Source organism: Nicotiana tabacum, chromosome 6 (genome assembly GCF_000715075.1).
Source record: "Nicotiana tabacum cultivar K326 chromosome 6, ASM71507v2, whole genome shotgun sequence".
NCBI lineage: Eukaryota > Viridiplantae > Streptophyta > Magnoliopsida > Solanales > Solanaceae > Nicotiana > Nicotiana tabacum.
In genome coordinates this window covers 191,008,106-191,080,194 of record NC_134085.1, presented here as the reverse complement: position 1 = coordinate 191,080,194, position 72,089 = coordinate 191,008,106, and the positions used below count along the sequence as shown (strand labels likewise).

General features: G+C 37.0%; 3 protein-coding genes across 4 annotated transcripts; 1 reads left to right on the top strand and 2 right to left on the bottom strand.

Annotated features, from left to right (window-relative positions):
- Positions 1–32,176: 32,176 nt before the first annotated feature.
- On the top strand, positions 32,177–34,967 carry LOC107772047 (uncharacterized). Of its 2 annotated transcripts, none has more exons than XM_016591531.2 (3): positions 32,177–32,395; positions 32,670–34,582; positions 34,689–34,967. In XM_016591531.2, the coding sequence occupies exons 1-3, from the start codon at positions 32,311–32,313 to the stop codon at positions 34,725–34,727; spliced, it is 2,037 nt and encodes a 678-aa protein (XP_016447017.2). In that variant the 5' UTR covers positions 32,177–32,310; the 3' UTR covers positions 34,728–34,967. The 2 variants fall into 2 exon arrangements, with proteins under 2 accessions (XP_016447017.2, XP_016447016.2); XM_016591530.2 differs by having other exon boundaries at positions 34,686–34,967.
- Positions 34,968–35,120: 153 nt separating this feature from the next.
- On the bottom strand, positions 35,121–36,306 carry LOC107772048 (uncharacterized). Its single transcript, XM_016591532.2, has 2 exons — positions 35,881–36,306; positions 35,121–35,670 (listed from the first exon to the last, which is right to left on the bottom strand). The coding sequence occupies exons 1-2, from the start codon at positions 36,153–36,155 to the stop codon at positions 35,388–35,390; spliced, it is 558 nt and encodes a 185-aa protein (XP_016447018.1). The 5' UTR covers positions 36,156–36,306; the 3' UTR covers positions 35,121–35,387.
- Positions 36,307–49,000: 12,694 nt separating this feature from the next.
- On the bottom strand, positions 49,001–50,353 carry LOC107772049 (acid phosphatase 1-like). Its single transcript, XM_016591533.2, has 3 exons — positions 49,892–50,353; positions 49,490–49,699; positions 49,001–49,410 (listed from the first exon to the last, which is right to left on the bottom strand). Exons 1-3 carry the CDS (start codon positions 50,290–50,292, stop codon positions 49,236–49,238), a joined length of 786 nt encoding a protein of 261 aa, XP_016447019.1. The 5' UTR covers positions 50,293–50,353; the 3' UTR covers positions 49,001–49,235.
- Positions 50,354–72,089: the final 21,736 nt, after the last annotated feature.

Here is a 72,089-nt window from a genome sequence, read left to right as displayed (position 1 = left end):
GGGCCTGTGTGTAGTGGGTTGTGCCACGATTGGGCAGGGCGGTGCGGTGAATATGCTTGTAGCGACATCCGTCGTTGACATCCAAGGGCAAGACTCAGAGGGTGATCCTGCGGAGTGGGCGGAAATGGCCGGGTACCTGAATGGGGTAGTTGGATAGCTTATGGGGATATTGGAAGTCCCACTTGTTCTGTAGAACAACTCATGGAACCCAGGGATTACACTCGGTGGCTCCTTTCCATTATTCCAGTCATCCAACATCTCTATCATGCGGAGCCTCAAGATTCTGTTTTCCTCAGCAGTTGCTGACTCGGAAGTCGGGACGACCGAGATTGGACTCTCCTCAGAGACAGGAATTGTCGGCAAAGGAATTTCGAAGACATCGCTATACTCCCCTTCGATCTTGTGAAGTAGGTGTGAATACCTCCTCTTGTCTTAACAACGGGTAACTGAACACTCCCTTTTGACCTCGTGAAGTATGAATGTGAGGCCAGACTTCCACCAAACCAACCACCTTTCTGACTAAAAACCTGAAGGACTCAGCAACAGACAAATGGTTAGTTCGAAACAAATAACAGATAGGTAATCTCACGTTGGGGCGTGGTGCACCTATACAGTTAAGTGAATTTCTACATGTTTGCAACGAAGACATGCGTCATTCCGGCTTCTTTTTAGGCTTCCCTTTATTATTATTATTATTTTTTTATTTTATTTATTATTATATTTTTCTTTTTTTTTATTACTGTTTTCAATGTTTGAAGTTAAAATGTGACCGGATCCAATGAGGATTACCTACGTATCACGATGCCGCGTGAATCAGATCATTACGTAGTTCAAAAACAATAAAAGATAAGCAATACTAAACATTTTTTTTCAATTTTCATATTAAAACAAACTGGGTTCCAAAGGTTTAAAGATGACCTACAAACTCGAAAATCAAACAACCCACGTATTAAAAGATTTACATACTCCAAAAACAACTGGCCAACTTCCTTTCTCCGTTTGACAAATGCAACCGAATGGTTATTTTTGCAAACGTGGCCCCTTCCAAATTTCACATGAATTTTGAGGTCGGGGAGGATTATTTTATGACGCTTTACAAACTTGTCCATTCTTTTACGAAAATAACCTTTCGACAATTAAAAGATACTCTAAGGCTATTTCGGCAAGAACGATTTAAGACGCAGCCGAAGCTGGCTCGACTTATTTTGACTAAAAACCCAAACAGTATTTACTTGACCACTGACCATTTTTCAAATTACAATAAAAAAACTAGGTGTTGCAAACACGGCCCTTCAGCGCCTCGGGGACGAAGATTTTTTAAGGCTGTGTGGGTCAACTGGGCCAAAATCCTAAACATGACCCAAAAAGTGGCTGTTTATGCAAAGTTAGCCTTCCGGCGTCCCTTTCGGGAACATTTGGCTATTATTGACAAAAACAGCATCACCTGACTTATTTATGACTCTTTTTTATCGTTTTTCAAAAATGGCAAACTCAATATTGCAGACACGACCTTTCAATGCCTCGGGGACGAAGATTTTTAAGGCTATGTGGGTCAACTGGACCAAATCTTAAACATGACCCAAAAGATGGCTGTTTATGCAAAGTCAGCCCTCCGGCGTCCCTTTCGAGAACATTCGGCTATTCTCGACAAAACAGCATCACCTGACTCATAAATTAAAATTCTGACGTTTTGGCCATTTCTGAAGAAAAGGGGAGGTTGGACCAGATGAGGGTTGCCTACGTATCTCATACCCTGTGAGAATCAAACCGGTGTAGTTCAGGCAAATTAACCGAATTATTTTAGAACAAAATTCTTTCCCTTTTTTTTTTCAACAAACAACTTTCCAAAAATAAAAGACTATTTTTCTATCTTTTTGTTTTTCTTTTCTTAGTAAAGAAAATTATTAAAAATAAAATATTTTTCCTTTTTATTATCTCAAAATTTCGGCAGAGTTTTGACAGTAATTGGGCATTGTTATTTTTTCAAAGTAGAAAATTAACCCTATACACTGCTATTTTTTTTATATATTTTTCAAATACTCCAAAGTCAGTCAGCATGCATGTCCGAGACAAATAAATGCACGGAAACAAATAGGATGCAATAGGATGGTCTTTTCGCTTCAGGTTGCTAGTCCTAAACGGACCCAACCCCTGTGTTGAGTCCCCTAAGTTAAATGCAACATGATGCAAATAAGCGTTCCTACTAGGGATCCGGCATGAGGTTTCGTTATACTAGGTTTATAACCTGGGTATATGTTCTAGACTGTGTACCCGAGCGGACAACTCGAGTCGAGGAGGGGCTACGTACCGGGGACCCGCGAGATCGTCCGGCTTTGTAACTTGTCCGGCCTCTTTCTTATTTCAAGGTATGACACTAACAGAATAGGGAGTCTCGACCAGCGAGCTTCTCCCCGGAGGTAAGAAGAGAAGGGTTTAGGCACAGTTTATATACAGTTCAGATAATATCAAAGCGGTAAAAGACAACATTTAGCACGTTATGCCAAAACATGTAATAAATATCAGATAATAAAGCCAAATATAACAATTATTCTAAGCTCGAATTCTTGAACCCTGAACCAGTGGATCTGGGTTAAATCCCCAGAAGAGTCGCCAGAGCTGTCACACCTCCTTTTTGCGTGCCCGCCCCGAAGGGTTAAGATGCGCGAGGGAGTTTTTCCAATTTAAGTGACAATATTCGAAATGAGATTATTTATTTAATTCGGAGTCGCCACTTGGGAAAGGTTTGGCTTTTGGTGTCCCAAGTCACCGGTTTATCTTGAATCCAAAATCGAGGAAAATATTCAACTTTCCAAATGAAGTCTGCGAACCAGAAATTCTAAGTAAGGAATTCTGTTGACCCGAGGGAAGGTGTTAGGCACCCCCGAATCCCGTGGTTCTAGCACGGTCACTTAAATTATTATAATGGCTAAATATCTGATTTTAATACATGTTATGACTTGTGTGCTTTTATTAGGTTTAAACCGCTTTTATTATTATTAGTTTTATAGAATTGCAACGTCGTGAAAACGCATCTCGAACCACGTCACAATCAATGCACCCGTGGTTGTTAATACATTCCGACTCCGTCGAGATTTGAATTTGGGTCACATAAATGCGCACCCGAATTTAAGAATGTAATTTAATTAAGTCGCGCCTAAAGAATCTAACGCGTTATTATCTTTGGGGAAGGCAGTGATATTCACTAAACAGTCCATCCCAAATTCTAAGTATTTATTATGACCAATTATTGAGGGCCCCGCAATTTGCATTCTTTATTTGGCGAAGCTCGTCTCATTATTTTTAAAAGGATAATCTTAGCATGACTACATTTTTCTATTTTTCGTTTTCTAAAATAAATGAAGATAAGGTCCTACTTTATTTACATACTTTCGAGTTATTATAGTTAAGTTTCGAAGGTGAGTTGTTTAAAGAGTTTACATGGCAACGCATAGAACATTCTACATACAGACAGTAAAAGAAAGAAAAGACTACATTAAATTACAACTTCAAATCTTTCTCATTTTTTGCATTCATGCCTCGAGTGGCTTACAAGATGAACCAGTGTATCAGTTTGTGTACCTGGTATTTGGGAAAGCAAGGAAAGAAGATGAAGATCAGTAGAAGCAGCAGTAGTGTAAATACACAACAACAGGTTCAGCAACAACAACAATTTGAATAAGATTCAAGGCCCAGAAAAATTTGAGGAAAAATCGAACAACTCAATAGAATAAACCCGAAAATTTGTAAGCAAACTAAACAGCAACAAACCACGCGTGTATTAAACCCAAAACTAAACTCACTTTTCCCTTTGTTTTTGTTTTCTTTTTTTTTACTCTCTAACACTCTTGAGATTTTCGGATTGTCTTCCTCTCTCAAAATAATCCTAAAAAATCTTTCAAGTTTTAGTCTAAGTTTTTTTCTCTCACGTCTAGTCTCCTTTTTAATGTTCAAGTCCAAGAATGTGTCAAATGACTCTATTTATAACAAGACCCTAGTCTTGAATCCCCAACCCCAAATATTCCCCAATGGCATGCTTTGTTTCCTACTTTCTTAAACAAATGAATTATTCCCCACTATTTTGTGTCTTGTCCCCCATTATATTAAACAATTATACCAACCACACCCCATTATATTTTGTCCCACATGCCTAACATAAACAATTACAATATTCCTCCCACTACATTATGTCTTGTCCCCCATTATATTAAACAACTATATCACCCACACCCCATTACATTTTGTCCCCCATGCTTAACATAAAGAATTATTCAAAATGTTCAATTACCAAACTACCCCTCCGACCTTATTGCAATTACCAATTTACCCCTGAACGTACTGCAATTTACCAAACTACCCTCATCAGCTATAACCAATCAATTAATCAAACTCAACCAAAATATAGCCAATATGACCAATTTCTACACAAATTCAAACAACAAATCACATGAACACGATTTCTGAACCAATTCAACAACAAATCACATGAACACAAATTGAACAACATCAAATTAATGTGCATAAATTAACCATATTGGGAACCAATCCTGGTTAACTTAGGCCAAAAATTGATGAGCAAGGAAACAACAATATTAACAACACAATACATGATTCATACTAAATTAACAAATCAAAAACCAAAACATAAACTCACATTAAATCACTGGATTAAAAATGAACTTCAAACAAAGATGAACATGAATTAAATCTATTTTAAACAACAAAACATGACGGATTCAAATGACTAAACCAACATATTTCCCTATTACAACTAAATTCTTTTAGACAAATAACAAAACAAAATCGAAGAAGAAAGAATTATGAATTTAAACTTGAATCTAACAAACATTAACAATTTCTGAAAAAAATACATAACACATGAAACAAACTGAAAATAATTAATTAAACTTTAATTTAAATCTAACGAACATTAAACTAACAATTTTACATGAATAAACTGAAAAATTAACAAAACAATGAACACAAACAAAACAAAAATCCAATATTTACCGATTTTAGATTTGATAACATCAAAAATAAAATATGGACAAAAGTGAAATTCAAAAAACCACTAACCGGATCGAAACGAAGAACGGAAATGGAAAACTCGGACAGAAAACTCGACGTACCGGACCTCGACTCAACGAAAAACCCTCAAACTTTGACGAAACGGAGAAGATGAAGGAGAAAGCAAAATCGGCGGGAAGCAGAAGCAGAAACGTGAGCAGCAGCAGCAACGAACTTCCCTCGAATGGTGACGAAGCTGGACGAAGAAGGAACGTCGAGGAAGAAGCATCAGACTCCATGGACGTAGCAGCCATGGCGAAATGGTCGTCTATGGCGCAACTAATCGTTTTGGCGGAGAAGAATGAAGCAGAAGGCAGAAGCAGACGCAGCAGGTCGTTTGGTTGTTTAAATGGTGGACGCGGGCAGCAGCAACGTCGAGGAAGGGGGGCAGTCGTTGTTTGAAGCTAGAGCTTGAGGGGTCGTTCATGGCGAGGTGTTGCCTTCGACGAAGAAGATGAAGACATGGCGACCAACGACCATGCGAGCTCATGCTCGAGCTCGACGAGGCAGCGACGATGGTCGTTTGGAACTCGTTCGACGATGGTGTTGGAGCTTGTTCTGGGCGTGAGGAGGTGGAAAGGCTGACATGGTTGTGTGTTTTTGAGTTTGGGGAAGAAGAAGATAGGAAGGGGGGGCGGATGGTTTAGGTCCTTAGGGTTTGGGTTTCTTTTTTTTTTTTTTGTTTTGTGTTGGACCAAAAAATGAAAAAATGAAGATAGGGGTGTTGGGTATTTGGGTTAATGGGGTGGACCGGGTCGACCCGCGTGGAGATGGACCGGGTCATCGGGAAAGGTTGGACAATTTTTTGGGCTCGTGGTTTGAAATTGAAGAAGAGGCTCAATTCCGATTTTCTTTATGTTTTTCCTCTCTTTCTTCTTTTATTTTTCTAAAACTAAATTATAAAAATACTTAAATTATTATTAAGAACTAAATTATATAATAAAAGTGCAAATTAACTCCCAATAACAATTAACGCACAATTAAGTAATAATTAAGTATAAAATTGTATAATTGGACATTAAATGCTAAAAATGCAAAAGATGCCTTTTTTGTAATTTTTAATTTTTGTAAAACAAACTTAATTAGTAACAATTATAGAATTAAATCCTACATGCAAAATGCGACATATTTTTGTATTTTTATTAATTTACCAAATAAACATGCACAGACAAATACAAATAATTACCCAAAAATGTCACAGAAATTCTCAAAATTGCACACCAAGGAAAATCATTTTATTTTGGATTTTTTAGGAGTAATTCTTTCATAGGGCAAAAATCACGTGCTTACAGGTATTTACCCCTTACCGCTTTTAAATCACTTGATTATTCATAGTTAAAGAATTGAGTTACGCGTACATATACTCTTTCCCTTTGGCGCGTCAAAAATCATGTCACGCGAACGTGTCCATAATTAACAATGCTTTGTTTATTTATTAAGAATGTTTAGCCGAAGTTACACGAACGTATACTCCGATTTTGTTTTTAGAAATCGTAACCGTGTCACGCGAACGTGTCCACAATCACGATAGTATTTTAAACAGCCCTAAGGTTCCTCTACGAACATTTGTTTTGAACGTCTACGTCGTAAAATTAATACGAGGGCCATAGGGATTCAATTATGAATGGCACACCTTGGCCTAGAGAACTACATCTAATTTAGCGGCCTATTAAATGTAGGCGATTCTCTTCCTGGATTTAAATCGCAAGACAGCGGAGCAGTCAGCTGCTGAAGTTACACTCAAGCAACTTGTAGATTCTAGGGCAGTGGCATTGTGCCTTGCTCAGCCACTGCATCGGACAAGCTTATGCAAAAATATGTTGCAAGACTATGCTCAGAAGAATTAATTGTGCAATTCCACAATATGAAATGCGGTGGCATGAAACAAAACGCAAAATCACATGTTCATTTTCCTGTACTGTGGAGATAAGGGGGAATCCTATATATTGGAGGGGCAACTATGACAAAGAAGTAACAGAGATCAAAATGCATAATAACTTCCACAAAATGAATAGTAGCAGTAGCCCAGCATTAATGCGTTTTCTTTCGGACTAAACTTACAGTACCATTTTAGTACTATTTTCAATCACGGCAACTCAAAATGCATAATAACTTTAATTCTAAGATAACCTTAATGCAAATCAGCCTTAAGAAAATAGCCTACATTACTACTAAGCTAATTAAGGTTCCTTTGATGTATCAGCAGATGCAAACGTGACTTCCGAATAAAACCTCTTAATTACCAAAGGCCATCTTCGTAAGCTCTCATTTTTTCAAATTATAGTGCAGATCCATGCACTGCACTTTCACTAACTTTCATAACTATAATGAGGCTTAGCGAGCAATTTTGGATCACATCAAGAAACTAGCAAATTCATGATGACAAAAAAAAATATTTAACAGAACACGCCTAGAATTTAGAAGACATTAGCTTTCATTCACCACAAAACATGAAGCTAACAGATGTTAATTAAAAAAAATACCAACCAGACACCCACGAAGAACAATGTAAGGATTTCACGTCAAATGCAAACAAAGTCAAGAATCGAAAATGAAATAAGCCTTAAAGCAAATGTTATTAACAAGATCAATCTTAAAACGTGAACTAATGGAAGGGCCAACGTCATTCTTTGTATCAAAAATAGCATCTTAAAATTAATGAGAAAATGGGTAGAATATAGACCTGTCAATGATAAATCTCCTTCAATATAATAGTTGGATTACAGCAAGCTCCAATGGATTTAATTTGAGCAGAAACGCAACAGTGACAAAAATCCAAAACCGAAAATAAACTCGAACAAGCAACTTATATAGACTTCCCCAATTCTTGAAACTTCTATTCCTCCTTCCAGAAATCTTCCGAGCCCCCAGAAATCCTCCCCGAAAACTGATTTTATCCCTTTTCGTTTTCAGCATTTTAGCGTTTTAGGCCCTCGTTCTCTTCGTTCCTCCTAATTCTTTAGTGTTAAGCATTCTTTTATAATGTTGAGTCTAGGTTGTAGGGTTTTAGGTTAATAGGTATGGGCCTAGGAATTATGGGCTAGATCCAAAATTAGGCCTAAAGATGGGTTGCTCGAGCCCAAGTTCTATTCTTTCGCTGCGAACGAGATTCAAAATACGGGCTCATTTGTTAATTATTCCTACTATTCAAATAATTATTAAAATAAATCTATTTTTGGTATTTTTAAATATCATATTAAAATAAAAATACGATACTATTGTTGTATATATTTTTTTTAGATTAAAAATGACTACAAAACTTTAATGAACCTATTTTTGTGATTTTTTATTTTTCTTGTAATAAAATAAAGTAAAAGAGTCAAAATTACTTAAAATATCTATATTATGCCTAATTAAATATTTACGCGCTAAAATATGAAAAATCTTGGGGAGGGTCAAAAATCACATGTCTACAACTGCCCCTCTTTGACTGGAAACATAAAGAGTTTTCAGACAAAGACTGACTAGACAGGTTTTTGACCAGACCCTTATTTGGAGAGACTAAAACTAAGAGAAAAGGGGAATGTGACTGAGCCCTGGTATCTGGGCTGCCTACATATCCTTGGCTATAAAGGAATCAGGCCACGTGTAGTTCAGAGATGAGTGAGGTGATGGAGTATACCGAGGTGGAGAGCCGATCGAGGTGTCGTTCCGTCGAGGTTCCGGTCCGCAGTCCCTGTTATTACATCAAAAATCAAAAGATGAAAAAGACTAGCTAAGCCTATCGACTACGAGTTACAAGATTCCTATCTATAAGTCTTCTGAAGCTTGATCTTAAGTCTTTAATGGTTCTTCATGCAGACTTTAGATTTGAACCTTGACACTTGTTAGTTGCAGGTGCTAGCTCGTTCTTCTACAGCTTTTGGGTCAGGACCAAACATGTAGTGCTTGTAACCTCGGCCATGTCTTGAGCATCTCACATTCTTCATCAACTTCTGAATTGCATTCTGAATTGAATTCCCTTTTTTTTCCAGGTGGGCGCCTGATTGCTGAACTTGAACCGTCTTCTCGTGTTACTTGACACTGTATTCCTTTGCACTTTGAACCATTTTCCCTGAAACTCGAACTGTCTTCCTTCGAAACTGCTTTCCCTAGAAACTTGAGTTGTTTCCCCTTGTTCTTCAGGTGGGCGCCTGATTACAACAAAATAGACAAAACAAAGAAATTTTTCTGCCCCAGTTTGCACTAGGAAGATTTGTGAGTTGTTAGCAAAATTGTAAACCACTTGAATTATTGACGCAATGATGAAATTAAACTAACGAATAGACTAGGAAAACTGTAAACTAAGCATGACTAAAGTAAAAACTGACCCTGTTCTCTAGGCGGGGTCCCCTGACTGCTAACTTGAAATGTATTCCCTGCTCTCCAAGCGGGCTCCTAACCACTGAACTTGAAATGTATTCCCTTCTCTCCAGGCGGGCTCCTGACTGCTAAACTTGAAATGTATTCCATGCTCTCCAGGCGGGCTCCTGACTTCAACTTGAAATGTATTCCCTGCTCTCCAGGCGGGCTCCTGACTTCAAAATAGACAAAACAAAGAATTTGAAAGCTAAACTTAAATTGTACTCCCTTGTTCTCCAGGCGGGCTCCTGACTGCTGCGTTTGAAAGTATTCCCTACTCTCCAGACGGGCTCCTGACTGCTGCATTTGAAATGTATTCCCTGCTCTCCAGGCGGGCTCCTGACTTCAAAATAGACAAAACAAAGAATTTAAAAGCTAAAACTTAAATTGTACTCCCTTGTTCTCCAGGCGGGCTCTTGACTGCTGCGCTTGAATGTATTCCCTGCTCTCCAGCGGGATCCTAACTTCAACATAGACAAAACAAAGAATTTTGAAAACTAAAACTTAAATTGTACTCCCTTGTTCTCCAGGTGAGCGACTGACTGCTGCGCTTGAATGTATTCCCTGCTCTCCAGGCGGGCTCCTGACTTCAACTTGAAATGTACTCCCTGCTCTCCAGGCGGGCTCCTGACTTCAAAATAAACAAAGCAAAGAATTTGAAAGCTAAAATTTAAATTATACTCCCTTGTTCTCCAGGCGGGCTCCTGACTGCTGAACTTGAACTGCTTCTCCCTATTCTCCAAGTGGGTACCTGATTTCAACAAAAATAGACAAAACAAAGAAAATTTTCTGCCCCAGTATGGTGGCTGGGCACAGATGTGAGTGTAAAACTAAATCATACTACCAAGTATTACTAAGAATTTGAAAGTTAGGTCCCATTATTCAGGGGGGTGCTGACAACTCTTAAGTAAACGACAATTATAAATCTAAGCTATATCTTCTAAAGGTATTACTTTCGCTAAATCCTGTTATCTAAAAGGGTCTTAAACTACTCCCCATTATCCAGGAGGGTCCTGACAATCAAAGTTCAAATTTTATCTTAAGATTGACAACTTTTATGGCTGAATTACACTACTCTACAACAAAATTTACACTAAATGTTGTTATCTAATCAAAATCTTAAAGCTATGTCCCATTATTCAGGAGGGTCCTGAAACTCCAAAATGGATCCTATCTCGAACGTGCAAACTTCTAAGCTAACTTATATTCTTTTGGGATATATTTATGCTAGATTATGTTATTTCTGAACTTTAAACTAGGTCCCATTTTCCAGGAGGGTCCTGAAAATCAAAAATCAAACCTGTTTGGTGACTGCCTTTCTCCATGGAGGGTTTCTCTGAAACAAACAAAATTTTCCGCCCCTGTTTCAATCAAAGAAAAATCTTGTTAGTTTAAAATGTGGTGGTTGGTTTGTGGCCCTGACTTTGAAGGCGATTTCTCCTCCACTTCCCATGATAACTTTGACTTCTACTCAAAGACATTGCTTGCTTATGGACCAACCACTTTCTCTGTCGTCCTTATCATAGAAAATACCCCTTCTCCGTTCAGACCAAATTCCCTCCATTTGTTGCATTGCTCATGAATTGACTTTTACCAACCTTTGTGTTTTACCAAATATACCTTTGATTCGTTCACCTAACACCCTCCATCTTGTTGCATTGTTCCTGAATTGATATGTACCAAACCTTTGTATTTCACATGAATCCCAAAGCACGTAAATTACCATCCACTCAATGTGCATGCTGTTCTTTCCTGACTTGAACCACTGGTATTGGCCTTGAGGTCTATTGCTCCTTCACTTTCCACGATAACTTTGATTTTTGCTTGGAAAACCTCGCTTGTCACTGGTTAAACACTTTCTTTGTTGATCTCATCATAGAGAGTACCTTTGACCCATTCACCCAACATCCTCTATCTGTTGCACTGTTCACTAATTGAAATATACCAAACCTTTGTATTTCTCCTGGACCCCAAAGCATGTTGGTTACCAACTCAGTGCGCTTGTTGTTCTTTCCTGACTTATGATATTGATGTACTAGCCAGATCCCGTTTTGTGCAATTAGAAAGCTGGTGGCAAATTTTGAAGTCATTTCTCACTTATTTTGACCAAACAGACTCAGAAGAGGAAGTAAACAAGACAAAAGGAACAGAGTAAAGGACAAAGGAAAGAGATGATTCATAACAAGAAAACTACAAAGTAGAAACCTATCAGATGTGGATACCAACTCTAATGACCATGACATGCACCTGTAGCCTATTCTGTTGAGCAAGTCTGATGTTCAACTCCTGTTATACCTCTAAACCGTGAAACTGGGCTTCAATGCTCCGATCATCCAATCCGATTCACAATCCTTATTCGACTTGTAGTGCCCGAGGGGTTTTCACCATCAAATATCTCTCATTTTGTTCTTTCTCTCCACCTACCGTCGCCTTACGGTGCCCGTAAGGGTTTTCACCAATAAGACTCTCATTTTCATTATTTTCTTCTTGGACTAAAGTGTTGCCCCTGATATGAATTACCTCTCCTTGCTTGACTTGGCATCTCTTGAAAACTGATCGGAAGGTCTTTCTTTGGACCGTAACGTGGGCTTTTGGATAGGGTTAAAAAGAAAGGATATCGAAGGCTCAAAACAATTCACATGGGTTCAAAATTACAACTTTCGGAACCAGACTTCTTACAACAACAACATCTTCTGCCCCAGTTTCTTGCTTGGGGACTTTTGGATTTTTATTTTAATGGGACTGAACCGTGAGGCTGCCTACGTATCCTTTAAAGAAATTAGGTCGAACATAGTTCATGAAATAGGAATTGCTTCATTTTTTTGTGCTTTTCTCTTCTTCTTGTTTTCCTTTTCTTTTTCTCTTATTTTTTTCTCTTTACTCTTTTCCCATTTTTCTTTCTCTTTTTCTCTTCTCTTTTTCTCTTTTCTCTTTTTTTCTGTATCTGTATTTCTAAACTCTGCTTCTAATTCCAAAAGAGGGATATGAAAGAAAATAAATAAGGCTTAAAGGGGTAAAAAAGGATAAAGTGTTTAGATAGCAGAATAAAATGCATTCGTCATTCCAATCTTCAAAGCATGCCAAACACAAATAACACAATTAAACAAACCAAAGAAATCATACGTAATATCTTTTGACTTTATCAGAATTGATAGCCATATCTACACATTTGCCTTCTATATCTGTTAAATACGAAGTACCATTGGACAACACTCTCATTACGATGAACGGCCCCTGCCAATTTGGGGCAAACTTGCCTTTAGCTTCAATCTGATGCGGCAGGATGCTTTTCAATAGTATTTCTTTTTGTTTTATCTGCCCCAGCTTCACAAAATTCGGGCTTGAAGTGATCTCAAAATGCCTTCACTTATTTCCCTCAAATATCCCTACACCTTCAACATTGTTTCGTTGCTTCGTGACTAAACTAATTTTTAAAACCAGGTTGAGAATTATGTGTGCATGTCATGTCACTAGAGTCAATCAGGAAAAGAACTATAAAAAGAAAAGAGAACTAAATGAAAATGACTAGAAATGATAGAAAACAGAAAATTGCATCAGACAGATGGTGAAAGGGTTTGAACAACAAAACAAACAAACTAAACTGGGGTCACAAACCTAGAACAAACCTAGACAACACTAGATGGGCAACTATGACTAAACAAACTAGGCAAAATAAAAGGATAGAAGAGTTTGAGTCACAAGATAATATCCGGATTACAACCCTGCAATAACCCCGACAACAGAAATGACAACAAAATAAACCACCAAAACTCTTCCCTGGCTAACCAAGAAAGGAGTGTCTTTCCAATTGCCAAGATCGGCATCTTAGCCACTGAATTCCGCATCAACATTACTAGGACCTTCACAAACTTTTGTCACATTGTTCTTAATAAATTGCTTTTGGGTTCCCTTTGCTGGCTCGTTCTTAAGATCAACCTCTGATAACACTGAAAACTTTGCAGCGCGTGGACCTTCGAGGATCTCAGAAGAATTATCATATTCCTTTTCAAAACAAATCATACTCACCATATGCGTCTCATTACGAATAGGCGATAGGATTTGGCTAGTGTCTGCCGCATCTGGATTTTGCACGACAATGTCACCTGCATCAATAAGCTTCTAAATTGCTTTCTTCATATTCCAACACTTCTCTATGTCATGCCCCGGGGCATCTGAGCAATATGCGCACCTTTGAAAAAAATCAAACTTCTTTGACAGAGGGTTTGGCATTTTTATATGAATCGGCTTCAACATGTCCAATTGCTTCAACTTTTGGAACAAACTGGCATATGACACTCCCAATGGGGTGAAAGCCTTTTCTTTTTTCAGCAACCTCTCATTCTTAAATGCTTTATTGGGCCGAAAACCTGATTCAGGGGGTTTTCGGTAGGCTCGTGGGCGTGGATAGGCATTTTGTGGATCTGGGTACTAGGAGAGTGATGTACGATTTTGGGAGTTCTGTGGAGAGAAGTGGCATTGGGGAGGATCATCTGGCGCACAAGGATATCCACATGGACGATGTCGAGGCTAGAAGTGTTGATCGGGAAAGCCCATCGGATCATCTTTTCTGTTTCTCTTTCTTCCACCCAAGCTTACTGGGATGTTCTGAATGTCTTTCGAACAACTCATGATTTTGCCTGATTTGATTCCCTCTTCTACCATCTCCCCCATTTTTAACACATCATTGAAAGGCTTTCCCAAGGCCGGGATTAAATGACTGAAGTAGGTGGGCCCCTGGGCTTTTAGGAAGAGCTCAACAATTTCTTCTTCCCCAATCGGGGTATTGACTCGAGCAGCCTGCTCCCTCCATCTGAGTCTGAATTCTCTAAAGCTTTCCTCCGGCTTCTTTTCCATTCTAGATAGGGAGGAACGGTCCGGGGTAACGCCTGATCTGTACTGAAAGTATCGAACAAAATCTTGAGCCATATCACCCAATGTAGGCCACTTACCAATATCTTGACGAATATACCAGTCCAAAGCTGCCCCAGTCAGGCTCTTACTGAAATATGCCATCAACAGGTCATCTTTCTCTCCAACGCTTCTCATTTCACTACAATAGACCCTCATGTGGGATACCGGATCTCCACGCCCATCATACAAGTTAAATTTTGGCACTTTGAACCCCGCGGGCAGGCGAACATCAGGGGACACAGACAGTTCTTTGTAAGTCATGCTACCTTGGTCTTCCCTTCCTTGTTTGTTTTTCAAGGATTGTTCTATGCCTTTCAGCCTCCTGGGTATCCCATCTTTCCTTTCTCTTCCTGTGAACCTTTTATTTTCAACATGCAACTTATCCCGAGGGCTCTGTTTGTATGAGTTGAGAACTTTGTGGGCAACCTTTGAGGGGTAATATTGGGCATCGTGAGCTTTGAGTGGGTGTTCATTGTTGGGGATGGTGTAAAAGACAGGAGGGCAATTTTTGGGAAAGGTAGTTGGAAGATGAGTGACGGAGCTGCTGGGGTGGTTGGGAAAGCCATGGTAAGCGGGTGAATCTGGAGAGTATGGGGGATCATCTGGCATTGTGACCGGTGTTTGGGTAAATGCAGTATTCAAGAAGCTAGGTGGTGGCGGGGGTGGTGCCTTCCCAGTCATCCAGGCCTGATACATATCTGCCATATGTTGTCTCAATGTCTTTACCTCTTCAACCAACCCATTGTCTTGTTCAACCAACTGCTTTCGGGCCCCGGTATCAACCAACTCAGTTTTGTTGTTGTCTGCCATTGCCTTTGACTTTGTGTTGTAGAGAAGAGTTACCACTTTACAAACCACAAACCAACCATCCTTCTGCTATGAATATAACAAAATGAAGCCATCACATTAGCGTTAGGGCATTTAACATAAGATAATTCTCACTTTATGTGCAATGCACCTAGCCGCAGTTATCGGTTCTAAAATGACTTCGAGGGTACAAAGGTCAGTTGGCATCATCCCAATTTGTTCATTTCAACCTCTATTTTCTTTATTTTTCTAGCAATTCTTAGCTCGCTCATTTTCCTTCCCCTTTTCTTTCTGATTATCGCTCTTTTTCTTCCTTCCCATTTCTCACATCTCATGACTTCAGCTCGTTTTTTCTCTTCTTTTTTTCCTTTTTTTTAACAGTAAAAAAAATGATTCGATCGAATCCTATGTAAGTTGCCTACATATCATGACCTCGCATGAATCAGATCTTTGCGTAGTTCTGGAAGATCGAGAGTAAAGCACGTAAACTAACGTTTTCTTCTTTTTTTGTTTCTTTTTACCTTAGTGACTAATTCGATGAGAAAATAAAAAAAAAGAAGCAAATCTTTTTTTTTGAATTTTCTAGACTGAATGCTCTATAACCTATTCTAAACTCAAGCTTAATGAGTACGTATTTTTCTTTTTTGAAACAAATACTCTATAGAAAATTATTAAGGAAAATCCCTACAAGAGAAAAAATATTTTTTGATTTGATTTTTTTTTCTTTTTTAAGAAGGAAATCTAAAGGCTAGACCAAAGAAAAATATTTTGAATTTTCACTTGATATCCTGAAGAAAAGACTTCGAAACAAGAAATGAAAAAGATAAAAAAAAACTATTTTTGGAATTAGATTTTTGATTACCTAAGGAAGAAACTCTGAAAATAAACCAAAGAAAAGTATTGGTGTTTTCTTTTTCTTATATGCACAATGTCCTGTAGTTCTAACAAAAATAAACGAATTTTTTTTTCTTTTTTTCAAGTCATTTTTCATCAATTTCCCAAAGAAAAACCTCAACAGAAAATCTTTTAGATTTTTGGATTTAATATCTTAAAAGCAAACTTTTAAAGAGGCATTAAAGAAAAATTATCTTTTTTTTTTTTGAATTCTTGGCATTAATATACTAAAGGAAATATAAAAACAATTTTTATTTTGATATTAATTGCTTAAAGGAAAAACAACCCCAAATTTTATTTTTTTTTTCATTTCTAACATTAGTATTCTAAAGAAAATTTATAACAGAAATATAAAATGCAACATCTCTTTTTTTTTGGATTTTTGAGTTACATCATATTTTTCAAATATAAAGCAGAAAATACAATAACAAAATACTTGACATTACTGTACAAAACTAGAAAATAAAAGACGACATAAAAAAAATATCAAAATAAAATAAAATAACAAATATAAAAATCTCCTTAAGCCACTCCTGAATGCGGTGGTCCTGGGATATCTGTCATGCTCAAACTCCGGTAAATAAATCCACGCCTGTATGAGAAAACTTTAAACCAACACTATATGAGACAATAACACTCCCTACTGGATACATGCAAGACATGGTTGTGACTATTTTTTCAAACTGGCTTATGGCCAAAAGGTGGCTAGAAATGCAAAATTTGGCTATGGCCCCGCAAAGCCAAGAACCTAAGATTTACTAGGAAGACCGGACCCTATGTGGGTTGCCTACGTATCACACCCCGAAAGACGAGAATCGGTATGCGTAGTTCGGGCAGATTGGATACGGGCGAGAATAATAAAAATAACTGACATATAGAAAACACATTTTTTCCTTTTTTTTCGAACAATGATGAAACATATAAAATATTTTTGGATTTTTCTTTCTTTTTTTTCGATTTTTTTTTTTGAAAAATGATAAAAAGTGCAAAATCTTTTCAATTTTCAAGCTCTTCTCTCTCTTTTTTTTAAACAAAAATATAACAGAAAACATAATTAGGCTCCGCTCGCTTTATCCTCACACTTCACCCTCTCTTTTTCCCTTTTTTTTTTTTTTTCATTTTTTCATTTTTTCACTTGCCCTCAACTATCATTGGTCCGCCAAATGACCCTTTTACCCTAGAATAAATACAACATATAGCACATAGGATGCATCAAGATGGTCTTTTCATTTCGGGTGTACCTGTCCTAGACAAACTCAACTCCCGTGTTGAGTCTCCAAAGTCAAAATGCACATGATGCAAACAAACGTTCCTACTAGGGATCCAACATGAGGCTATGTTTTTCTAGGTGTAAATCCTGCAGTTTTGGTCTAGACTTGGGGTACCCGAGCGGACAACTAGGGCCGAGGAGGGGGCAGCGTACCGGGAGCACTAAAGTCTACCCGGCCTTGTCGCTTGCCCAGCCTCGTTCTATTTGGTATAATTTCTACAGAAAAAGCGGGCTACGCGAACGTATGCACCATTTTCAGAAGACTTAGATGGGTGGCGTAAGAAGACAATTATATACAATTCCAACAATATCAAAGCGGTAAACAGATAGCAATTAGCATAAAGGTTCACAGAATACAATATTATGAACAATAAATAAAGCCAAGTAAAAATCATGAAACAAGCTCGAATTCTTGAACCCTGAACCAGAGATTCTGGGTTCAATCCCCAGCAGAGTCGCCAGAGCTGTCACAACTCCTTTTTCTACCTACACCCCGTAAAGGGCGTATAAAGGGAATTTTTTCAATTTAAGTGACAATCGAAACGGGATAATTTATTTATTAAAAATCAGAGTCGCCACTTGGGATAATTTATGGTGTCCCAAATCACCGGTTTAAAATCCTGAATCAAGGAAGATGACTCTATTTACGGTCTGCGAACACAGAAATCCAGGTAAGGAATTCTGTTAACCTGGGAGAAGGTGTTAGGCACTCCCGAGTTCCGTGGTTCTAGCACGGTCGCTTTGATCATACTTGGCTCATTAAAATTGTTTAATTACCGATTTTAAATCCTATGGGTATTTACCCCTTACCGCTTTTAAATCACTTGATTATTCGTAGTTAAAGAATTGAGTTACGCGTACGTATACTCTTTCTCTTTGGCGCGTCAAAAATCATGTCACGCGAACGTGTCCATAATTAACAACGCTTTGTTTATTTATTAAGAATGTTTAGCCGAAGTTACGCGAACGTATACTCCGATTTTGTTTTTAGAAATCGCAACCGTGTCACGCGAACATGTCCACAATCACGATAGTATTTATAACGGCCCTAAGGTTCCTCTACGAACATTTGTTTTGAACGTCTACGTTGTAAAAGTAATACGAGGGCCATAGGGATTCAATTATGAATGGCACACCTTGGCCTAGAGAACTACATCTAATTTAGCGGCCTATTAAATGTAGGCGATTCTCTTTCTGGATTTAAATCGCAAGACAACGGAGCAGTCAGCTGCTGAAGTTGCACTCAAGCAACTTGTAGATTCTAGGGCAGTGGCGTTGTGCCTTGCTCAGCCAGTGCATCAGACAGGCTTGTGCAAAAATATGTTGCAAGACTATGCTCAGGAGAATGAATTGTGCAATTCCACAATATGAAATGCGGTGGCATGAAACAAAACGCAAAATCACATGTTCATTTTCATGTACTGTGGAGACAAGGGGGAATCCTATATATTGGAGGGGCAACTATGACAAAGAAGGAATAGAGATCAAAGATGCTAGAACTGCACTGCTGGTCATTCGCGATTTTAAACCCAAAATCAACTTCTTTGGAATTGAAAATCTGATTGTTTTTGAAACCTTCAACAAAGACAAAGCTAAAACTAACTTCCACAAAATAAATAGTAGCAGTAGCCCAGCATTAATGCGTTTTCTTTCGGACTAAACTTACAATACCATTTTGGTACTATTTTCAATCACGACAACTCAAAATGCATAATAACTTTAATTCTAAGATAACCTTAGTGCAAATCAGCCTTAAGAAAATAGCCTACATTACTACTAAGCTAATTAAGGTTCTTTTGATGTATCAGCAGATGCAAACGTGACTTCCGAATAAAACCTCTTAATTACCAAAGGCCATCTTCGTAAGCTCTCATTTCTGCAAATTATAGTGCAGATCCATGCACTGCACTTTCACTAACTTTCATAACTATAATGAGGCTTAGAGAGCAATTTTGGATCACCTCAAGAAACTAGCAAATTCAAGATGACAAAAAAAAATCTTTAACAGAACACGCCTAGAATTTAGAAGACATTAGCTTTCATTCACCACAAAACATGAAGCTAACAGATGTTAATTAAAAAAAATACCAACCAGACACCAACGAAGAACAATGGTAAGGATTTCACGTCAAATGCAAACAAAGTCAAGAATCGGAAATGAAATAAGCCTTAAAGCAAATGTTATTAACAAGATCAATCTTAAAATGTGAACTAATGGAAGGGCCAACGTCATTCTTTGTATCAAAAATAGCATCTTAGAATTAATGAGAAAATGGGTAGAATATAGACCTGACAATGATAAATCTCCTTCAATATAATAGTTGGATTACAGCAAGCTCCAATGGATTTAATTTGAGCAAAAACGCAACAGTGACAAAAATCCAAAACCGAAAATAAACTCGAACAAGCAACTTATATAGACTTCCCCAATTCTTGAAACTTCTATTCCTCCTTCCAGAAATCTTCCGAGCCCCCAGAAATCCTCCCCGAAAACTGATTTTTATCCCTTTTCATTTTCAGCCTTTTAGCGTTTTAGGCCCTCGTTCTCTTCGTTCCTCCTAATTCTTTAGTGTTAAGCATTCTTTTATAGTGTAGAGTCTAAGTTGTAGGGTTTTAGGTTAAGGGGTATGGGCCTAGTAATTATGGGCTAGGTCCAAAATTAGGCCTAAAGATGGGTTGCTCGAGCTGAAGTTCTATTTTTTCGCTGCGATCGAGATTAAAAATACGGGCCCATTTGTTAATTATTCCTACTATTCAAATAATTATTAAAATAAAACTGACCATTAAAACAAATCTATTTTTGGTATTTTCAAATATCATATTAAAATAAAAATACGATACTATTGTTGTATATATTTTTTTAAGATTTTTTTTTTAGATTAAAAATGACTAGAAAACTTTAATGAACCTATTTTGTGATTTTTTATTTTTCTTGTAATAAAATAAAATAAAAGAGTCAAAATTGCTTAAAATATCTATATTATGCCTAATTAAATATTTACGCGCTAAAATATGAAAAATCTTGGGGAGGGTCAAAAATCACATGTCTACACAAAGCACAAATGCAATAAGTTTATTTCTATTGCTTCAAATGTGCAACCAAGTCAACATCACCTAAAAATTCACAACATCGACAAATGCCGCACCAAGAGGCACACCTAACCGACCCTTGGCCACAACTAAGCATAAGTTATATTCAACCTTGTTCGAATCAACACTTAATCGGCCCACAACCATAACTAAGTACGGGTTATATTCGACCTTGCTCGAATCGACACTTAATCGGCCCACTGCCATAACTAAGTATTGCTTATATTCGACCTCGCTCGAATTAACACCTAATCGATCCTCGGCCATACATGTTCGATCCCATTGATCAAACTTAGGTACTATTTAGAAATTCTTATTACGACTAAGGAAACCAAGGCAACAGAGCAATAAAATAAAAAATCATACAAACTCGAACAGAAGAAAAAGAATCAGGTACAAATAACAAAACATGTATTTCATACTTAGAATATTTTTTACAAAGGCTCGAAATGATGCCCACAAAAAACGCACAAGTCTGTGGCAAAACAAAAAGAAGGAAAAGAAAAGCTACTAATCGTCGCCTGGCCTAGCAGCGCCATCGTCCTGATCACCTAGGCCATCCCTCATCTGCCCCTTCACCATTGCCATCTCCATCAGGATACTCATCCTCATACCAGGCGTCCTCTTCAATTCGATTCATGCCCGCATCCTCCTCCTCATCATCGGCCTCCAATGTAGCAGGATCATAGCCACAAGCGACCCGAGCTTTGCGTGCCTTAATATGAGCATCCTCGAAGATGGCTTCTGAAATAGTTCCTGCCCTCATCAGATCTCTAAATATATCCAACTGTGCCTCGGTGTGAATCCTCTCCTTGTACAAGCCTCACGAAACATCAGGAAAAGAAGAAGTGCGGGAAGAGGATGGTCGAGCCAGTAACTGTGCATTCTCGACCTCAAGAGCGGCAACTCGATCACAAAGGACAGAAGCCTCTTTCTATAATTCTCTAATCTGTTCATCAAGCCGTTCTTCTTTGAGTATGTCCATCTCCAAGGCACTCTCCCGCTCATAATGAAGAACACTGATCGCGATCTCCAAAGCCTCCGCCTTCCTCATAGTCCCCGACTGAGCTAACTCCGCCTTTTCGAGATCCGCTGCTTTCTCGGTGACCTTGCCACTTAGAGCATCCGCTATGAATTGACACTCCTCAAGCTTAGCACGTAGCGAGACAACCTGGACTTGAAGATCGCCACATTGGGCTTCGACCCCCTGCTAACCTCAAGTTCTTCTTCTTTATCTCTTAGCGCCCCCTCGAGAATGCTGCATTTTTCGATGACTCTCACTAACTCGTCATCCTTCTCCTTCAGTTCATCTCGGAGAGCATGGAAATTTTTGCTCTCACTAAACCGTCTACAAATCTTGCGCTAGTTTCACTTCGTCTTCAGAAATATAGCCTTACACCTCTCTTATCTTCGAGCGCTTTCAATCTCGAAAAGCTTACCTTGAGAGAGAGGCCGACTATGCTCCGTCATAAGGTAGTGTCATCCAGCTTTTCAAGGGTTTTACCCTCTAAGTCGGAACAGAGGGGACCGAGGGAAGGAACCACGTTCTCCGTATCTACGAACAAATCTCGATCCATGGGGACCGCGATGGTTTGCGTGCATCCCTCCAGTCTTACTTCGAGCCGGGTAAATTCTTCCCCCATCATCCTCACCTCTTCGACGTCAAGGTAAGATCCTATCTCATAGCCATCCTTGGCAATGCTTTTACCCCTCCCCTCGGCCTACGAAGAAGGAACATCAGCCTGTCGCGAGACCGACAGCTCACAGATGGCCATTCATCTTCCATCATGGTTTTGCAAAGATACATACCCTCTACGGCTTCAGTCGATGGCAAACTTCGGATGATAACTCGATGTCATCTTCGAGCTCTACGGTCGTCATTTTACGGATGACAAAATCGCCCCTTACTGAGTCCCCAGCTCGGGAAACTCCATCGCCGACGCCCACCGATCTTCTTTTACGGGGGATCGAATTCTCACCGCTCGACGATGATCCCCCTTCTTAGTCCACTAGATGATGCAAAGGGGAAGACGGAAGCTCCATTGTCATTATATCCGCAGGCAAAGAAGAAACCAATATAAGGGCAACAGTAGGTATGTCCAACAAACGACTGGACCTGGCTGCGGCGAAAGAACGAACAGAAGCATATGACCGAGAAGTCCTAGCCGCAACCACAGTAGGAACATATTCTAAAGAAGAAGCAACCTTCCTCTTACAAAACCAGGAGGAGGAGAAGCCTTCGGCCGCCTCGAACTAAAAAAGAAAGGTCGAAGGTTGTTACTACCTATACTAAACTATAGCGAGCAAGTGACCATAAGGTAAAAACAGTATAGATAATAAATAGATGAACTCACCGGCTGAGGAAGAAGCAGGCCTGAACTTCTTACGAAAGCCCGTCTGCTTACGAATCCCCACAGTTGAGGCAGAACCTGGCCAACCCAATCATGAATGTACCCAACCAAAAGAGAGGGCGTAGTATTGGCTGCATGAAGAAGAGACAAAATTTTAAACTACGACTAAAACAGGCAAATTAAATTGTAACACCCCGAAAAATTTCGAAGTATTTTAAGACCATTAAGAAGATTGACGGGTGTTAATTATATTAATTTGGGTATGAACGTGACTAATATATGAATGATATCAATTTATCATGATAATATATGTATGAGGTGCATTAATAATGGTTTATGGTCTAAAAAGAGCTCTAAGGCTAAGTCAAGTTGGAAATTATATGATGGGGTAAAGTTTCAAGTGAGTTCGCACAAGACCTAACTTCAAACAAGCATAACTCTCAATATATGAAGTTTTATATGGTGTATGACCTATCAAATGAAATGTCTATATGTATAGTTGCTAATTCTTCAAACCCTTCATCATATGGAGATTCCTACAAGAAGTTATGACCTTTTTTACTAAAGGGTTGCAGAATAGCTACGCGAGTCTTCCGTAGCCTATGCAGCATAGTAGCATAGTCTACGCAGCATAGCAGCGTAGTCTACGAAGTCCATGCTGCGTAGCCTTTTTGTGTAGCCTACTTAGGGAGGCTACACAGTTTCAAGGGTCATTTTAAGGGGCTAAAAAGATGGATTTAGAGAGAGAATGTGTTAGTTCTTCAACTTGGAATGGATTTCTAGAGAGAAGGAAGAGCTCTTCCACCATGGATATATTTCAAGGTAAGTTATTTTGGTAAAAGGATGATTATATAACATAATTTAGTGATAACACTAACATTATTACGGATCAAATCCATAGAAAATGGGTTGAATCTTCAAGAACACTAGAAAGAGGAAAAGTGAGATTCTTCCACCAAGAGGTAATCCCTTCACTTGAGATTCATATATATGTCATATTTGAGTATGGGTATCATGTTTATGAGTTTTATTTGAAGTTGTAATGGGATATTATATGAACCCTAAGGATAGGTCTTGAGAATGCTATTTTGGGTAAAGAAGAAGATGAATAGTGATGAATTGATATAAATGCATTTGTCTTGAGTTTCTAATGACTCCAATAGACTTGATAACTTAATTGATGAACAAATTAAATTAGGAATCACCATTTGGATAAGATACAATACTGGTTCATGAAATGGATGTTCTTGAACCTAGAGTTTTATCGGAGAAGACAATGAATAGTGACTTGATGATATTGGGTAATTAATATAGTATTATTAATGACTCCAAATGAGAATTAAATGATAAGAATGGAATTGAATAGGCTAATGGGTGAGCCTATTTTCATATTTGTTTTGATGTAGTTGGGGTATCTAATGGTAGATATTGAATTGTGGGCGATATTTGGACATTTTAATCAATTGGAGCATTGTAGTATTTTTGGAGCTTGACGGTTGAGGTAAGTTGATTAATATTTACTCTTCTTGAGGGACTTTATCTAAAATTATATTTGAGTTATTACGTGAGTTGGTTTATAAATATGCATCCGTACTTGTGGGGACAAGAGGGAAAGATGTCACCATGTTTTTCTAAATTGTTTCTTATGAAGTGTCATGAGATTTTATAAAAGTGTTGTTTTCAAAACTTGTTAGCAAGATGACACTTAAGGAAATTCTTATAAGTTTTATTAAAACTTATTTGTTGATAAGAGTATAAAATGCTTGAGTGCTAAATATATATATTTTCATGAAAAAGTTTATCTTTTGAACTTTCAAGAAAGGAAGCACTTGTTATATCTTAAGATTGATGTTAATTGCTAAAGGCATTAACTTGAAAAAGGTTATTCATTTGATTTTGTTCAAATGATTTGGATTGGGTATGAAAATCATGAATTGATAAAAATAGATCATTTGAGGCAACTATGCTATGAATCTATTTTTGATATGTCAAATATTTTGGGAGTTACTAGTGGAGACCACCGAGATTGGTTCAAATATTTTCGTTACCATGGAACTACACGTGCCGGTGTAGGGACACATTCCGAGGCTAAGCTGAGGTTTGTGGGATAAAGTCCCCTACTAAGAGGGTAAATGATCATTACTTAAAGTAATCAGGTTAAGTCGACTCGTACGGTACTACGGGAAGCCGCCCGGACAAGTATGGTCAAATACTTGTTACTAGGTCGATCACCTAGTAGTTGTTTATTATGTCGGTGTCGGTATAGTACTCCCGATGAAAGGTAAAGGAGAACTTTCTTATGTTTAGGCTTAAGGAGCCGGAAATAATTTCGACGACTTATTGAAATGGCTTTATATGATTTCTGTTAAAATCTTGGGTTGATAGAGATGTTCTAAAACTTTATAGTATGGCTTACATTTCATTTGTCTTTTATTCAAAATGATAAAGATCATGATTTATATAACTGTTTATCACTTTATGTCTAATATTGGTTACATAATATTTTGTAAAATCTTGTCCTAGTAACTTGAGTTAGAGATAGTCTATGACACTTATTGAGTACCGCCGTAGTGTATTAAGCCCTTAGGGGCCTCCTCCAGGGTCCCACTTACTTTACATATTTCAGGATGAGGTATGGTACGTGGCATATGGACATGGCTAGGATGACTTCTTCCTGAGGTATATAGCGAGGCACCACTCCTATTTCGTGGTAGCTATCATGTTATTTCTTAATTCATGTTAGTCGGGCATTAGCCCAAGTCTTTAATTCTATTCCTTCGTATAGGGGCTCCATAGATAGTTGTGAAAAGTTATAGTAATAGGGTTGTATGCGACACACATGAAAAGATATTTATTTTACTTAGTATAATTGTTATGATTATGAACAGCTTCATGTATGATTTTGAATTGGAAAATTGTTCCATGGTTTAACTTGAAAATATATAAAATTTTCAAAGAGCTTCCGCAGTTAAATTGGTTTCCATGCATATAGTTTGGGTGCATCATATGGGTTGGTTCGCTCAGGTCGGATAGAGTGTCAGGTGCCGGTCACGTAGATTTGGGTCGTGACACAAACACTTGACAAAAAATAGATACTTACGGGCGTAATTCCAAGTCTCAGGGAAGCCGATCACATTGGCCACTACGTCTTCGGTTTTGACAAAATAATAGTTGAGCCAAAACTGACAATTTGCCTTGTCATCCATCTTCACCACCAGGCATTTACTTCCTCGATGGCGAAGGTGCAACATCGTCCCCCTATAGAAACTAGGGGCAAAGAGATGCATCAGATGGCGGAGTGTGACCCCAACCCCGACCAACTTCGCATATTTCGTAAACATCCTAGTGAGCTTGTAGATGTATGGAGAGAGTTGGGCCGGGCAAAAACCATAATAGCGGCAAAATTCATCCGCCAATGGGAGAAGAGGAAAGGTATAGCCGACACAGAAAGGATATGCATAGAATGCTCAATACCCGAGGCGGTGTATTTGTACCATGTCACCCTGTTGGGACTAAATTGATGTGGGCAGGAATGTTGAATTTTGCCCTAAGCTCAGCTAGGTCGGCCTCTTCCATCACTGACTTCGAGACCTCAGGCTCGCCTTCAGGTGCCTTCGAAAAGTCAGACCTAACTTTTTCATTACGAGGGATTATTTCCTCCACAGTAGGAAAACTCTCATCTTCAATGGCGACAGAGACACCATCAGCATGAGGAGACATAAGCACCACCAAAGGGACATGGTCAATTGCCATACCCGAACCAGATGATACATTAGCCATGTTATTAAGAGAGGATATTCAAGCGAGGAAGTGTTAGAAGCAGCAAGAATCGCTAAAACAAGCAAGAAAATGCGCAATAATGGGAGAACAAGAAGAAGAAAGCAAAGGATTTCGATAAAAAAGAGCAAGTAGAGGGCAAATAAATGTCATTACATCCCTATTTATAAGAATACGGACATCAAAACCAAGGGATTATGCCATCATTACCTGGCACTGGAATCGAAACGGCATCCCCAACTGACAGTCGCATAGGAAACAATGCAAAGCATCGGGAAAAGGCACCATAATAACGCATGATGTCATGATGCCATTCTAGAACGGAAGCGACACCCCCATAGTGTGTTCACGAAAGGTCACGATATCATCTCGTCTGAAATACCACTGCTCGACTCGCCCGTCCAGGTCTGGCCAATCGCAAAAAATAGAATCTGCTCATTAAGGTCGCCTAAGGCCGGCCTTAATAAGCGGAGGGACTAACTATATGGGTCGAAATCTGTCTCAGTATTTGGGGGAAAGTCGCATTGAAAAAAGAGTCAGTCGAGGTCGGCTAGGAGATGGCGAAGCCCGTGGGCAAGATACATACGATGGTCGATGTCGAGCACGATGGAAAGAGCTGTAACGGCTAGTTTATTAGAATAAGATATTAAAGAGAATATTTCATTGGATATTCTCTACGTATGTACTATTAGGGTTTATTGGAGGTATGTCCCATATAAATAGAAAAACATCAATGACTAAGGGCATGTAATATTCACTTGATAAGAACACTTTTCATAAAAAGATTCTCTTTCTCTAGTAAAGATACAAACTTTACCTTTTTATCAAGATTATCACTCACATTATTCCATACTTTCCATCAGATTTAATAATAGTCTGAACATTCTACGATTTATCTATCACTCATCATTGTCAGGAGGAACAATCATCTAGTTCATTCATTATTGGGTGAATCACTCATCCTATTTACTTAAATGTCATTTATTATTATTTATTGCTAGTTATTCCTTCATTACTGCTCATACCTTTTGGAATATTAAATGTGGGTTACTATCAATCTCTCACTAACTCAATCCCACATTATTTGTACTTTCAAGATCCATATCTAGAGATATTATCATTAACTAAGTTTAACCCATTATTACATAAAATATAATAGTTTAACCGAAAGTTATACTTTTTGTCAAACAAAACCTTCAACAATGGTATCAGACTCAGGCGTTCGTTGTGTCTACTTTTTCTCTCTGTTGGATTTTGAAGTTAACAGTGTTTTGGCATGAAAACCTAGGACTAATATAAATTGAATTGTCAAATAGAATTTGGTGTATTTCTTTCATTGCACCATTTTTTGTAGGGAAATAATTCATGCTTACTATTTTTTATTTTTTTTTGAGAAATTAAATGCTACTGTTAACAGGGAATCATGGTTACCTACTGTGATTGAAAATAGTGAATGAAAACTTAAATTGTGAGAATCTTTGCTTCTTTGATTAATTTCGAAAGTTTTCCATTCATAAGCTTTGACCAATTTACATAATTTATTCAAATTAGCCATTCTTTTCTATATTGCTTGGTTTTGGGTGAAGCCCAATATTTAATAAGTATTATGTTAGATCTATTTTGGCTAATCAAATAGTGTATCCAACGAACTGGATAAATTGAATTCTCAGATGTGATACTTATATTGAGTTGCAATTAAAAAATAAATTTTATATAATTGCTACATGGCCATTTGATGACAAAGATAATTATCATTCTTTCCCATGTTTGGTAGTTATTGAAGTCTTCTTGGAAGATAAATGATTAGAAATTGATAATTTGTCGAATGGTTTGAAATACTCAGTGTTATGCCTTATGAATGCCATTGAGTACACTTTGTTCGGCTTTGACATTTTTTGAGAGAACAGTACAAGCAGGGATGGACGTCGGTTAGTTTGATTCAGTTTTCATAAAATTCGGTTTGGTTTTATTGGTTTTCGCTTTTTTATTTAATGAACCGAAATTAGTTCGGTTTGTATGATTTTTGCTAGTTCGGTTCGGCCGATATTCGGATCAGTTCGGGCGGTTTAAACTTGCTATATTGGACTTTTTCTTCGGGTTTTTTTAAAACTAAAAGTAAGTTTTAAAATTTAACTTTTTCTACAATTGACTTATTTAATTAAAATAGTAGCAGCGATTTAATAATATTCCATAACTGGGTGACTGCGATCTTATGCCAAGCAATGAACAAAAATATAATATATAGAATCAACAATAAAATATCAAGTATGCCAAATCACTTACAAACAATGGTTAAGAAAAAGCCTTAAAAAATACTTTAACACCTATTGATTCAACCAAAACAAACGTATATCAAAAGAAGACTAAGCAAGGAAAGATTAGCTTTCACAACTAAAAATGAATAGAGTGCTTAATTTGCACAACTAAACTTAGTTTAAACTACTTAGAAATGAACAGAATGCTTTCCTTTTCCTATTCTTCTCCCTTCCCAATTATTTTTTCTCTAATACGCCCATTCTATCTTCAAGAATGCTTTAAATTAGTTTATTACACAAATAAGTTTTCTTAGTCATATTTCCATAAAGAACATCAAGATTCCATAAGATACAAACAAGAGAAAGAATAAAAAATCAAAAGGTGAACTGAATTGACCGTGATTTGTAACGGGAAAATAAAACTTGGTTTTCGAAAATAGTATTTTGGGTTGCAGCATTTAGAGTGTGGGTAAGCAAATTTGGCTAGAGACAAACAGGTGAAGGGGAGGTCATTAGAATCTATAGTAAAACTTCGGTTTTTCGGTCACACCAAATTTTTAAAAAATATGTATTGCAAACCGACCGAAAAATTGAATAAATCGAACCGTAAAAACCGAAATTATCGGTTCGGACGTTTTTTGGTTCGGTCACTATTGTGCCCACTCCTAATTACAAGTGCATAAACATTGAATTCTTTTTAATAAAAACTGTTGGAATGCTATTTTTTAAGTCAATCGGATGATTTATTGAACATATAGTTTACTGGTGCGTTTTGCAAACGTACTTCGTTTTCCATATACATTGAGAATTGTCCAGTATTTGACTCATTACTAATTTAAAGTAAAGATCATAGTAATTTCATTGTCTTCTTAGTATGAAAAATAACTTTAGTCTTAATCCCTCAACTGGTATCTTTCTACGAGTAATTGTGATATATGTTGTCACATTGAATGGTTGTAGCCATTCCTATTATTTCATTCGTGTCATTTCAGACATGGCTGAACAAGGACAAGTTCGAATTATTCCAAGTGTGAGTTCTCGAAGTCGAAAAAGGAAACAAAGTAGAAGGATACTTCTATCGCAGGACTTATTTCTATAATGATTCAGACTCGGAGCCTGAAGTCATCAGGAATGTCCCGAGAGCGACGTAAAATGAGTTAAAGGATCGAATGGTTGAACGAAGGGAAGGAGAAAAGAAATTTAGGGAGTTTAAAAAATTTAAAATACGCCCTAATGCTTCCATTCTTGAATATGTATAACTTTTCAACTAAAAAGAACTGAATTAACTAATTACATAAAAATTACTGATTGGGAAGCATTAGCTATTTCAGCGACTCTTCGAAGAAAAACGTAAAAATGGGTCTAGTTAAATCAGATTTTCGAGTCCACCTATAAAGCAATATGAGTGGGATATACCGAATTAGAAATCTTTTCTTTGGCTAGTTGATCAAAGAAGAAATTAGGTTCATGAATTTTAATATCAAAGTCTTATTTTCTTTAATTTTCAGTTTTCAGTATTAGCAACGAAAGTGCCTCTGAACTTTGACACATCTACTACCGCATTACCAAGCAAGAGGTTTGACTTTTAGACCTTTTACTTTGACTGCACACAACTTGAACGAAACTCTTACTAGTAAACCGTTGACCCTTGTATAAGCTGAAGAGATGCCATTTTCACGGATGCTACCAATGCTATATTCGCATCATCGCATCACATTTGCTTCTGACTTTATCTTAATTTCCTTTTCATTCCAAATAAAAAAATCTTACTTGGATTCACCGTTTATTTTTCTAGCCGATTACATATATTATTATATATATTATATATTTACTGGTTATTTTTAGTTTAAGAGATTAGATTGACTGTTTTTTGGACTAATTTTTCAACAAAAAAAAACTCCAAAACACTAGACATACGCTAAGGCGTGAAGTTTTCGTTGACTGTCTCTCTTGTGTCAGTCGTATAGTAAATAATCGTAAAAATTGCACGGGCATTCTATACCTAGTTTTTAAAAATTTTTAACTTGTACCCACTGTTTAAACAACTTCAGGCCTTTTTCTCCTCCTCCTTCGTTTTCTAAATGTTGAAGATTGAGATATTGTTATGTGTTCTAACCTAACTTATATTTGCTATTTTAGCTCTTTACAGCTAGGAATTAGCTTATGGACCGTCCAATTTGGAAATTCTAATTTTAAATGCTACTGAAACATGAAAGCACGACTTAATTCCCTATGCATTAGGTGAAGATGTTACTTTTACTAATGGTCTTGTTTTATAGGAGTACCGTTTTTCAAATTTCCTGATAATTCCATTATAGCAACTAGATCTTAATGACAACGTGTCATTGTTATTTTAGAACTTCAGCTCTAAGAATGCTGAAGTTCAGCAAATAGAGAACAAAACTTTAGCTACTAGAATGCTTAAGTTCAGCAATTACAAACAAAAACTTCAGCCAACACTTGGTTCAGCAATTTTTGCTACTTCAAGCCCGTCTACTAGAATGCTGAAGTTTGCGTGATTGCTTTTGCTACTTCAGGCTCGTATGCCTGAAGTTACGCGAAAAGTAGGTACGCTTGTAATTGTTTTTGCAAAGCAGGTATAGGTGAAAACGTGACCCAAAAAGCGGGTGTAGATGCAAATACCCCTAAATAATCCTCCTTCTATTTTTTTTTTTTTTTACAATGATGGACCTTTTAAACATGGTCTAAAGTTTTCTTTTGAATAAACTGAAAATTTATGAGAAAACGTTTGGCTACGACCTAAAATTTTGTAAATTAAAATAGGGACATTTGCATAAATTAGGCCGGCAATAGTCACTTTTAAACCCATTATTTAAAATATATTCGCAATTTACAATATTTTTAAAGATAAGTCAATTAACCCAAACTTCAAGACTAAGTTGTAGGCAACTTAGTATCCTGAATTTGAAAATCTAAGACTTAGTATCCTGAATTTTTGAGCTGCTAATTTGAAATTCAGGACTAAATTTCCTAAATTTTTGAACTACTAATTTAAAATTTAGGACATAAAATTCGAACTTCAGGACACAATTTCGAACTTTAGAACATGATGTCCTGAAGTTTGAATTTTGAGGTTTAAACTCTAGGACGCCGTGTCCTGAAATTTGAGCGAAATTGATTAATCTGTAAATACATTATAAACTGTGGATATATTTTAAACAACATGCTTAAAAGTGGCTACTAGTGTCATTTCCACTAAATTAGTCTGTTTTTTTTTAAGCCCAAAGGAAATATTGGCCCAGACTGCAATCTGCTGGAGCCCAACTCCAAAACTCTGGGCTATTCCCTCAGTTGGTGGGCCGTGTGAATTTTCGCAAACCGCGCTACTAGTCCACATGCCCCAACGGTCATATTTCAGAAATTCAGATTTAAAAATCCATATGCTACGTATTTCTAACGGTCATCTTCATCATTTCCCTTCTCTACCCCGAGTCTTTGTTTACTCCCTCACTGTTCATATATTACAAACTTTTTCGAAATTCGTTTTCTTATTCTGCTGAGTGAAACGCATAGACAATCTTGAAGAAAAATGGATGGTATTACTCCTCGGAAAGCAACTCCACCGCTGAGCTCTCCTAACAAGCCTTCTGCTGTTCCAGATCGTTCTCTTTCTGGTATGTTCTTTTGTCTTAATCCCAAAAATTTACACCAAGTTTAACCATAAATTGAATTTTTGAAACCCTAAAAATTCTTAATTTTGCTATAACTTGTTCGATTGATTTTCTTGTCAAACTTATATATATTCTGATGCTCTAGTAACATCGTATGTTCAATGTGATGTATTTATCGATCGGGAAATGCTTGAAATCAAAGAATTTATAGTAGCTAATATTCATCTCATATTGTCTTGTTTTGTTGATCGATAGTATTTTTATTTCTGTTAAATAGGGTCAAGAGAAACGAATGAAAATGACCAGCCGCTTGTTCAGAAATCCTTGACTAAGAATTTCATGTCACCTACCATATCTGCAGCTTCTAAAGCTTCAGTTCCAATTAGAAAGAAAATTTTAGCCGAAAGGAATGAAATTTCCAGCTCCTACGAAAGCCATCCTCAGAACAAAGCCTCAAATCTTGGGTCTAAAACCAGTTCCCTCAATTCAACTTCTCATCATCGTTCTGGGAAATTACCTATTTCTAATTCCTACAGTTATGCCTCTGAATCTGATGATGACCAAGAAAACAACTTTGTTGTTGATTCATCCTATAAGCCTTACGACCCTCTCACTAATGACCTCGGCCCTAGGCCTAAGTATCTACGTTACAAGCCAAATAGGCGTCGACCGATCATTCTTGATTCAAATCAAGAAATCAAACAAGGCGATTCTCAGGAATCTGATGATAATGAAGGGTCATTGGAGCAAGTTCAAGATTCCTCAAATCTTCCAGAAAAACATAGTAATTTGGAGGCAGAAACTGAAGAAGATGGGGATAATAGTGTTCATGAGGATGATGAAGAAATGGAAGTTGTGGAAGGAAAATGGGGTCTAAAAGAACTATTCAAAATTTTGCTTCTATTTGTTTTCTTCTTTTCAGGATCAAATTTATCTTCCATGAACTCTATGGTGACTTCTGACAATGGCGGCATGATTCGAAAGAACATCTTTGAAGCTGTTTTGCATGAAATTTATGGGAGTGGAAGTGTACATGCGGAGCAGCTAGAGTACTCTCAAAGTGGTTTTCTGGAGTTGAGTCAAAGGGGGACTAGTATTGAACTCAAGGCAGTTGAATTCGTTGAAGATGTTGTAGTGGGGTTCTTGAATGTGGAAAGCGCCGATATTGAAAAAACTAGTGCAGATATTGATATTGAACAGGACAACACAGTGGTTAATGTTACTGATCAAAGTGTACATGGTGATGAAGAGGAGGAAACCATGTCAATAGCTGCTGCTGGTGAAGTTACTAGTTCCAATGAGGTAGATGAGGAAGAAGTTGAAGATTTTCATGAGCAACTGCAGAAGGATCAAGTTCTTGAGAAGGACTCTAACCAAGATGAGGAAATCATGTCAAAAGCTGCTGGTGAAGTTACTAGTTCCAATGAAGTGAATGAAGAAGAAGTTGAGCCATTGCTTGATGACATTTCAAGTACTTCTGCCAACGTGCAATGTGCTGCTCAGTCGAGTTACAAATTTGAGCAAGCAGAAGCTGCTTACAATGTTGAGCAGGTGGAGGAAATCTCTGTAGATGAAGAATTAACTGAGACAGAATTTAAAGTAACTGAAGTAATTGACACAGAATATGAAACCAGTAATATTGACATTGAATTAGAGTCAAAGAATGCTGAAACCAAAGAAACTGGATTGAATGATGCAGTTATTGTCATTGGAGTTTCTGCATTGTCAGTGCTTTTAGTGACATCTTTGGTTACCATCTATATTTCAAGGAAAGTAAGAGCTGCTATTGAAACTCCTCAAGCTGGGACATTCAATGTCTTAGAGGAGAAAAATGAAACTTGTGTTGTAAAGGTTTCATCTTTGAGTGACCCTTCAGAAAATCTCAGAAACTTTACTCAGCTTGAGAGAACACCTGCCATTAGATCCATTACAGCAGCTTCGTCTTTGTTTGGTCCAAAGGGAGAAGCATCAAAAGAGATTAGTCAAATCAGCGCTCCAAGTATTGAACTGCTAGGGGAAATGGTACTTGAAGAAGTCAGCAGCAGCTCCCTCAGAAGTTATGTTAGGAAAAACAACACTATTGAAGCAGAAGAGAACAGCAACACTAATGTATATGTTGTGGATCACTCTAAAGCAGATTCTGCATCATATGGAAGCTTTACAGCTGAAAAGAAGATCATCAAGAAAAAGGTATGCTAAACATTTCCCCCCTTTTAAAGTGTTCAAATTCTTATGGAGTCCTTTCTTATAGTTGGATAAAAGCTACAATCTTTAACTGTTTGCTTTCTAAAAGCAGGTGGAGAAAGATGGAGAAGAGATCAAGAAGGGGTGTTGACAACCCCAGTTAGGCGTTCAAGTCGAATTGCTGCAATGTCCCCTTGATGAATATCTCTACTGTAGGATTTTTTTGTTACTAGTATAATGGAAACAGCATCTCTGTTGTTTCATATTCTTTGGTCTTCTTTCAGATCAAATTGTAGGGGTGAAGTAGTGCATCAAGTGCAATGGCAACTAATTGTAACTTGTAGGAAATTGATGAATCTTAACTTTAAATGGAGAATTATCTTGATCACAATTCCTCATTCATAAATCTTTTGCAGACTAGAGAGAATTAGGCATACCAAGAGTAGCAGTTCTACAGTTTTCCTCCAAAACAGTATTAAGCATATCAAAAAAGGTCCTTTATGGATTCATTCTGAGAATGATAAGGAATGAAGATTAAACAAACTTTAACAACAATAGAGCTTGTTATCATTATTCTTTTCCAGTTTCCAAGGAACTAACTGCAAGGGCAAAAAAATATACCTCTGAAATAACATAAACAAAATTGAAGTATACACATCTCTCTCTTACTCTCTAGACTAGATCTCTCTCTCTCTCTCTTGAATAGTAGTCTCCTCTTATTTCTTTTTCATTTTTCTGATCACTTGTTTTGATAGGAGGGTTGGGATTAATATCCTAAGTTGATATGATACACTACAGTAACAGTAGTAGTCTAGGTTCTATGTAGAGGAATTAGAGGGGGTCTGCTCCTGCTGATAAAACTTGCCTTTCCATTAGTAGTACAAGATGCTGAAAATCTTGAGGCTTTCTTCAATATAGTTGGCTTTGGAAGAGTATATGACTTGTAAGAATCCAATCCAGCTCCATAGCTTTTGCAAGACTTCATTTTCCTTTTGTAAGGTGATTCTTTCTTAACAAGATCCTCTAAACTTGTCACTCTTGATAAAGATGTAAATGACTGTGATTTGCCTTGATAAAACTTGGATAATCCCCTCCTGCAATATTCATATTCATACATAAAAAGTATAACTCCACCATCAAATTTTAGATATCAAGATTGATCATTTTAAGTTGTAAGTAATTCCTCAAAAGACCTTCTTTCCTATATTTGTTACTCTTTTACAATTTATAACATGACACCAAGGCCTAAGGTTACTTTTGTATGTGCCAAAAACCAAATTAATTCCTTAAATAAAAGTGCTTACTTGATAGGTAATTGTGCCATGAGGGATGATAAGTCATACAAAGCTTCATCAGAATTAGGTGAACATGAAGAGGGAGATGAAGATGCATCATCTGTTGTGTCTAATGAAGATGAACAAGTTGATCCATTTGAAATTGTTGATGATTCTCCAATGGATGATGAAACTGATGAAGAAGGTGAGTGGCTGTTGGTGTTGTATATCTCACCATTATTACCTAATTCATGTCCTTCATCTATCATCCATAACTCATGTTGTTGATCTTGATTCTTCATCATGTTTGCTAGCTAAGTTTGCCTTATAATTTCTTGAAATTAAAGAAGCAGATCAAGAAATATGTTGAGATAATAATAACCTGTGAGTTGGCTAAAGCTTTGGTGTCTATCTGTTAAAGGCACATGCAAAAGAAAACATGGGATTTTTTGTGTATTCTAGGAAGGCATTTATATATGTGACTATGCAGAAAAAAGATAATGTGTGGATATAGTTCACTTTTACTTTTGAGGCTTTATGACAGCTAATAACACAGAAATTTTCATCACAGTCCAACAAAATAAATGACACATGTAAAACAATAAGATTAGCTAATGAGAAGATTACACGTGTCGAAAGTTAAGTAGGTAGCACGGCAAGAAAATGGAACACTAGTGTCACAATAGAGGATCTCTAGATTAAGATAATAATTCAGGAATTGAATATATGTGTCTGTAGAAATATAAGTAGGCCTTATCCTGAGATTCGACATTATCTTGTCGTATGGTTTCAAATGAATGTCTTGACTTTAGAATTGCACTAAGTTGAAGAGGATAAGCTCAAGTATTGAAATATTTGCCATCAGTATCCGAGTCATCAGCTAAGTCCACAAATATTTTTTTTTAAAAAGTATATTCTTTTTTTACCCTTTATCTTTTATGATAAGAAACAAAGTTCTAGATAAAATCATTGACTAGGAGACATGAGGGGCATTCTTGCTTGCTACTTTTCCTACCGACTTTATCTTTTGGAACCCCCCCCCCCCGCACACCCCCATACCCCCACCCCACCAAGATAAAGGGCAAAAAATAAAATGCATCTCATGAAAATCCTTTTGCTTTTTCAAAAAACCACAAACCAATAATTTAACTTTTTCCTTAAGTGATTGCTACCATTAAATGGAAGGATAATACTATGGTATTTTATTAAATTTAATAGTGAAGCAAGTGTTTCAGGACTTTTGGTCTAATGATAAAAGCATAACGAATTATTTGTTAGTTAGGAGACGTTGCATGTTTAAATATTCTGCAGACGAACGCGTTATAGTTGTTCTATATTTGCTATCTCTCTAAGAAGTTGCAATGCTAGAAGCGATGCTTTTCAAAATTCTGCAAGTATCAATCATCTATTTCATGATATTTAAGTGGAGAAAGATAAAATCATAGAAGTTAGAACAACAACCAATTATTCATTGAAGTTTCAATTGTGCGTAATTAAGAGGTCATTTGGACATTAAAAAAAATTCCTTTTTTTGGAAATTTTTTTACTTTTTTTCGAAACCAGCATTTGTTCATAAAATTTTTAATTTTCACTTGAAGATGCATTTTAAAAATTTTCGAAAATTTGAAAAAACTCTAAAAAGTTATTTTTTAAAATTTTCACTCAGATCACTCATAAAACTTTAAAAACAACCCAAAATTATATTCATGTCCAAACACAACTCTAATTTTCAAACACGATTTTTACTTAATTTTTTTTTCATTTTTTCTTGGAATTTTACGATTCTTATGTCCAAACGCTCACTAAGTCACGAAAACTTCTCAATTATAAGAAATAAGGCAATTTATATTTTATTTAGGATAAACTAAAAAAGATGCAACTCTAGAATTGCAAAGTAAAATGAAAAATCCAAAACACGCGTGAAACATACTTAAGCGATAAACTTGAGAATTTCTGAAATTATCAAATATTTCAAAGTTAGTTAGCAGTCAATATAAAAGCTGAATTCAGTTAAAAAAAGAAAAAAATGGGGGAGAGTCAACATTACTTTACATAGGGAAGGCATGAAAGTAGCTATACTCGTTAGTTTCCTAATACGGAACATTACTCGAATGAAAAAGTCAATAATTTGGGCTTTGTTTAAGAATCCTATGTTCCAACCTTCTTCTTTTTTTCAATTACATTTTTCTTTCGTTTTTTTGGGTTGTGGTATTTAAAATTTTCTATACCACATAAAGTGAAGAGAAAAGTCTATATATCTAATGTAAAGTACATACACATAAGAGGAAGAGGTCAATTCAAAAATATTTGAACAAATCTTCGCAACGACCTCATAATGCACGCACCTTTCTTTTTCTTTTTAAACTTATTCTTTTTCTTTAATTCAGACCACCTTTTGTTTTTGTTTTATTTATCTTTTTAAAAAAAATAAGTATATGATATTGGAAACTCACTTGCTCGATTAATTAAAATTTATATTACGCATGACCTATCAAGAGAAAAACGTTTCGTACCACGAGTTTCTCCATTTACTGGACTCCCTACAGCTACCAGATTGGATTATAATCAAACTTTCATCTTATTGAGGTACTTTTTAAAGTAAAAATAAATATATCATCTTTATTTGGCTCACGCGTTTATTAGAAGCAAAATATGTGAATAGCTTATCATATTTAGTTTGTTTAAATAATTTTCAAATTTATGATTTAAAATATGAAAAGTTGGAAATATTAGTGGAAGTCTAGAAAGATTTGATCAAATCAACCAAAGAAGCTACAAATCCCTTGGTTCAAATTGTACGTGTAGTCAACTTTGTTTGTTTGGCTTGTGTCAACATGATATCTACTTTTCTAGAAATGAAACTTTTCAATCATAAAATACTTCCAAAATATTATATGAAGCCTACTTTGAAATCTTTTCCTTGTTCTTTCACTCTATTCATATATATTGAAAAGTTTGTTATGATCTGGATAATTTCCTAAAAAGTTACTACACATTTCAAATAGCGTTCAACTCTGTTCTTAATTTTTGGGCAAATTCAAATATTAAGACATTCAATTGCCTAAACCCTTACGCCACGAATAGTTGTAAATAAGTATGTATTTCCAGTCAAACCTCTCTATAACACCCTCGTTTGTCCTGGATATTTTTAAATATTATAGCGAATTGTTGTTATAAAGAACATATATTATATAACAAAACATGATATTTAGTTCCCAAAAAACTTGATTTTTATAGTGAAGTGCTGTTATATAAAGATATTGTTATAGAGAGGTGTGACCTTATATACTTATACTAACATACAAGCAAAAGATTCATTTTCATTCATGGTAAAGGGATATCCGCATTGTTTCCAGGACTACTAGAGGTGATTTACCTTTTTTTTTTCTTTTTAATTACTGCGGTGTAATCCACAAATAGCTAAAACTATAGGGAGGTAGATACTATTATTAGCACTAACTTAGAATGTTTGAAATTGTTATCAATTTGTCACGGTCATGTCCAACTATCAAGGTATTATCCGTTTTGGCTCGATTCCTTAAGGCTATCTCAAGGGTTTTAGGCCTCATTGTTTTGACCCTTGAATTTGAACTAAAAAGTATCTTAATTTCTCCTCCCATTTTGGTATGGAATTGCCTAAGGTAACAACAAAACCTTTTCCAGTTCAACCGTGGGATCCGTGGGCTATTACACAACAAAGGGTCGTCATATGATTCTTCTTTGGCCCAGTAAGATAGAGTGCAATCACTAATAAAAAGGAATCTTTACGCAAATAGCCAACACTGTTTATTTTTTAGCTAATATGTCTAAATTATGCAATGATTATACACTATTATACATGAACTATACGTATATTGTACATTGGCCAGCTATTTTAAGTTTAAGCACTTAGGTAGGCAGATATTTAAAGTAATTACGCATACAAAAATTCATGTCCTGACAAATTAATTAAGGTACCAGATGAAAAACAAATGACCACATCTTGTTATGATTGATCAAATAACTTGACACTAACATATATACTGTACTACACATCGTGATATTTCTTCAAGAAGAAAATTTTGGCAAAAAAAAAAAATTGGTTTGCGCATGATTATGAGTGGCACTTGTACAATGTTACTTATAAAGGTCTAGATTAAATTAATTTAACAAGCATTCTAGGCATAGTTAAAAGGATAAGTTTTGGAAAGCATTGGTATGCAATAGGGGTTAATGGTTCGGTCCCGTCGGTTATTTTATAAAATTTATATTATGTTAAATTTTCGGTTATTTCATTTTGTTTAACCAAATTAAATTTTTTCGAAACCGTCCCAATTATCTCGGTCTCTCTTCGATATCGGTACGGTTTGGTTAATTTTTCGGTAGTTTTTTAAAAATGTCATGCAAGAGTCGCTAGTCTAAGTTAGAATGCGATAATGTGTACTTGCATAGGACTTTGGTGGCAAAACTCTCTAGATATTTTTACTATTTTAAAGGTGATGATCAAAGGAACATAAAAGATGTCCAGAATAGAGATTCATCCCACTATTCTATGGTAGCATAAAATAAATTAAGTAAAGATAAGAAAAATATAAATCATACGAGTGGAAAGATACTAATAAAGTTGGAACTCAAAAATAGAGTTAATTAAAAGATTAGTATCCAACAAGAGAAATATTAATCATACGAGAGGAAAGATACCCAATATCTTGTGGCTTGTCACTGAAGATCGTTGGAATACCTAGTGACTTGCTACTCAAGATGTTATAACTAATTTAGTTTCGATATGAGTAGTAAAATATATTTGAAAGTTGGGATTTTGGATATTAATCCAAGACCCAAGAAATTTTTTTAATGCTTTATTTGTTTTAAACTTAGTACATAAAATATATTTTTCGTATATAAATTTATTCGGTACGGTTATAAATTTATATTAAAATAAACCTAACAATTGGTTCGTTACGGTTCGGTTCGATAGGTTTAGTCGATTTTTAACTCAAATAGACGTCTACCTAATCTGTTAAACTAAAAATAACCGGTAGATGTATAATATTTATATAATTTATATAATATATATATATATATATATATATATATATATATATATATATATATATATATATATATATATAACTATATATAATTTATGTATATCGACTAAAAAATATAAACATTAAATCATGTCGACTATTTGTGTAACAATCAGAATATCAATCTCGGGGCTCATCTAATAGGCCTTTTACGCATCTCTTTCTATGAGAAAAATCCAAACGTGGGCCTTTAACGTGTACTGTACACTAGGAGGAAAATGCTAGCTAACCCTATTTTATTTTATCACGTAAAAGTAACAAATGAATAACGAAAGGGAGGAGAATTACGCATTACTTACCTTCCACAAAGACTTCGACTTAAACACCGTAGACATGTAATTTTTGATCCCCCCCTAGATTTTATATATTTTAGTTTTAAATATTTAGTTTAACTCTAAATATCGCCATTTTAACTAGTTTTGACTCTTTTACTTTATTTTAAGATCAAAAAATTGAAAATTACAAAAATAGTTCCATATTTCTCTATTTAATTCATGTATTAGATATTTTTAGAAGGATATATTACTTTGAACCTATTTTATTTTAATATAATCCTTGAAAATATCAAAACTAGTTTCAACTTTAATTTTTAGTTTTATTTTAAATATAATAGTTTATTAAAATCAATTAAGAGTTATTTTATATCTTCTTATAAGTATTTTTAGAAGTAAATTAAATTTTCAGCCTTTCTTAGCCCAATTTGGTAGATTTAGAGCCCAATTTAACCTAGGCCCATATTTTATCTTACCCTAATACATAAAACACTAGACCCTTTTATCTTCTTCTTCTTCCTTAGACACAAACCCTAGAAACGACCCCCACACCAACAAGACCGATGTTCCCTCTTCTTCTTCTTAACGCTTCAACCCTTGAACACCCCTAAGACCACCAAACAACACTCCCTAGCTGAACCCTAATCACAGAGACACCTAAAAATCTCTAGCCGTCCCTCCATTTTTAGACGAGCCCGCCTAGAGCTCCAACAACCGCAGACCCCTCATCACCTCTGAACCCTTATAGCCGCTGGACCAGCTGCACCAAGAACCCCTCCATAGCCACTGCTGCTTCTGGACCTCTCACCAAACCGGCGAAAACTACATCTCCCTCTTCTCCACACTAAGCAGCCGCTAGCCATACTCCTAACGCAACCGCCGAACACACCACCACAACTTACTATCGCCGAGTTCCCTCACCACCACGACTACACACACACACACATGAACAGTACACAGAAACAAAGCAAATACGAGGGTGTTTTGGGTTTATGATTTCCATCTTTTCTCGGTTGATTTCCATTTAGCTTTTGATATATAAAAAAATTACTTTACATCTTAGTGATAGTTTCAGAGATTAGAAATTTTTGAGTTTTTCATTAAATTTTCAATTGTCTTCAACTCCAAATATTATAAAAAAAGAATAAAAAAAAATCAGTGATCTCCTCTCCAATGTCGAATTTCACTGTGATTAAGAGGTTCGTTTGAGTATCAGATTCGAGTTTGGAATCCAGAGCTTTTCCAGTCGTCGTTCATGAGTCCCCGGTGCCGATTCAAATTCCGTTTGCGGTTCGTCATATTTCTGAGTTCAAATTAACCTTATAATTAATTTTTTGATTCATTTTGAGGTTCGTTTCTCATTTCCTATACTCTGTTTTGCTTAAATATCAAGACCTCATTGTTTCATTTGCTGACTATTGTTTTTATGTTATTTAGCTTGATCTATTTGGATGGGTCTTGATTATTAAAAATCAATTTTGACCCAATGTTTCATTGATTTATTAAGAGGGATTAATTTAGCATATCTAAGTAGATTGGCTGGATTTTTCGCTATTTTGAATATAGGGAATTTGAACATCTAGAATGGAAAAATTGAATTTATCATGTTAATTGTTTTACTTTACTTGCTCGAGCCGTTAGTGGTATGTTTTAGGCTGACCATACTTGGGTAGGCAAGCTTTAGGATTTTGTTAGTTTTGAGGCGAGAGGTCGTTCCCTTAGTTAAATTTATCCGGGGTATGCCCCGTAGTATCATGTATTTGGAGGCCATGACAAACTTCGTGGAAAAAGTATAGTATATCTTAGTATTTAGGATTTTACTTTTATTTTCTTATTTTATTTTCTTTCGTTTAGGTGGGGACGACCTCGAGCCTCTTGTGTGTTTGTTTTCCTTTCCTGTGATTTTACCTCAATTTGAATGTTTTAAAAGCCGACTAGATCAAGTATGCAACTGTACTAGTTCCGGGACTTGGGGAGTGCCTAACACCTTCTCCCCGAGTCAAATGAACCCCCTTACCTTCAAATCAGATTAGTTTCTACTTTGTTCTTTTTTCTGGGTAAAAATATTTTCTTGTTAGATATCACCTCTTCTCGTTTTTTCCCTTATTTTGTTCCTTTTATTTTGTTTGAGTCCCTTTTGAATTTGTTTTTGTCGAAACGAGTGATTAATGACTTCAAAATCTACCACCAGATTTTTAATCACACAAAGCCGAGTCTGACAAGCACATCTAAATGGCATAAGACATAGAAGAATAGTGTGTGCACTGAGTTGGTGATAATAGATGTTCTTTGGGATTGATGTAAAATGCAAAGGTTTGGTGAATGTTAGAACACGAGTGCAATGCATCGGGCATAAGGTATTGGACTTGAACGAATTAGGAATATTTCTTGTGATAAGGGTTGTCCGGAAAAGCGGTCGGCCGATAACAAGCACTGTCTTCCAAATCGAAGTCCAAGTTGATCGTGGCAAGTGCAAGAGAAATCACCCTTGAAGTCAAGGCCACAAACTAATCACCATGTTTTAAACTTACAAGTTTTCTTTGTCTAAAACAGGGATGAAAGCTATGTTCATATCAAAGTTTGGAAACTTGAATTTTCAGGTTTAATGCGCCAATTCTGTTCACGCAAAGGATATTGAGAAGATCACACCTCCTAGGCATTTTCCCTAGTTGAGAAGAACCATACCTCCTAGGTATTTTCCCTAGTTGAGAGGAATCTTTGGCTTTCCTTGAGTTTAGGAGTCCTGCCTGGAGAATATGGTTAGTTTTTAATTTTTAAGTTGTTAATCTTTAGCTTTCTTTAAGTTCAAGGGTCCCGCCTGGAGAATAGGGTCAGTATTTACCTTAGTCAAGCTTAGTTTATAGTTTTTCTCAAGCTCAATCTCACCCCTAGGAGACGCACTTCCTAGTCTGGGTCTTTCGAGTTATATTTTTGCTTTAGGAGATGCATTTCCTAAATTGAGATTCTACCCTTACGAGACGCATTTACTAGTTTGGGTCATTTAAGTTTGAGTCATTGAAGTTTTACCCCTAGGAGATGCACTTCCTAGTTTGGGTCTTTCAAGTTATGTTTTTGTTTTAGGAGATGCACTTCTTAAATTAAAATTTTACCCCTAGGAGACGCACTTCCGAGTCTGGGTTTTTCAGGATATACTTTTAGGAGACGCACTTCCTAAATTGATATTTCACCCCTAGGAGACGAACTTCCTAGTTTGGGTCATTTAAGTTCAGCCCTAGGAGACGCACTTCCTAGTTTGGTTCATTCAAGTTTCCCTCATAGTAGACGGACTTCCTAGTCTGAGTCTTTCAGGTTATATTTTGTTTTAGGAGACGCATTTCCTAAATTGAGATTTTACCCCTAAGAGAATCACTTACTAGTTTTTGGGTCATTTAAGTTCATTCCTAGGAGACACACTTCCTAGTTTGAGTCATTTAAGTTTCACCCCTAGGAGACGCACTTCCTAGTCTGGGTCTTTCAGGTTATATCTTTGTTTTAGGAGATGCACTTCCTAAATTGAGAATTTACCCCTAGGAGACACACTTCCTAGTTTTTGGTTCATTTAAGTTCATTCCTAGGAGACACACTTCCTTGTTTGAGTCATTGAAGTTTCACCGCTAGGAGACGCACTTCCTAGTCTGGGTCTTTTAGGTTATACTGTTTAGGAGACGCACTTCCTAAATTGAGATTTTACCCCTAGGAGACACACTTCCTAATTTGGGTCATTTAAGTTCATTCCTAGGAGATGCACTTTCTAGTTTGAGTCATTGAAGTTTCATCCCTAGGAGATGCACTTTCTAGTTTGAGTCATTGAAGTTTCATCCCTAGGAGATGCACTTTCTAGTTTGAGTCATTGAAGTTTCGCCCCTAGGAGACGCACTTCCTAGTCTGGGTCTTTCAAGTTATATTTTTGTTTTAGGAGACACACTTCCTAAATTGAGATTTTACCCTTAGGAGACGCACTTCTTAGTTTTGGGTCATTTAAAATTCATTCTTGGGAGACGCTTTTCCTAGTTTGAGTCATTGAAGTTTTACCACACTTCCTAGTCTGGGTCTTTCAGGTTATATTTTTGTTTTAGGAGACACATTTCTTAGTTTTGGGTCATTTAAGTTCATTCCTAGGAGACACACTTCCTAGTTTGAATCATTCAAGTTTTATCCTTAGGAGACACACTTCCTAGTTTGGTTCATTCAAGTTTCATCCTTAGGAGACGCACTTCCTAGTGTGAGTCGTTTGAGTTCATCTCTAGGAGACACACATCCTAGTCGAGTCTTTAATTTTACTCTCATCATTGCATCAATAACATAGGTGATTTACAGTTTTGCTAACAACTCACGAATCTTCCTAGTTCAAACTGGGGCAGAAAATTTTATTTATTTTGTTGTTTTGATTGCAGACACCCACTTGGAGAACGAGGAAGTTCTTTTCAGAGTTACTTCAAATTTCAAGTCAGTAGCAGGCGGCCACCTGAAGAATGAGGGAAGTCATTTTAGAATACGATTCAAGTTAGAAGTAGCAGAGCTCACCTCAAGAATACGAGTCGACAGTTTGAGATGACCAAAAGAAGAAGTCTCAATCCAGAATGAAAGAGAAGAAAAAAAGAGGTGAATCCGAAATTCAGAAGCAGAGAAAGATGTGAACTGCTCAAGACATGGTCGAAGTCACGAGCGCTACATGTCCGATCTTGATCTAAAAAAGTTGAAGAAGAATGAACTAGCAATTGCAGCTAGCAAGCGCCAATGTTCAAATATAAAGTCTGCATGAAGAACCATTCAAGACTCAAGATCAAGCTTCAGAAGACTTATAGATAGGAATCTTGTAACTCATAGCTGACAGACTTAGTTAGTCTTTTCTATTTTTTGATTTTGATGTAATAACAGGACCGCATACCGGAACCTTGACGGAACGACACTTCAATCGGCTCTCCACCTCGGTATACTCCATCACTATTCCTATTTCTGAACTACACGTGGCGTGATTCCTTTATAGCCAAGGATATGCAGGCAGCTCAGACACCAGGTCTCGATCACATTCTCTTTTAGTTTTTGGTCTCTCAAAATAAGGGTCGGGTCAAAAAACCTGTCTCGTCATTCTTTGTCTGAAAACTCTTCGTGTTTTCAGTCGAAAAGGGGCAGCTGTAGACATGTAATTTTTGACCTTCCCCAAGATTTTACACATTTTAGCATTTAAATATTTAGTTTAGGTCTAAATATCGCCATTTTAACTAGTTTTGACTCTTTTAATTTATTTTAAGATCAAAAATTAAAAATTACAAAAATAGTTCCATATTTCTCTATTTAATTCATGTATTAGATATTTTTAGTAGGATTTATTACTTTGAACCTATTTTACTTTAATATTATCTTTGAAAATACCAAAAATAGTTCCAACTTTAATTTTTATTTTTATTTTAAATATAATAGTTTATTAAAATCAATTAAGAGTTATTTTATATCTTCTTATAAGTATTTTTAGAAGTAAATTAAATTTTCAGCCTTTCTTAGCCCAATTTGGTAGATTTAGAGCCCAATTTAACCTAGGCCCATATTTTATCTTACCCTAATACATAAAACACTAGACCCTTTTATCTTCTTCTTCTTCCTTAGACACAAACCCTAGAAACGACCCCCACACCAACAAGACCGATGTTCCCTCTTCTTCTTCTTAACGCTTCAACCCTTGAACACCCCTAAGACCACCAAACAACACTCCTAGCTGAACCCTAATCACATAGACACCTAAAAATCTCCAGTCGTCCCTCCATTTTTAGACGAGCCCGCCTAGAGCTCCAACAGCCATAGACCCCTTTTTCACGTCTGAACCCTCACAGCCGACGGACCAGCTGCACCAAGAACCCCTCCATAGCCGCCGCTGCTTCTGGACCTCTCACCAAACCAGCGAAAACTCCATCTCCCTCACGCCATCTCCTTCTTCTCCACACTAAGCAGCCGCTAGCCCTACTCCAAACGCAACCACCGAACACACTACCACAACTCACTGTCGCCGAGCTCCCTCACTACCACGACCACACACACACATGAACAGTACGCATAAATAGAGCAAATACGATGGTGTTTTGGGTTTCTAATTTCCATCTTTTCTCGACTAATTTCCATTTAGCTTTTGATATAAAAAAATTACGTTACATCTTAGTAATAGTTTCAGAGATTAGAATTTTTGGGGTTTTCATTGAATTTTCAATGTCTTCAACTCCAAATATTATAAATAAAAAAGGAAAAAAAATCAGTGATCTTCTCTCCAATGTCGAATTTCACTGTGATTATGGGATTCGTTTGAGTATCGTATTCGAATTTGGAATCCAGAACTTTTCCAGTCGCCGTTCATGAGTCCCTGGTGCCGATTCAAATTCCGTTTGTGGTTCGTCATATTTCTGAGTTCAAACTAACCTCATAATTAATTTTCTGATTCATTTTGAGGTTCGTTTCTCATTTCCTATACTCTGTTTTGCTTAAATATCAAAACCTCATTGTTTCATTTGTTGACTATTGTTTGTATGTTATTTAGCTTGATCTGTTTGGATGGGTCTTGATTGTTAAAAATGAATTTTGACCTCATGTTTCATTGATTTATTAAAAGGGATTAATTTAGCATATCTAAGTAGATTGGCTGGATTTTTCGCTGCTTTGAATATGGGGAATTTGGACACCTAGAATGGAAAAATTGAATTTATCATGTTAATTGTTTTACTTTACTTGCTCGAGCCGCTAGTAGTATGTTTTAGGCCGACCACACTTGAGTAGGCAAGCTTTAGGATTTTGTTACTTTTGAGGCGAGAGGTCGTTCGCTTAATTAAATTTATCCGGGGAATGCCCCGAAGGATTTGTATATATTTTTATCCGGGGTATGCCCCATAGTATCATGTATTTGGAGGCCATGACAAATTTCGTGGAAAAGCATAGTATATATTATTATTTAGGATTTTACTTTTATTTTCTTTCGTTTAGGTGGGGACGACCTCGAGCCTCTTGTGTGTTTGTTTTCCTTTTCCGTGATTTTACCTCAATTTGAATGTTTTAAAGGTCGACTAGATCAAGTATGCAACTGTACTAGTTACGGGACTTGAGGAGTGTCTAACACTCCTCTCCGAGTCAAATGAACCCTATTACCTAGAACTCTGGTGCAGTGTTTTAAAAAAAAAAGGGTGACCTAGCACACCGACAGCGACTCTGAGTTAGACACTCCTCCCGAGTCAAATGAACCCTATTACCTAGAACTCTGGTGCAGTGTTTTAAAAAAACGGGTGACCTAGCACACCAACAACGACTCTGAGTTAACCCTTTTGAACACAAAAATTTGTCACTTTTCAAAATTGAAATCCCTTTTGAGCTTACAAATCACTTTATATATTTTAAAGAGGGTTAAGTGAAGTGAAAAAAGGGGTGTGACAAACACATACCCTTGTGGATTTAGATGACACAAACCTCTATTCTTTTGAATATTGTGTATTCTACAAATAGACAGATTTGCCTTCCTGTTCTAAATTAATTTATACTTTTGTGTATAGAAAAATTTTAGTTTTATATTTTATCAGATCATAAATCCAATTCTATCATCCCCATTAAATTCTTTAAATAAAAGGAAAAGTATAGTATACAAGTGGCACATAATTATTGCCATGAATCATGCCTTTCATTAATTTAGGTTGTTGCTGACCCTGACATGCAATGTCTTAAACGAAATGGACAGCTTTTATATTCATGGGATACACATATTCTACCTACTTAATTTTGTCAATAGTACTACAAGCCTCACCAGTAGTGTGAAACGTTAGCAACAATCGCGAATCGTGATTTACTTGGCACAATTGTTATGAATTAACTGCACTTGTCATTTCTTCACCAAATTGAGATTACAGAAAGAAAACACAAAAAGAGGAGATTGGGGTGTAGAACATTTGAAGAATCAAAAACAAATACATATCCTAATAAAAACCAGGACTGTTAAATTACTCGACATTAAGTTCAATTTCAATCATGATATTCTGAAACAGAAACCCTAATAATGTCGAAGTGGGTAATTAGTTTTTCAACCAATGTAATACATTGGATCCGGCAATTTGAAAGTGCGGTCTCCAACAAAATCACCAAGCAAATCACTCCACTGGTCTCCTATGTTGCCAACAATTCTATATCCAGCTTTCACCAACTCTGCCCTTTTCCCTGACTTGTACATTACTGAGGATCCTGTATCATTTACTCCCCTGCACCCAATTATTCATATCATATCAATTACTATATCCCTAAAATGCTCAATTTTAGATAGTTAATTGATATTCTTACTTCAAGATGAGCTTCACCCAAGAATGGTAGCCAACTTTTTTTAGGTTAGCAATCCTGACTTGTCTGAATTCTTCTTTTGTTCCAGTGATAAAGACTGGTTTAATACCCATAGCCAACAATGTTCTATACAGAAACAGAGCTCCTGGCACTGCTGGTGCTTTTCCTTCTCTTGTCCACCCGTCAAACTTCGTCCCGTTGAATTTTGTTGCCCTGATAACAATTAAATGTACACTTTATTAGTCAAGCACTTGAGTTTTACGTGGCTACTTCAGTAGAGACGATCCATCTGTTTTCATCACTGAACCTATTGCACATTTGTAATTATGGGTTCAGAATATAGTATTTGTTGAGATTTTAATGCAATATATCTAGGTACAGAAGTTGTATTTCCTAAAAACTTACCCAAAGGCAACATCAGAACGAGCATAATAAGGAAGGTTAGAGAGAGTGGTTTCATCAATATCAAAGACCCAAACATCTTTGCCGTCTTTGGCAATTTTGAGGGTTTTGGCATACTGAATAGCCGCGACGACCACAGCGTTGCAGTCGTCGCGGTACTGCTTCCCAAGCATGTAGTGCCCTACGTAGCTTTCGCATTGAAGGGGCACTAATTTCCAGTTTTGGATGTTGTTGGTTTCAACTGCCAGCCGCCAGCTCAGGCAGTTGATTTGAGGAACGTGGCGGCCGGCGGAACCAGCCGTCGGCCGTAGAGGGTGGATTTGGTTGGGAATAGACTGTGCGTGGGACGCTTTGGCAGTTGCCGCTGCCATGGAAATAAGGAGAAAGAAGAAAATGGCCCTCATGTTTTTGGAATGTTTGTTACTCTAATTAGAAAGTAGGAGGTACTAACATGGCTGTGTGATTGGCCCTTTATATAAAGTTTGAACTGACCTTTCATCTCATCACAAGTTAGTGAATACATTTCTAGCATTTCTTCCGCGTGCTATTTCTCGATAATTTTTACTCTTTTCATTTTTAGTTTCTTAGTATATTTATTGTGACCGGCATTTCAAAAAAATAATAAGGGGTCGAGTTGATATACATATTAGTTCTGTCAGGATTATAATATATAATTTTTTTATATATATGGGATCAATATAAAGAGTTTTATGCGAGAACTAATAATAAAAATAAATATATATGTTTTAGTTACTTATACTTAATCTCCCAATACTAATATACGTATTTTCAATTTATCTTTTATTTCATATAAAATAATAAATAGATTTTTGTATGGGTCAAAATCTGACCACAAGATAGTTGTCATTAAAAGGAACGATAAGGGATCGACCAAGCCATAGTCGTGCCCCCTAGGCATAATAGATCCGAGCAACTCGGCCACTGTCGAGATCGAGCTGTCAGAAAGCCTATACCGCAGAACATGTCGTATTATTTAGGCGAGTAAGGAAGAGTACAGTCATGAGAGGATACACTGGTTAAATATCGTTGGGTAAAATAAAAAAATCGATAATATATATATATATATATGAGGGGCTCCCATCCAAGAAAGGAGAGATCAAGAGGTGAAAGATAAGAACAAGAGGAGATCTCCGAGAACGAAGAAATGGCTCAGCTTTTGGTTACCACCCCTCGTAGCAACCATTGTTGAAGCCACAAAGATAGATCTCATAGTTATTAACAATTTTTCCTATTTTTCTTCTTTACTCTTACAAGTACGGAACAATATATCAAAGATATAAGCTTATCATTTACATTTGATATTTGTTAATCATCTTGATAAATGTTACACAAGCTCGGTCTCCTTTGATTTTCATATTTATTATGTTTGGATCTAGAGTTAATTATGTTTGGCTAGGATTTACCCTCCTTTTCTCTATTAATTGGTTAGCTAAAAGGTTTAATAATTTTTTAGTCGAACAATTTGGCGCCGTCTGTGGGGATTTCTTAGCCAAATTTTTTAATTTTTTTTAGATCTTGAACCAGGCAAATATCACTACCAGGCTGTCATGGCCACATCATCTCGGCACAAATACCAACTCTAAAGAATTGTAGGTAAGCCTTAGAGATAACCGTACCAATCTAGGTCAGATCTCTACATAAAATAGAAGTTATAACTGATGTCTATGCAAAACTCACGTCTCACCTGTAACGATGGGTTTGGCGCGCCATATGCATGTTTAAAATAGAATCACGGTCACTATGCGTTTGGCATGACCGTAACCTCATTTGACGTAACCACCTTATATACCGACCCTCCCCTTACCTCCTGGGGAGGGACGATAGTCTACTGTGTGGTCCTTTGAAAGAGCGGGCACATCCTGCCCTATTTACATATCCACACACACTAGTTGATTTGTGAACAAAGTATGACATGTTTCCCTTGTTGTTTGTGCAAATCAGACGAGGTCGGACCGGGACTCGGTTTCGACGTCCCAACAAGCAAAGTAAATCCAACTCACGAGAAGCCTAGATGTGGTTAACGATAGAGCCAAACACGACCGCCAAACCTAAAATCATCATTCAAATACGGGGCAAAACGAGCGACCCCACGGTGCCATTCCTTTTTTACCACCTTATCAGGCCAAGGTAACAGGCAATTTCGTTTGGATTCCACTTACCACGATCTCTTGTTAGTTTAGAATAGGAACACAAGCGCTCTCACAAATATGCGAACAAGGAACGGGCGCCACCAAAACACCCCATGAAATGGTTCTGTACCATAGCACTTCGCAAGCAGTGACCGAGCAAAGCCCTATAAGCCGTACCAAATTACAAATAACTGAAACGGATCAGCACATGTCAACTATCAGGTAAATCTCCATAACAGGGGGCTCACCCATGAAACGCACAATAATCCCTAGTGAAACGCATAGTAATTTCCAATGAAATGCAAAGAACTCTCCAATGAACGCAAGGTTAAGCACACTGAGACTCACCCGCGAAGCGCCTAGTATTCTTTAGTAGAAGCAAAACCAAGCACACCGGGACTTACCCTGGTGCATGCCTAGACGGTACGACGACGTGTAAAGTTCTCCAAAAAATAATCAAAAACGTTACAATTCGACCTCGCTCGAATTAACACCTTCACGGCCATTGGCCATCATCAAATCAAATAGGTTAAAATTTGATCTCGCTCGAATTAACACCTTCACGACCATTAGCCATCGTCAAATCAAATAGGTTACAATTCGACCTCGCTCGAATTAACACCTTCACGGCCATTAGCCATCGTCAAATCAAATAGGTTACAATTCGACCTCGCTCGAATTAACACCTTCACGGCCATTAGCCATCGTCAAATCAAATAGGTTACAATTCGATCTCGCTCGAATTAACACCTTCACGACCATTGGCCATCCTCAAATCAAATAGGTTACAATTCGACCTCGCTCGAATTAACACCTTCACGACCATTGGCCATCCTCAAATCAAATAGGTTACAATTCGACCTCGCTCGAATTAACACCTTCACGGCCATTGGCCATCGTCAAATCAAATAGGTTACAATTCGACCTCGCTCGAATTAACACCTTCACGGCTATTGGCCATCGTCAAATCAAATAGATTACAATTCGACCTTGCATGAATTAACACCTTTACGACCATTGGCCATCGTCAAATAGGTTACAAATTGACCTTGCTTGGAATAACACCTTTACAGCCACCAGCCACCGTCAAATAAAAGAAAAGTTTGAACTCGTTCAAATATGAGTCAGAAATTAACTTCGCCAATGACGGCGACTCCAAGTTCAAACTCGTTCAACTATAAGTCAGAAATTGACTTCGCCAAAGACGGCGACTCCAAGTTCGATCTCGTTCAAATATAAATCAGAAATTGACTTCGCCCAAGACGACGACTCCAAGTTCGAACTTGTTCAATTATAAGTCAGAAATTTACTTTGCCCAAGATGGCTACTCAAAGTTCGAACTCGTTCAAATAGAAGTCAGAAATTGATTTCACCCAAGACACCGACTCTAAGTTCGAACTCGTTCAACTATAAGTCAGAAATTGACTTCGCCTAAGACGATGACTCCAAGTTCGAACTCGTTCAACAATAAGTCAGAAATTGACTTCGCCTAAGACGGCGACTCCAAGTTCGAACTCGTTCAAATATAAGTCAGAAACTGACTTCGCCCAAGACGGCGACTCCAAGTTCGAACTCATTCAACTATAAGTCAGAAATTGACTTTGCCCAAGACGGCGACTCCAAGTTCGAACTCGTTCAGATATAAGTCAGAAACTGACTTCGCCCAAGATAGCGACTCTAAGTTCGACCTCGTTCGGATGTATTAAGTCAGAAATTGACTTCGCCCATGACGTCGACTCCAAGTTTGATCTCGTTTAAACATATTAAGTCTGAAATTGACTTCGCCCAAGACGGCGATTCCAAGTTCGACCCCCGCTCGAATACATATGAGAAAGTCGACTCCGCCTAAGTCGGCAAATCAGAAGTCAACCTCACCCGGACTTGCAGATCCAAAGTAACTTCATTTGTCCTCATGCGACGAGATCCTACTCGATCCGAGTAGGGTCGGATTCCCAATCAAAAAGATCAAGGACTCGTCACACAAAAAAAATTGAAGGTTCATGCCAAAACAAAAAGGCATGTAACAAACGAGGAAAAAACCATTAAAAGATACATAAATAAAGGCGAAGCAACTATTTCATTTAAATATGCGTACGTAACAGCCGTACCTTATAAAAGGCCAAAACAGGCCCTTAGAAACAAAGGAAATAAAAATAAAAAAAACTATGAAAGCTGCAACAACTTTTCATTCGGCGTCATCACCGTTGTTCTCCAAATCATTGTCTTCAGGAAACCCGTCCTCAACATCAGCAGCCTTGCCAACCTCCGGTGTCGCAGGGTCATAGCCACAGGAAACATGAGCCTCGCGCGCCTTTGCTTGAGCATCGTCAAAGGTGGCCTCAGGAACACTCCCCGCTTCCCACAAACCTTTGTAGATATCTCGTTGGGACTCAGCATGGGACCATAGCTCGTACCAGTGGTAGGGAACGACGGCAGAAGCAGATTCAACCTGAGCCAATAGTTGTGCCTTCTCATCCTTGAGAGTCTTGACCCTGTCTCCCAAGTTTGAAGCCTCCCGGTCAATTTTGCTGATGCGCTCCTTAAGTTATGCCTCCCTCAGCGTGGTCATCGCCCTTTCAGATTCCTGCTCAGATTTAAGGACGCAGATAGTGTCCTCTAGCGCTACCGCTCTCGCCAAAGCCGACGTCCTAGCGCTTTTGGTGCTTTCCATCTCGACCACTTTCTTCTATAGCTCAACCAACTTCCCCATCCATTCTGCACTCAAAGCTTTGACTCTGGTGATATGCTCAAGTTCGGCTTGCAACGACATCACCTTCGCCTAAAGATGCTCGCACTCCGCAGCAACCCTCTTTCCCAACTCAAGCTCTTCATCCTTGGCCCAGAACAGCTCCTCAAGCTCACTACATCTGCGGATAGACCGTATCAGGTCCTCATATCTTTTCTCTAACTCCTCCATGGTAGACTGGGTACTGGCACCCGCTCTGAGCTGTTCGTGCATCTTACGACACTTGTTACGGTACCGCTGATACTTCTCGGCCATTTTCAAAAAAATCATGGTCTGCGTCTCGGCCCTACGAGCATTCTCGACCTCCAACATGTAGGTCTAAAAGAAAGGAGGGAGGAAAGAAGTTAGTAATATTATAAAAAAACGAACGAAGGTCACTAAACAATGGAAACAAATAGGAATTCACCCTCAGGCCTAGAGCGTCTACACTGCGTAACAACGCGGAATCGCTAACATCCTGAAGAGCTTCGCTTTAAGCAGTGGAGCATAGAAGGTCGAACTTCAGCACAAAGTCCACCATATCTTGCAGTAAGTTGAGTTCAGACGGGATTTTGAGTATTTGAGAAGGGACTCCCGCTTCCACTACGGTTTGGGTATATCCCTCCTCGAACATCCTCATGTCCTCAGGATCGATGTCGGACTCGGATTCATAATCGTCAACCACAACTCCTTTCCCCCTCTCACTGGCCGAAGAGGGGGTGCGGTTCAACCGCGATGTTGAAGGGCCGCCCGAAACAGCAACGGCAGCCTCAAAACTTTGTGTTTACGCCATATCAACCCCTTGCACGCTCGCAATGGGCGTCGTTTCCACGGTTGGGTTGACACCATCTCCGATTTCGATCACCGCCGGCGTAAGGATGCCCCTCGAAGAAGTTTTGGCCGAGGAAACCTCTTCCAACACCACCCTCCGTCTCTTTGGTGAGGCCTCCTCACTACTTGCGCGGGAAGATTCGCCTATGGAACGGGGTGCGGGAGTCGAAATCTCCAGTTGAGTAACCTCCAAGCACACAGCTTCGGTCGCAGGTGCAGGCTGAACAATAGTTCTTGGTGCTGGCCGGGCAGCAGCCCTCAGCGTAGGACGAGTAGAAGGTGTCGGTTGACGGAATGCAAGCGGAGGAGCCCTCGTTCTCCTCACTCCTCCTCGACATGTCAGTAAAGAGAGATTAGATCGTACAATGATAAAGTTTCAAAAAACAACTATGAAGCAGGGAACAAATTAAAATTACAAGCCAACTCACTAGTAAGAGGCTTACGCCCAAACTTCTCATGGAAGGGCACCCACTCGCGAATTCCTACCGTGTGGGGGAGAATAACGCTCACCCACTCGCGGATATCGGTGACCAGCAGGGGAGGTAATCTCTCAGCTGCAAAGACAAAACAAGTATTTAGCGATGTCTCTTAAGGGAAGACGACCGACGGCCCTCTTAAGATGAATTACAAAGTAAAGGAAAAATTATGAGCAAAGTTCCACGTCTCTGGAAATCCAGCTGAGTCCACCATGAGGTGCTACCTCCGCACATAGAAGTAGTTCCCCCAAAAGCAGAGATTGGCCTTGTCGTACATCTTCACCACCAAACTCTTGGTTCCTCGATGGCGCATATGGATCATCGTACCCCGAAGAAAATGAGGTACAAAGATATGAAGCATGTGCCCCAGGGAAATTCCTCGGCCGGCCAGCTCTGCGTACTTGATGAGCATAAGAAATAGTTTGTATGCATACGGGGAGAGTTGAGCCGGGAACACTTCGTATAATTGGCATAAGTCTACCACCATAGAGGGGAGAGAGAGCGTGTACCCAACAACGAAGGGGTACATGTAAAACGCGCAGTGCCCTGGACGGTGCAGATGCACAATATCCTTCCATGTCGGCACCATTTCGATATGAGCAGGGATTCCCCACTTAGCTTTGAGTGTCGTGATCATCGCATCATCCATAGTGGAAGGAACAGGCTCCGGCTCACTTCTTGAAGGGATGTAAAAATCAGTCCTCGCCTTCCCCTGACGAGAAACTATCTAATCCACCATTGGAAATCCCTCATCTTCCACCACCTCCACTCCTTCTTCGAGTAGGGAGGCTTCATTTTCCGGCACCGGAGCACCAACATCTCTATCAGATTAGGAAGAAGTACTAGCCATTTGACTTTCTTGATCGAAGTAAACATGAAAGATGAGGGAAAAGAGATAACAGTCGCTTCGAATTCTATCAAAAGCAGAAGTATGAAAGACCAGAGGAAGAGGAAGTTTGCAAAGTTCTTTCTCATGAAAAGTGAAAAACACAACAATTAAATAAGGGATTCCCCCTATTTATCGAAACATAAATGTCTTGAGCGGGACATCCAAGAGCCGTCAATAAAAAAAACTAAAAGGGCACGGGAAACGATACAGTGACTGGGAAACGTGCAACATAATGATGCATAATGGGTATTCATGGAACCCTAAATCGATGCGATGATCTAATTCTAAATTGACGTAATGGTCCAATGAAATCCATGAATCGTCACGTCGCCACCTCGCCTTAAGGACTTCGTTCCGCGCATAATGTTCAGATTTCTCCTAACTTTTGAATCAACAGAATCCGCCCATCGAGCTTGCTAAAAGGTGACCCCAATGGGCGGAGGGACTAACTGTATGGGTCAAAATCTGACCACAAGATGGTTGTCATTAAAAAGAACGATAAGGGGTCGACCAAGTCGTAGTCGTTCCCCCGAGGCATAATAGCAACGAACATCTCGATCACTATCGAGATCGAGCTGTCAGAAAGCCTACACCGCAAAACATGCCATAATATTTGGGCGAGTAAGGAGGAGTACAGTCATAAGAGGGTACGTTAGTTAAATACCGTTGGGTAAATGAGAAAATCGGTAATATATATAAGGGTCTCCCATCCAAGAAAGGAGAGATCAAGAGGTGAAAGATAAGAACAAGAGGAGATCTCCAACAATGAAGAAATGGCTCAGCTTTTTATTACCGCCCCGCGTAGCCACCATTGTTGAAGCCACAAAGATAGATCTCATAGTTATCAACAACTTTTCCTTTTTTCCTTCTTTGCTCTTACAAGTATGGAACAATATATCAAAGATGTAAGCTTACCATTTACATTTGATGTCTGTTAATCATCTTGATAAATGTTACATAGGCTCGGTCCCCTTTGATTTTTATATTTATTATGTTCGGATCTAGAGTTAATTATGTTTGGCTAGGATTTACCCTCCTTCTCTCTATTAATTGGTTTAGCTAAAAGGTTTAACACTTTTTTAGTCAAACAATTCTCACATTGTTATAAAATACAAACAATGCAGTAAAATGTAAACAAGAAGAGATAGAGAGAATGAAGAAGTGTTTTCTTCTTTCACTTTGGTGTAATTTTTCATTGTAATTACATGGCCTTTTATAGGCATAAAAAGTAAAGATGATGGACATAAAATAGGAAATTTAATCTTTAAGTTATTCACAACATGGGTATCCAATGTAGCATCCAATGTAGTATCCAATGTGCAAACTATTCATAACACTCCCCTTTGGATGTCCATGTAAGATAATGTGCCTCATTAAAAACTTACAAAAAAATATTGGGATGTACATAGTTATTTATAATATGCATTGCTTGTTGCCTCATTACAAACCTTACCAGGAAAACCCAGTGGGACAAAACCTTGGTTAAGGAAAAGAGTGCAGCGTGTAGTTACTCCCCCTGATGAAAAATCACTTGATGTTTCGAAGACGATGCATTCCAAGCTTATATATCATCTTTTCAAATATTGAGGTTGGTAATGCCTTAGTGAACAAATCAACCAAATTATCACTTGAACTAACTTGTTGTACATCTATTTCACCATTCTTCTGAAGATCATGAGTTAGAAAGAATTTCGGTGAAATGTGTTTTGTTCTATCTCCTTTGATATATCCTCCTTTCAATTGAGCTATGCATGCAACATTGTCTTCATACAATATTGTTGTAATATTCTCTTTCGAAGAAAGACCACATGTTTGCTTAATGTGTTGAGTTATAAATCTTAACCAAACACATTCTCGACTTGCTTCGTGAATGGCTATTATCTCCACTTGATTTGAAGAAGTAGCAACCATAGTTTGTTTTGTCAAACACCATGATATGGATGTACTTCCACTTGTAAATAAATAGCCTGTCTGAGATCGACCTTTGTGTGGATCAGACAAATATCCTGCATCTGCATAACCAATCAATGATGGCTTGGATTCATTTGAATAAAATAAACCCATATCAATGGTCCCTTGGAGGTATCTGAATATATGTTTAATACCATTCCAGTGTCTTTGTATTGGCGAAGTACTAAATCTTGCCAATAAGCTTACTGAGAAAGCTATATCTGGTCGGGAATTATTGGCAAGATACATTAATGCCCCAATTGCACTAAGATATGGTACTTCGGCACAAAGAAGCTCTTCATCATTTTCATGAGGTCGGAATGGATCTTTCTTTATATCAAGTGATCTCACAACCATCGGGGTACTCAATAGATGTGCTTTATCCATATAGAATCGCTTTAAAATCTTTTCGGTGTATGTTGATTGATGGACAAATATTTCATCTTTCATATACTCAATTTGTAGACCAAGACAAAATTTTGTCTTTCCAAGATCTTTCATTTCAAATTCTTTTTTCAAACATTCTACTATTTTTGGAAGCTCTCTAGGAGTTCCAATGATATTTAAATCATCAACATACACGACGATTATAACAAATTCAGATCCAGACCTTTTTATAAAGACACAGGGACAAATTGGATCATTCTTGTACCCTTCTTTCAACAGGTATTCACCCAGGCGATTGTACCACATACATCCTGATTTTTTCAATCCGTATAAAGATTTCTGAAGCTTTATTGAACAAGTTTCTCGAAAATTTTTACATGCTTCTGCCACTTTAAATCCCTCAGGTACTTTCATAAAAATTTCGTTGTCTAATGATCCATACAAATAGGCTGTAACAACATCCATTAGATGCATATCAAGTTTTTCTTGTACTGCCATATTTATGAGATACCTGAAGGTGATAGCATCCACTACAGGAGAATATGTCTCCATATAATCAATTCCAGGCCTTTGGGAAAACCCCTGTGCCACAAGTCGTGCTTTATATCTAACGACTTCATTTTTATCATTTCGTTTTCGCACAAAAACCCATTTATACCCTACTGGCTTTATGCCTTCAGGTGTTCGAACTATGGGTCCGAAAACTTCACGTTTCCAAGTGAAGTTAACTCTGCCTGGATAGCGTATTTCCATTTTGGCCAATCATTTCTCTGTCTACATTCATTGACAGATTTTGGTTCAAGATCCTCATCTTGTTGCATTATTTCAACAGCAACATTATAAGCAAAAATGTTATCGATAACAATATTATTTCGGTTCCATCTTTTCCCGGTTGAGATGTAACTTATTGATATCTCTTTATTTTCATTATTTTTAGGTACCTGGACCTCTCCTAAGGTCTTATCATTTGTTACGTCTTGGGGCTCTTCTTGAGCCACTGCCTCTGTGTTATGTTCACTTTGATCACTTGCTCCTTTTCTTCTTCAAGAATTTTTATCTTTAGAACCGATTGGTCTACCACGTTTCAAGCATGACTTAGACTCATTTGCTTTAATTAATTGTTCTGTTGGGATATCAACTCGAATTGGAGCATTAGCAGCTGGAATATGTGACTTAGTCACCCTTGGTAGGTTAGTGAATGCATTTGACAATTGATTTGCAATATTTTGTAAATGAATAATCTTTTGAACCTCTTGTTCACATTGATTTGTTCGAGGATCTAAATGAGACAGTGATAATGCATTCCAATCTATCTTCTTTTTCAGTTGCTTATTTTCTCCCCCTAATGTTGGATATACTGATTCATTAAAATGGCAATCAGAAAATCTTGCCGTAAATAAATCTCCAGTCATCGGCTCTAGATATTTTATAATAAAAGGAGATTCATATCCAACATATATCCCCAACCTTCTTTGAGGACTCATCTTTGTGCGTTGTGGTGGATCAATTGGAACATATATCGCACAACCAAAGATCCTAAGATGAGAAATATTTGGCTCCTGACCAAAATCCAATTGCAATGGGGAGACTTTATGATAACTTGTGGGCCTTATCCGCACAAGTGCTGTTGCGTGCAAAATAGCATGACCCCATACTGAAATGGGAAGTTTTGTTCTCATAAACATTGGTCTAGCAATTAATTGGAGGCGTTTGATCAATGATTCTGCTAGACCATTTTGTGTATGAACATGAGCAACCGGATGCTCAATTGTTATCCCAGTTGAAATACAATAATCATTAAAGGCTCGGGATGTAAACTCACCGGCATTATCAAGACGAATTGTCTTAATTGCATAATATGGAAATTGTGCTCTTAGCTTTATTATTTGAGCTAACAATCTCGCAAATGCCATATTGCGAGTTGATAGTAAGCACACATGTGACCATCTTGTAGATGCATCTACCAAAACCATATAATATTTGAATGGTCCACATGGAGGGTGAATGGGCCCACATATATCACCCTATATACGTTCCAGAAATGCAGGGGATTCCATACTAACTTTAACAGTTGATGATCTAATAATTAATTTTCCTTGAGAACATGCAGCACAAGAGAATTCCTTAAATTGAAGAAACTTCTGATTCTTCATTGCAAGTCCATGTGAATTCTCAATTATTTTACGCATCATATTAGAACCAGGATGGCCCAACCGGTCATGCCAAATAATAAAATTTTCTTGATTAGTAAACTTCTCGTTTACTACGACATGTGTTTCAATCCTGCTAATACTTGTGTAGTATAAGCCGGAGGAAAGAGCAGGTAACATTTCAAGCACATATTTCTTACCGGACATTATTGTAGTAATATAAAGATAATTAATCTTTTCATCATTTGTAGTCTCAATATGATAGCCATTTTGGCGAATATCTTTGAAACTTAATAAGTTTCTTTGAGATTTACTACAATATAGTGCTTCATCAATAGCCAAATTTGTTCCTCCTGGTATTAATAAATTGGCTCTTCCAGAACCTTCAATTAATCTTGTACTACCGGATATTGTATTAACATTTGCTTCTTTCGTTACCAAATAAGAGAAATATCTCTTATCTTTTGAAATAGTGTGTGTTGTAGTACTATCCAGAAGACATATATCATCTTTATTAATCTTGAGTCCAACTGAAGACTGGGGAATTTTCATATTCTTCATAAAAAAAGACAAATAATACATCATAAGAAATATGAAAGACAAGCAGGAAAAAAACATTAAGAAATACATTAGAAATGTAGAAACTAGCAACACATGATGCATTAGGAAAATACACTCAAGAAAAATAAACTAGGTGCAAGCATAAACATAACAACTTTTATAGCTTCATTCCCCAGTAAGATGATTAGTTCTTCAGTCAATATCCTCAAAGAAGTCCCCAACTTCTAAATGAGTAATATTTGTTAGGCCTTCAAAATCATCATTTTTATATGCAAGATGTGTCTTAGAATCATATTTATTTGAGGGATATGCTTCATCATCATTATTTTGAAAGGTCAAGTGTGCTTCCACATTATTTTCTTTTTTCTTGAGGGAGGCTTGATAAAGTTTGACAAAATGTTCTGGCGTACAACAAATGCATGCCCAATGACCTCTCATACCACATCGATGACACATACTAGCTTTACCTTTTGAATGATTAATTTGAGAACCCTTATTGTTCTCCAATTTATTTTCACTATAATGACGATAATTGTTTCGCCCCCTGCCACGTCCACGTTTATGACCATGTCCACGACCACGGTAATTATTTTATTTTCTTTCAAACTTATCATATGTTGCTACAACATTCACTTCCGGAAATGGAGCTGACCAGTGGGACGGGCTTCATGATTTTTTATTAATAGAGTATTATTCTGCTCAGCCACAAGTAGGCATGTGATTAACTCAGAATATTTCTTAAAACCTTGTTCACGGTATTGTTGTTGTAGCACCACATTTGAAGCGTGAAAAATAGAAAATATTTTTTCCAATAAGTCCTCATCTGTGATAGTGTCTCCACATAATTTTAATAGAGAACTTACTTTACAGATAGCAGAATTATACTCACTTACGGTTTTAAAGTCTTTCAACCTTAAATGTATCCACTCATACCGAGTTTTCGGTAATACCGTAAGTTTTAGGTGGTCATATCATCCTTCAAATTAATCCATAATTCAAGTGGATCTTTTACGGTTAAATATTCAGTTTTTAACCCTTCATGTAGATGATGACAAAGGAAAATCATGGCCTTCGCTTTATCCTGATTTGATGCTTCATTTCCTTGTATAATAGTATTTCCAAGACCTTTAGCGTCAAGGTGAAATTCGGCATTAAGAACCCATGATAAATAGTTCCTCCCGGTGATGTCAAGTGCCACAAATTCAAGTTTTGATAAATTTGACATAGTGAAAACCTAATAAAATATGGCTCAACTTAGCGGGAGTTAAGAATAAAATTAGAGCTTCGTGCTGATAACGTATTATAAAATAAAAGCAATGCAGTAAAATGTAAACAAGAAGAGATAGAGAGAATGTAAAAGTGTTTTCTTCTTTCACTTTGGTGTAATTTTTCATTGCAATTACATGGCCTTTTATAGGCATAAAAAGTAAAGATGATGGACATAAAATAAAAAATTTAATCTTTAAGTTATTCACAACATAGGCATCTAATATAACATCCAATGTAGAATCCAATGTACAAACTATTCCTAACAAAATGCCAAATTTTGCATTAGTTGTGCGATTTTTCTTTTTCGTTTCTTATGAGACTAATCAAACTGTATTATCTTGCGAAATTTTAAACCACCAATCGAACAACCCCTAAATTAGAAGTTCATTATATGAGCTAGAGTCAACATCCAAATTTTAATACGAAGTGAGGCATCATCTTGTGTTTTTTTAAAGAATAACATTTACATACTTAAAAGCTAACAAAGAGTAATAACATTTACATACTTAAAAGCTAACAAAGAGTACTTAAAATTACAGGTTATTGTTATTTAAAAAAAATACATGACTTGGTGGTTGGAGTTCGGAACCCAATTGTGGCTCTTTTGGACTCAAATTACTTAAATAAGTGTTAAAAAAAGTTACCTTTCTATATATAACGCCAAAATACACCACGCTAACTTTTGCCGTTAAGGTATAGCGTGGTGTATTTTTACGCTATATATACTGACGATTTGACTGACAGGTATATCGTGCTATATATTTACGCTATATATATAGTGTACAAATACATCACGCTATACCCCTGATTATAGGTCTACCAATAAGTTAACTGACATAACAATAATTCAAATTTGTATAGCGTATATTCAAAGAGCGCTATACATCAAAAATTTCAACCCCCGGGCTACCCATTTCCTATATAAAGGGCTTAGGATTTTAGGAAAATCCATTCACAAAAAATTCTAACTCTCATTCAATCTTTTCTTCTTGTTAAATTCTCAAGCATTTTTTCATAATGTCTGAAGAGCGTAGAATAAGAATTTCTTTATATTGGGGGGGGGGGGGGGGTGAGGTTGTGATGGAGAATAACTCTGTGAGGTATAGTTTATCTCCACGGGGTCATGTTAAATTACCACTTATAATGCAGTATGTTAAATTGATATTGTTGTTATGCAGAAAAATAAGTGTGAGGAAACACCGAGTGATACTTAAAGTAACCAGAAGATATTAGTATTCTGTCACTCCGCAAGGGCCTGCTTTTTCCTCGGAGTTAAACATATACGATGATGAAACTTTGAGGGATTTTCTGAGGACTCCGGATGAATACCGGGAATTTCTTGTAATCAAAATGTTGGATATGTACGTCAAGGTCGAAGACGTTCCCAACAATGAGGTTGCCGGACAGGTTCAGGATAACCCCCAGTCATCGGGTGGTTATTCTGGAGCAGTTTTTGCCGGACAGGTTCCGGATGAAAAAGTTTTCCTTGATTTAAACTTATCACCATATGCTTTTCATAAGTCACAAGACGAGTGGTAAACTTTAATTTTCCTTTGTGTTACGATGTACATTTTTGTTGTATTAAATTTGTATTAACGCTCATACATTTAACAGGGGGTACCGACCAGATATGAATTTTACAAATTATGAACCCAAGCATAGTTTTGGTGTGTTGGATCATGGTGGTCCATCCAGTAGTCATCACCTAAATAAAAATGTCCATCATGGAATTTCATCACATTACGGCTTGTAAGTGAAGTGATACAGCTATATGGAAAGTATTTATTAATTTCAGTAGCTTTTGTTGATTGTGCAGTAAAAACGAGCAAGTTGAACCACATGTACTCACTCAATTGCCTGAATACGACGTATTAAATCGGGATCTAGTAGATGCACAGAGTGAGGAAGAGAACAATGATTACGACAATAATGCTGATGAATATGGAGACGAGACACCCTTTCCTCGTGAGGATGGTGATGAGGAGGATGAGAAGTAAGGACCTGATTTGACTAGAGAGTATGCTCCACCCCTCCCCTTATACGAAGTGTGTACGAATCCCAAGTGTCTTTTCATTCAAGGGAGATTCCTTACCTTGATAACTTGCCAAGCATGCCGGATATGGAAGCTCTCACAAGGGATTTTGATGAAATTTGAACAACAATGTGGGATGAGAAATACAGACGGCGAGCACATTGGCATTCATTTTTGCAATATGATAACGAAAGAAATGTTATCGAAGTTCGCACCGCTATCCATCAAATCGGGAGAATAATGTACATACTGTAAATGAATCTACAAGGTTATGCTCTTGCGGGAAATGGTCCATCTACCACATGCCTTGCTCACATGCCATCAAGTGCTTTCAAAAAGTTAGTTTAGGTATAACCAACTATGTTGATCAACAATATTTAGTTGCGAAGTACCTAAACACATATAGTGGGCAATTGTAGCTAGTGAGTGCTGAGCATTATTGGCCGCTTAAACCATTTAAAATGGTGTGTAACAAGTCCTATTTGTGTCGAATATAGGTGAAGAAGAGAACGCGTATACGGAACCAAATGGATATTAGTGATACCGTTTATGCACGCAGATGTGGTATATGCTCGCAAACAGGACACGACCATCGAAAATGTCATTTGAGTGGCACTAGTAACCAAGCTCGTGGTGGGTGTTCTTCTATTGTGCCTAACTATCAATGAGTTTATGTTGTAATATTTAGTTGTTTTGTTTATGTTACAAGATTTATAAAATAAAATTATGTTTGTTAATTATGAGTTGAACTTTTACATCTCGTTGTGTATATATAGCGCGGTTAAATACTATGTTATGTGTAATACTACGTTATTTGTATTGTTTTGCCTATAAATAGCGGGCTCATTCTAGTTATTTTCAGCGCTCAACAATAACTAAAAGCAAGTTTTTTTTAACGTACAAATGTCTCAACCTCTTTATGTACCAAGGTGCAAGTATGGAAAAAAATGCATGATGCAAAGTTGTTGGGATAATTGTGAAGCTGGACGCCGCTGCTGGGAATATTTGAACAAGTTTTATAAGGTGTCCGACAAACCTATTCGCGATTTTGAGGTATGGGTTAATGAACCCTATTATCAGGAATACTACAAAGAATCTTTGAACGATCTTCATAATTTGTGTTTAAAACAGTAGGAACGTGAAAGAGAACATAAAAGAGAGGTTGCGGAGTTGAAAGCGAAACTGAAAGAGGTAGAAGAAGAAAAAAATAAGCTGGAAGACCAACTTAAGTGGTTGGAGCAGAGAATAAATCACGACAGGAACTAAACATTGACATGTATGTGTTTAGTGTATCACTTTATCTTTATATTTCCTATGTCACTTTATCTTTATGTTTCCCGTGTCATGTATTTTTATTAGTTATATTGAATTTTAATTATGTTAAGTTGCTATATTTGTATTTGTGTTGTAATATTAAACTAAATTAGTTGTAATGAACTTTATTTTTATTAATTGTAATGGAATTTAAGTTTTAATGCTTGTGTTTGTGTTGTAGCACGAAACTAACTAATGAATGGAGAATTAAAAAAGTAATGCACATATTATATAAAAATTGTTGTTAATGTATATACAAAAATATTATTTACATCAAATACAAAAAACAAGGAAATAAAATCAATATGTCCCGCATCCAATGTGCTTCAACGCAGCCGCTGGCCCGAGGCGCATCTCATCCCGCCTAGGTTCGCTATCGGGATCGTCATCATCAAGTCGCCTCCTAATAGCCAGATGCGCCGCATCATGAACATCAATGGTGCTGACAGGATCGATAAAAGGGGTCGTCAGTCCAGTAGAAACCTACATAAGAATAGAAAGCTCAGTATAGCAAAGTATATAATAAGTCACAACAAGTTAAATTATCTTACCATGATATTGTCGGGCTCCTGAATATAATCATCTGTCGCAACCATGTCAGTATTGCGTTCAGCTTAAAAAGAAAATTAATAAATTTATGGAAAATAAAGACAAATTGTAATTCAATACTAAGAAAACCATACATGCTGTAAGCACGTGATTTTTGCCCTATGAAAGAAATACTCCCAAAAAAATTCAAAAATAAAATAATTTTCCTTTGTGTGCAATTTTGAGAATTTTTGTGGCATTTTTGATAATTATTTGTATTTTGTCCATGCATGTTTATTTGTTAAATTAATAAAAATACAAAAATATGTCGTATTTGCATTTAGGATTTAATTCTACAATTAGGAGCAATTAAATTTGTTTTTACAAGAACAAAAAATCATAAAAATATTGTACGTTGCATTTTTAGCATTTAATGTCCAAATTGTGTGATTTTATCATATTTGCTATTTAATTGTGTGTTAATTTTTATTGAGAGTTAATTTGCACTTTTATAAATTAATTTAGTTCTATATGATAATTTAGGATTTTTAGAATTTAGTTTTAGTTTAAGAAAAAAATAAAAGAAGAAAAAAGAAGCAATAAAAGAGAAAGAAAATCGGATTGGGCCACCTTTTAATTTAAATCAACCAGGCCCAAACCAAATAAACCCTACCGGGTCGACCCGACCCGGTCCGCCCCATAACCCCATGGCTGAAACCATAGTTGCCCTCTCCCTTCAAGCTCCAGCAGCCACTGCTACTGCTTCACCTCAACACACACATGCACAGCCTAGCTCACGACCAAACAACCATCGTCCAGCCACTCCAACCCTCAACCAAACGACCACCATCGTTCCTGCTACGTCCAGCTCTCATGGCTGCCCTCCCATGGCCACTACCTCGTCGACCTCCAGCAAAGAACACACAGCCTCACTGCTGCTGGTTCCACGACCACACGCACACACACGGAGGAAAAGCGAGGTAGTCTGGTTAAAGTCCGGCGAAGTTCTGTCAAGGTTTCGTTTAGTTTTGTTTGAGTCCATTGTAGTTCGTCGTTCGGCGAAGTCCAGTTTGAGTTCGTCAAGGTTAAAAGAGAAGGTGGGTTTTCATTGAAGTCGAGATCCGTTAGGTCGTTGGCAGTCTTGGTTCGAGTTTGCCATTTTCGTTCGAGTTCGTCGTTGGTCATTTCCGGTTAGTTGGTTTAAGTTTCATTTCTGTCCGTATTTTGTTTGATATTCTCGGATTTGAAATCAGTATATATTTGATTCTTTTCTTGTTCGTTGTTTATCATTTTTGATTATTTCTTCAGTTTGTTTTATGTTCTTTTTTAGTTTAATATATAAATTGTTGGTTGTAATGTTGTTAGATTTAATTTAAAGTTCAATTGATTATTGAGTTTAGTGATTTGAATCTACTTGTTTGTTATGTTCAATTTGTTACTGTTATTGAATTTGAAAGTATGTTTGTTGTTAAAAATATTGTTCAGTCAAAAATATTGAGTTTCTAGCCTAAATTTGTTCATGAAATTTGATTAGGAATTGATTATAGCTGTTGTATTTTGGTTAGAATTGATTAGGTGAATTGGTTATAGCTGATGGGGTAAAATGGTAAATGGCAGTATTTCCAGGGGTAAAATGGTAATTTTAGTAATTTCAGTGGGGTATTTTTGGAATTGAAAATTTGAACAATTATTTAATCTGAGTGTTCTGTCCACTAAGCGCTAATATATTAAAATAATGCATAAAATAATATGTAGTGGGGGACAAGACATAATGGTGGGAAATTAATACATTATTTAATATAGTGGGAGACAAAGCATGTGGTAGTGGGGCAATAAGTGAATTAAAATAAGGGAAAGATATGTGTTAATGAGAATTAATACATTGTTTAATATAGTAGGAAAAAAAATATTAGGTAGTGGGATTCAAAAGGGGGATGGGTAGAAGATAGTGGGATTTAGTTTAAAGGCTTGAAGTTTGTAAATAAATAGGGAAGGGTTGGACACAAATAAAGGGGAGGTTTTTGTTGAATATTAAGAGGGAATTTTCGGAATATTGGGAGGGGATTGACTAAATATTGAGAATTTTTTTTGAAGGAAATTCGAAAGAGAGAGTAATATACATCCGATATACAATCTGCATACACCGGATATACAGAGGGGTCAGAATTTAAGGGTTAAACATTAGCTGGTCTTTCAATCTAAAAAAGATTCACTTTGTTTTTGCCCGTTGATTATTGTTGGTGTTTCTGGATTTTCATGTGGTTTGTTACATGAGTTTGGTTGGTTATTTGCTACTACTTCACTGGTTATTGCTGCATTTTTATTTTGGTTTTCAAATCTGTCACTGGTTGTTCCGTTTGTTGGTTGTTGCTGTTGCTGTGTTATATACTACTTTGCTGACCTTCTTCTTCTTGTATTGGCAATACCAGGTACACAACTGTAACTCTGGCATATTGTAAGCTGAAATGTGAAAGCATGAATACATATGAAGAATGGAACTTTGAAGTTTTAATTTAGCTTTTTCTTTGTTTCTTTTACTAATTGTGTTTAGGCTATTTCATGTATTATTATTCTATAAATTTCTGTCGCTTTGCATAACTAGGCATCTTGTAGTGATATATTAAATAATACTTTGCTTTAACTTGATTATTATGTAGTATATATTTAAGCATGCTCATTACTGTCAAACTGTTTAATAATTGGAATAAGAGGAAAATAACATAAGTTGGTCTTTAGTGAATCGACTTGGCAAAACTGATTAAGTTCACTAGCTATGAAAGTTTTAATATTGTCAACATTAGGTTAATCGTGAACATGTAGCTAAATTTAGTTAAAGCATTAATTTAAATTAATTTCGCGAATTAGGCATTATGACATGATTTGAGTTCAAATAAGACGAGTTAATGTTTAAATTTAATAAATTTTCGAATATGCATTAGTAATTAAGATTGATTCTAATTTCAAATAGTTGTAAATAATTAATTCCAATGGTTCAAGTCATCTAGCAATGCGAGTTTAATCTAGTTATAGGATAATTAGTTTCTTTTGAATATATTATTTATCGATTCCGTATTGTATTTATAATTTCAATTTTAGTAATATTCCTTTCTGTTAACATGTGTCTTAATCTAGCATTTAATATGTTACGTTTTTTAAGCATGTAATTAATTATGATTTTTCTCTTTTATTTTAGAGATGAATTTAATAGAAATGTAGTCATTTTAAGATATCCTTAAAATAAATGAGGCGTGCTTCGCCAAAATAAATACAAAATTGTGGGGCCCTCAATAATTATTTGTTTTAAAATACTTAGATTCCGGGACGGGCCGTTTAGCAAATTTCACGGCCCTACCCAAAATAATAACAACGCGTTAGTCTTAGGCACGTATTTAATAATATTATTTTCCTAAACTCGGGTACACATTTATGTGACCCAAATTCAAATCTCAACAGAGTCGAAATGTGTCGACGACCACGAGTACATTGACTGTAACGTGGTTCGAGATATATTTTCACGAGGTTGCAATTCTCGATAATAATAATAATAATAATAATAATAATAATGATAAAAGCGGTTAAAAGTTAAAATTCGCACATATGTTCAACATGTATTATATCAGATAATCAAGCCGAATATGACAGTTGAGCGACCGTGCTAGGACCACAGAACTCTGGAATGCCTAACACATTCTCCCGGGTTAACAGAATTCCTTATCCGGATTTCTGGTGCGCAGACTGTTAAACAGAATCAATATTTTCCTTGATTCGGGATTCAACCGGTGACTTGGGACACCATAAATCTCCCAAGTGGCGACTCTGAAATAAATAAATAAATCCAGTTTCGATTGTCCTTTAATTGGAATAAACTCCCTTCCGCGCCCCTTTGCCGGCGGCACGGGCGAAAAAGGAGGTGTGACAGCTCTGGCGACTCTGCTGGGGAATTCAACCCAGAACCACTGGTTCAGGGTTATAAATTCGAGCTTAGATAAATTGTTTTATTGATTTTATCTGATTTTTGTTACATGTTTGGGCCCAATGTGCTAAATACTGCTTTTACCGATTTGATATTATCTGAACTGTATATAAACTGTGCCGAAACCCTTCTCTTCTTACCTCCGGGGATGTGCTTGCTGGTCAAGACTCCCTATTCTGTTAGTGTCAATACCTGAAATAAGAAAGAGGCCGGACAAGTTACTAAGCCGGATGACCTTTTGGTTCCCGGTACGTAGCCCCTCCTCGACTCGAGTTGTCCGCTCGGGTACACAGTCTAGAACAATACCCAGGTTATGAACTTAGAATAACTCAGTTTCATGCCGGATCCCTAGTAGGAACGTTTGTTTGCATCACGTGCATTTGACTTTGAAGGCTCAACACAGGGGTTGGGTCTGTCTAGGACAGGTGTACCAAAAAATGAAAATGACCATCCTGATGCATCTTACTTGCTTCTACTTGTGCATTTATTTGCTTCGGACTTGCATGCTGACCGACTTTTTATTGAAAGCGAAATATCAGTATGAGGGTTAAGGAGAGTTAATCGCCTGTTTTTGAAAAAAAAAAGAAAAAAAGAAAAAAAAACAATGTCCAAATAGTGTCGAAACTCTGCCTATTTTTTTTTTGAGAAAGTAGAAGAAAAAAAAGAAAAAAAAAAATATATATAGTTTTATTTTGCCAATGAAAAGAGTCTGTTTTTCAAAAAAAAAAAAAGTTTGTTTTATCGGCCCGAACTACGCATGGTTTGATTCTCACAGGGCGTGAGATACGTAGACAACCCTAATCGGGTCCAACCTCCCCTTTTGCTAAAATAGCCAAAAAATATGTCAAATTTTAATTTCATCATAAAGAAGTCGGGTGACGCTGTTTTGTCAAAACATAGCCGAATGTTCCCGAAAGGGACGCCGGAAGGATGACTTTGCATAAACAACCACCTTTGGGTCATTTT

Bases quoted from the DNA above. Each gene is read 5' to 3' on its own strand.
- LOC107772049 (XM_016591533.2), bottom strand. From the start codon at position 50,292: ATGAGGGCCATTTTCTTCTTTCTCCTTATTTCCATGGCAGCGGCAACT. The intron at 49,700-49,891 runs GTAAGTTTTTAG...AATTGTTATCAG, and splicing joins CGTTCTGATGTTGCCTTTGG to GGCAACAAAATTCAACGGGA. The intron at 49,411-49,489 runs GTAAGAATATCA...AATTGGGTGCAG, and splicing joins TGGGTGAAGCTCATCTTGAA to GGGAGTAAATGATACAGGAT.
- LOC107772047 (XM_016591530.2), top strand. From the start codon at position 32,311: ATGGATGGTATTACTCCTCGGAAAGCAACTCCACCGCTGAGCTCTCCT. The intron at 32,396-32,669 runs GTATGTTCTTTT...TCTGTTAAATAG, and splicing joins TCCAGATCGTTCTCTTTCTG to GGTCAAGAGAAACGAATGAA. The intron at 34,583-34,685 runs GTATGCTAAACA...GCTTTCTAAAAG, and splicing joins AGAAGATCATCAAGAAAAAG to CAGGTGGAGAAAGATGGAGA.
- LOC107772048 (XM_016591532.2), bottom strand. From the start codon at position 36,155: ATGATGAAGAATCAAGATCAACAACATGAGTTATGGATGATAGATGAA. The intron at 35,671-35,880 runs GTAAGCACTTTT...TGAATATTGCAG, and splicing joins ATGGCACAATTACCTATCAA to GAGGGGATTATCCAAGTTTT.